The sequence below is a fragment of the Lynx rufus genome, unplaced genomic scaffold, assembly GCF_022079265.1.
Source record: "Lynx rufus isolate CCGP_SWC_20201006 ecotype Redwood Valley unplaced genomic scaffold, mLynRuf1.p SCAF_11, whole genome shotgun sequence".
Lineage (NCBI taxonomy): Eukaryota > Metazoa > Chordata > Mammalia > Carnivora > Felidae > Lynx > Lynx rufus.
In genome coordinates this window covers 5,897,484-5,969,572 of record NW_025814825.1, presented here as the reverse complement: position 1 = coordinate 5,969,572, position 72,089 = coordinate 5,897,484, and positions in this window count along the sequence as shown.

Below are 72,089 nucleotides of genomic sequence, written 5' to 3'. Positions count from 1 at the left end.
AGCAACACCTGGGAACTTGTTAGAAATGAAAATGTTCAGACCACACTGCAGACCTATTAAATAAGGAACTCTGAGTGTGGAGCCCAGCAACCTGTTTAAAAAACCCTCCAACGATTCTGATGAATACTCACGTCTGAGACTCACTGAATAGACTCTTGTCCAGATAAGTGGTAAAAACAGAGTAAGGAGATACCAAGAGAAAATTAAGCTTGTGACTAATTGATGCATTTGTGTATTTATTAAGCATCTATGAGGTGTAAAGCACTTTGCTTGATTCTGTAAGGAGATACCAAGATTTACTCTGAAATAAAATGGAACAATGTCATGATTGACAACATGGAGCCTAGTGAAAGAAAGATAATCAAAAGTTACATTCTGAAACAGATTGCCTCTCCTCTTCCTCCGGCCAGTGATGAAACCCTGGACACACCATCTCCAATCCCTGGATTATAGTTTCTTCTGCTGAATCAGAATCAGGGATTCTCATCCAGGAATTAGGAGGTGGTGGGCATATCAGAATTATCCTGAAGATTTTACTCAAAATAAGAAAGCTCTCCCTCACCTTGTCTTTAAGAAAGTATTGTACCTTTCCCATGGGCTGGGGTAGGGAAAACAAAGAAAAATAAAAATGAAAGATAACTAGACTAGATGCTCTGGAAATGACTCTGACCAGGATCAGGAAAACAAATTGGGTGGAGAATTACCGGTGAAGGATTTTAAAGGGTATGTGGAGTAATCTGGGGAGTGAGGCCATTTATAGATTGAGAATAAACCCTATAGTTCTCAAGAACCGAGAAATAGCCTCTCAGGGACCAGGTGCTTTGGCTTGGTGGTAACATGAATGAGAGCTGAGTACACAGAGTACTTTTCTTCCAAGGATTTGATCTCTATTGTTTCTTTCATTTTCTTGGCCTCTCCGTGAGATAGGCGTGGGTGGGTGCTATTTCCCCATCTCCTTGTAAACAGGAACACCAGGAAAACCTGTACCTTTGATTGGAGCAAGCTCCATCAGTCAACAAATATTTATGAAGTATCTGACATTAGTTCCTGGCATCCCTTTTTTCAAAGGAATGTTGTAGGGATGTCCCTTCATTTGGTGCAGTATAGAAGGAGACTCAATGAATTAAGGGAAAATTAAGGTTTTATTGCTTGTCTAATATCGCTGAGAGGGATAGTAGGGACACAGGCTTGGGTACTTGTTCTACTAAGCACAGTTTATCACCATGACTCATTCCTGCCCTTGAAGGCTGCTCTTTCTGCAGCCTGCTAGTGACCGACTGTGAGGTTGGAGCGTGGTAAGGTGAGACCTCCATTAACCAGGAAAGGTGGTTAAATCAAGTTTTCTTACCAACCAACGTTTAAATTGAAAAAAATTATATATCCAGGAATAATATATTAGTGCAAACAGTTTTAGAACAGGGATAGGAGACCTTTGTCTCAGCCTTGCCTCTGCCATCCAGTGGCACCATGATGTTTGACTCAACCTTTCTCATCCATAAAATGAAAGGGTCGTTCCAAATAATCTTTATGGCTCCTTTGTGCACTCTTTTGAGATTTTATACTTTCTTTCTGATGGGCAGAAGCATCAACGTCCCAACATTAATTTGTATCCAGGCCTGCAGCAATAAATTGAGAAAATTAGAGAAAATGACCCAGTGTGATCTGAAAATAAGTAAAAAACTTCGTGTTACTTTTTGGAGAAAAATGTGGTATCAGCTTGTTTTAATATATTTCAGTATATTTGGTGTAGGTTCATTTTGATTTACTTGCAAAGTAATGTATATTTAAAATATTTGCAAATCCAGTTATCTCCGAGTGATAAGACAGCAGGTGATTTTAGTTTTGCTCTTTATTGTTTGTTACAACTATGTAATGAACATATATTACTTATGTATTAAGAAAAATAGGTAATAAAAAATGAACATTGTGGAAATAGAACCAAAGAGGTTAAAAGCTGAAAAAGTCCATGGGTCTAGTCCAAGCCACTCATTTTCAAATTGAAAAACTGAGGACCAGAGAGATAAGGGACTTTCTCAAACTCTCTGAACCTGTTGGAAGCAGTCTTGGGACAACTGATCAAGTTTCTAGTTTCTTAGCTCTGTACTCTTTTACCATAGCATACTTCCTTGTATTTTTCCATTTTCTTCTTTAAAAAAAAAAAAAAGGAGACCACCAATAATAATTGGACATTCTCGTTATTTCGATTCTGCTTAATTAAGACTTGGTAAGCCCCATGGAGTTGATCTGTTGGAACCCAGCCTTTACCAACAGACTGTGGCCAAAATTCATGTGTTGTATGTCAAGAGTGGCCATTGTTTTGGTGTTGTGTGTCTCTGCTTTGCTGTGCACGTTGCGGGAGGTGTTTCACATAAAATTCCCTCCCGATCATCATAGAGATCATCAGGAACACATTCAGGAAACTAAAGAGGGCTGAGGAACACGGCAGAAATGAGCCAAGGAGCACAAAGGCCAAGGAGGCGAAGAGAGCAATGCCCTAAGCTTGTTACCCCAGTGATGTAAGCACACAAGACGCTCATTCGCAGGTAGCAGTGCCTGTGTGCAAAGACCCAACAGTCTCTTTACATAGGCCTCGTTCATTCTGATGATTTCAGGGAAAAAAAGAGGGACTTATTTTTGTCAGTTTGGAGTTAACTGATCTGTATAAATGATCTAACTGCATTATTACTCCAAATGAGAGGTTCTTCCGGGTAATGAATGACAAACAAATGTTCTACAGAATGAAGAATGTTAGCAAGTGGATATGATGGGGACTATCTGTATACGGAAACCAAGTTAGGTGAACACTTTTGGCTTAAACTGTAAATAAGTTTCCTCAAAAACAAGCCTATCTGCCCCCCCCATCTTCATATGTAATTTCTACTAATAAATATTTCTTATGCTTTACATCTTTGTGGAAAAATTGCCTCCCACACAAGCCCCACCTTCCAGCCAGGTCCAAGCCTCTCTCCACCAATGTTATCATTATACTCAGGACTCCAGCTGCCTTTGGTTATGAGTATTTCATGCAAATCTGAACCAAAGAGAGCAAAACATAAAAAGCTGCCATTTTTTCCTTCCCATTTCCCCAAGTTAAATAACAGTTTATTCTGCAAGCTTTCAAATCACTCCCACAAAATCAGCAATCCAATACAATTGACACATTCATGCTAATCCACCCAGAAGTAAATACACTGTGGTAAAATTGTGACATTTGCAAAGACCATGGCTCCCCAATTACTGAAGAATTAACTAGGGATATAATGCAGGAGGGCCAAGTGTGATTCAGTGTGGAGAGAAGCAGCTTTGCCATTCTGTGTCTAATCCTCAAGAGAAAACTTTCTATACATTCGAGAACTTAAAAGGGAAGTGTGGATAACTTTGACATTCCCTTTCAATAAAAAGGTTGCATTGCATTTTCTTGGTTTCAACCTAAGGACTGCCACAGGGCCCCTAAGGGATACTGGCTTGGGATTTTTTTTTCTTTTCTGGATGTAGCCACTACTAGAATAGACACAAACCTTTGCAGGAATGTTTGTCATGAAAGCACAGTCCATTGGGTCCAATAGTTGTTGGACGTCTGTAGAAAGAAAAGAGAATTTAGCTAGCTCTGCTTTTCTTGGGTCTTGGGATGAGAGTAGGCAACGCTGGATTTGAACCCAAGATTTGCCCTATTACTAATAATGGCACTGGGAAGAACCATTTGTTAATTGCTGTACAAATTACTGGAGTTTTTATATGCATTTTTGCCTTATGTTGACCCTGTGAGGCAACAGAGTTACTGGTTAGTCACTCCTGTTTTATAGATGAGGAAGCTGAGGATCAGAGATGTTGTTAAGGTGTTATCTAGTAGCAGCCACTTCTCTCATACAGCAAACAAGCCCAGGCAGAAGTCCAGAAAAGGTAGCTGTTTCACCTGGCATCACACAGCAAGTCTGATGCTGGACAGGGTATAATTGGTCTGGAGTTTCCAGCCCATTGCTTAGGTCACTAGACCATGTCATCTACATGTGTCCAGCCTGGCCTGGGAGGTGAGCCACCTCACATATTATCCCCTAGGCCAGGAAATTGTTACTGGGCTCTGACTGGGTCAAAGCAAGCACAGCAGTCATAGACAGGTAGTTGGGAGAGGAAATAAAACACTAATGATGTTCTTTGCATTTATAAGAGCATCTCCCGTCCCTATAAATGGACAGCTTGGTTAGACTACTCTGTAGTCATAATAAATAAAGACTTGCCACCACTTTAATCTCTGATCCCAGGCCACCCACAGCTTTTAGGAAAATGCCTGACTGAGCAGACAGCTTCACAGACTCTAGACTGTGTCCGATCAGGAGGGGAAGAACATTCCGCAGGCGTGGGCCCTCTGGGAGAAGGCTAGTCTGCTTCCAGACAACTCCTAGATTGCATGCAGGCAGTTTTGCCTAGAGAGCATTGGACATCCCAACACCATAGTGGGGAGTCAAGAGAAACATTTTTCTTTGACTGGGCACTTGAGTATAATAAAGTAAGTTTTATTGAGCACATACTACATGCAGGACTAAAATCAAATATTTAACAAATGCTAATAATCAATGGTGCAAAACATTACATGCTGAATCTTCTTCTCCCAAGATATGAGCTTCATCAAAAAAAAAAAATTAAATTGTAGTGGGGAAAGAAATCAAGTTTTTGAAGACAGGGAGAGAAGAGGATGAAAGAATTGTGGTCAATGGTTGTTATGCTTGTTAAAAGCACCATTTATAAACTTGAACTCACTTGGTTTAGAAACAGAAAGTGCATTTTGTGCAATTTGTTCATAAAATGATGGTTCTTTTGTATGTTCCGGGTTATGAAATCCAAAAGTGAAAATTTCAGGAAGATATGGAACAAAGAGCTTCTCCCAGAACAATCTTTAGAAATACGTGTCTTTTTCTGATTTTTTTGTTGCTACTTTACTCCAAGAACTTAAATTATAAATATATTTTCTTTTTTTTTCTTTTTTTAAAATGTTTATTTATTTTTGAGAGACAGAGTGTGAGCGGGAGAGGGGCAGAGAGAAAGGGAGACAGAATCTGAAGGAGGCTCCAGGCTCTGAGCCGTCAGCACAGAGACTGACACGGGGCTGGAACTCACAAACCGCGAAATCATGACCTGAACCGAAGTCAGATGCTTAACCAACTGAGCCACCCAGGTGCCCCCTAAATATATTTTCTTTTTTAGAGTTACTAAGTAACTTTAACGAAGATTGTTGTGAGTAAAAAATGTGGTTGTTAGCAAAACCAGACAAAAACCCAACAGAACTACACACATACACACAAAACACACTGAGAATCCCCCACATCCATCGAATTAAAGTTATTCTGTTATTTTCCTACATTTGATATTTAGTTTTCCTTTGCATAAGCATTGATTATCTAATGACTTACTAATTTTTATGGTGTTTCCCCCCCCCAATAAATTAGTTTCTATTTGACCTGAAGTACCTATTGCCTTCAGTTGCCTTCAGGGGGAACTCTGTGTCCTTGGTTGGCTTTAAACCTTGCATCTCCCCAGCAGGGAGGAACTCAGCAGGGGGAGCCTTACCTTCTTTAGTTTCCACCTGTGGACACATGCCAGCATCTGCCCTCACGTTCCCCTCTGGGCCTGGAGGAGGGTGCAGGAGGAAGGACAGGAGGAATTGGAACTCCACACTGGGACAGGAGTTTAAACATTTGGTTTCTGCTGTCCATTAATGAAAGATGCCTGATAATTGGTAGATATGGAAAATAGGGGATTCTTTTCAAAACGAAGGATAAAATAATTTAAATATAAAAGATAAAGAAAACCAAAGCTGTTACAATTTACTGAGTGAAAAACTTTACAACAGGTGCAAGTGTATTTTACCCCTCTCTGTGTCTGCTCCCTTGTCAATTAATATTGAGTAAACACTTCCTAGTATGTGCCAGGCCCAAGGCTTTATACTGGGGTTTTGGAAATGAATGACACGATCTTTGCAGTATCTGGGCCAGCCATTTCTCACATGTTGTTTAATTTTTATTTTCAATAATGCTCTAAGATACATATCTTTACCCCCATTTCACAGATCAAGGAACAGCCTTGGAAAGTGTAAGCAACTTACCCAAGGTCATGTAATGAGTGAATGGAGAGCTTGAAATGGCTTGATGATCCCAAAGTCCCTGCTCGGTCACCCGGGTTATAGTCCCTGGTCTGTGGCTGGTTATAAGCTCTTGAAGCATCTGATGCAAGATGGTAAGATTTCAGAAGGGCTCCAGAAAAGAGTGGTGGAGTGTAAGAAGTATGAGAACATCCAAGTAGGAGTGGAAAGGGAGAGCAGGCCTGTGAAAGAGGCAGGCAAAGGCTGAACTAAACAAAACAGGGTGACTGGGGTGTGTATTTGTGTGTGTGTGTGTGTGTGTGTGTGTGGCAGCAGGCGTGGGGATCTGAGGGAGGTTGGGGAGTGATGGGAGTGGGATGAGGGCATGGGGATCTGAGGGAAGTGGGGGGTGGGATGGGTGGGGGAGGGGGGATCTGAGAGACATGGGGTGGGGGGAGGCTGGCTAAGCAGGCAGTGCAGGCCAGTTTGAGTAGGGGCTTGAAAGCCAGACCAAGGGGTTTGAATCTGAAGCTAAGTTTTGAATCTGAGATTAAACCCTCTAGCTATTGGAGGATGGCAGAGATTGAATTTTGGTGGGAAAAATCCATTCCCAATGCAGCGATACCATAGAGAGAAATGAGATATTCACTGACTATTTCAAGATCCATCTATAATCATTCATTCTTAGATTCTTCTACAGTTTCAAGGTGATTGTTCTATTCAGGACTTAATGTGGCTTACACATGCCTAAGAACTCCCCTTGAGAAGGACTTCAAAGATCTCACATATGGACCTCCTCTTGGTTGAATCTAGAAAAAGGAACCAGAAAATAAAGTCACTTAAGCAGATCTTTGCTGAGGACATATGATGTGCAAAACATTGTTCTAGGCATGGTTGGGAACAAGACATAATGCAAAAAAAAAAAAAAAAATGTGCCTAGCAATACAGGGAAATCCTGAGACAGGATGTCATAGCCATGCCCTGAAATACTTTCTGTTGGTTTGACTTGATCTGGACAGTGGCCCATGAGACAAGGCAGAATTGACAAATATCAGACTGTCACAGAAGCGGAAGGGTACCGAGCAAGGGCATCTGTTTAAGTTGGGGCCAATGGAAAGAGATGCATGAAACTTTTTGGTAAATTTGAAGTTGTCTCTGTTTCACAGAAAAAGAAGTGGTAAAGGTGAAGATGACCATGATGAAGAAGATGATGGTATTGATGATGACTGGGAGACGATGGGTCTGACTCGTTCCTGTTTTTCTCATTTGAACACGAAAGGCCTGAAAATCGATGGTATCTGAAAGACATTAAGCCAGTTGCAAACTAATATTTCACTTACCACAAATCTTTTTTCATGTTAATAAACTTTGGCTAGTAGGATTCCTTGGGGCAGGGAGTGTATATCCTGAAAAGAAATATTGAAAAATTAGAGAAACATTCTTATTGCTAATGACTTGGTCAACTGAGAGTGGGTAATAGGCCTCATTTCTGTTTGTTATTAGGCATAACATGTTTTATTCCTTAGTGTAGAAAATATGAGCTTTTGATATCACTGCTTAGTATAATTGACTCTCTGAGCCCTGTTTGAACTTAGTGATTCATCATTTTTCAAATTAGCAGGGACACGGGTAGGGTAATCTGAGGCTGTAATCAGTAAAACCTTCCGAATGCTTTCCATAATAATGGATTAGGCTGTCATTTGTTGTATCTCTTATTTCTGTTACTGTGTGAGCTTAGGATGTCAATTTAAGCTCATTAGTTTAATTTTTGAGATGTTTCTCCTTGCTTCTGACAGCCATAAGAAGCATGTCCACTTGATGCATGCTGCCTTATTTGTTGAATTTGGCAGCAGTGACCGCCCCCCCCCCCCCTTGTAAAAGACAAGATACTCAAGTGTCAAGCGCTTACCGGGTCATCTATCTTCCTCCGCCTTCCACCCACTGGGCTGGACCACATGCACCCACTGTTTGGGCCCCTTCTCTGCTCTCTTTTTGCCATTATGCTGTTGTCAATTCCACCGTGTATTCAGTGATTAATCATCATTTGGAAGGTTCTGCTGGGAGCCAACAGAAAGGGGAGTATTCCTGCAGGTGGTTTCTCTCTGATTAGTCAAAAGTGCCAATGACCTGCTGCTGGGGCTTTGTCGTAAGGAGGGGAAGATGGTGTGTTCTTTTTCTTTTGTGGAAATGCGTTTGAGTTTTATAAACCTGGGAAATAAACTTAATTGTACAAACATTAGAACAGGTCTTTTAAAAGTGTTCCCTAGAGACACTGTTTTCAGTTGAATCACATTTAGACTCACAACTCGCTTACCTCTCACTCTGAGGTTTTCGTATTTTTTTTTTTAACCTTAGGGCATGAGGGTACACATTTATCAACTTAAGTGCCTAAAAATAACTCCAAGGGAGATGAGAGATCTCATGGTTTACCAGCAATTACTTCTCACTGAGGCAATGTATTTAATATTTTTACCTTTGACAGTCACAAAGATGGATAATGTTGGTATTTAACTTGGCTCATATTACTCTTTTATATTATTTATTTAGGAAAAGAATCTCTGACGATGAAGGTTTCCATTATATGGTTTAATGATGGCTACTTCTCTTAAAAGAATAAAAAGCATTTAGAAGGATGGATATGCTGGAAGATTTTCCCAAGAGGCTCAGGCTCTTGTCAAAGCGGGGGTGCCTGGTGTGTGGTGGTGAGGTGTGGCCAGGAAGTCAGTGTGGCTCTGGGAGGTGAAGGGAAGGGGATCAGGGAGGATGGGGAGGAGCGAGGGAATGCATTCTGCCTACTTCCAGCTGGACCAGTCCCTCCACCAATTCCCATGCATGTGATTTCTAAGTGAGTAGGCAAGGTTTCCAGAAAGAGGAAAGACTGTCTGTGGACAGAGAGAAAGAGTATGAGTGTACACAAACTTTTTTTCACTTCTCATGAGTGTAAGAAGGATGAGTAGGCTCAGAGAGGTGTACTAATTTCAGAAGTCTTATTCCCGTGGGCAAATTCAGAGATCCCAGATACTGTTCTGCGGATTTATTCATTATTTTCATCCTCTCCCAATGCGGAGTTTCTCTCAACTGACGTGTGGATAAAAGAGACTAAACATGTCAAGATTCCAGAACCAAATATTGGTGTCTGGTATTTACTTTGAGTAGCAAATTATCTCCTCCTCCCCAGGCTCCCTCCTCTTTGCTGGGGATTCAGGTTTTTGCTCGGATCTTTGCTCTTTTTTTTTTTTTTTAAATTTTTTTTTTCAACGTTTATTTATTTTTGGGACAGAGAGAGACAGAGCATGAACGGGGGAGGGGCAGAGAGAGAGGGAGACACAGAATCGGAAACAGGCTCCAGGCTCTGAGCCATCAGCCCAGAGCCTGACGCGGGGCTCGAACTCCCGGACCGCGAGATCGTGACCTGGCTGAAGTCGGACGCTTAACCGACTGCACCACCCAGGCGCCCCGGATCTTTGCTCTTTTTGGTCTGAGACTGAGCATGGCATTTGGAGCCCAGGAATGATCCCTATGTGGGTGGAGGAAACAGTGGTCACTGGAAGCATCCTGCTGGTGTGCATGGCTGGCGTGTGTGTGAGAAGTAGGGAAGGGATCCCTCCCCCAGGACAGCTGCCTCTTGGGCAAGGAGCTTGGACAAGTATTGGGGTGATTTGCAATTCACCAGTTAGTCTTTAACAGGCCAGTTCCCTGGGGACTGGGAGCAGCTGTTGCCTGACAGGGAGATGGGCAAGAGTGACAGCTGAGTGGCCAGCCTGGGAGGTGGCTGGGAGTCCTGTGGTGGAGGAAGGGCTCTTGCAGAAGATGGCTCAAGAATAAAGGACCCACATGGATGTGTGAGGAGCAGGGGTGGATGTAGAAAGCAGTCCAAAGCCCTTTCCTGGGCAGCATCAGCAAAGCACTGAAGGCAAGCCCCAGTGTCCCCTCCTGACCTTCTGGCTTTCTGCCCACCACCCCCACATCTAACCCTCCTCTAGGAGCCTTTTCCCACCCTCTGGTGTAAGAGGCTGATGAGGGCTGGAGTGTAATCTGTTCCAGGTGAAGATTGCTTTTGAATGGACATCATGACCGTGAGCAATGGCTCCCAAAGTGTGGTCCCTGGGCCAGCAGAGTTAGCATTACTTGGAAATTTGTTAGGCAAATTCCTAGGCCCTACCACATACCTACTGAGGCAGAAACTCTGGGAGTTAGGACCCAGCAATCCAGTTTAACAAGCCCTCCTGGTGATTCTGATGTGTGCTAAAGTCTGAGAATCACCGACCTACAGTGACTGCACTATGACCAGTGGTATTTGGTGCATTTGCTGGTGAATTGAGGCAAAAGAACGCTAGGGAGAACAGGGCTTCAGGAGCCGCATCTTCTCACCCCTCCCAAGAGGCAACCTACACTACGTGCTACTAAAGCCATCCTACCCATGGATCCTAAGTTGCTGAATTCAACAGAGTAAAAATAGTCTTTAGAATTAATTAGCCAGAGTATTTCAAACTTTGGAAACACTTGAGCAGATGTGGCTTCCCTTTCTTGTTCCTACTGCTCAAGTTAAGCTTTCCAGTTATTCTCCTGGAGTGGAACCATTGCTTCTCCAAGGTCTGGGTGAGAGAGAAAGGGGATCTGTATTTATTAAGATCTGGCAAGCAAGTTGTGCTAATAAAGAACATTGGGATAGGGGCACTTGGCTGGCTCAGTCGGTTGAGTGTCCAACTTCGGCTCAGGTCATGGTCTCACAGTCCATGAGTTCGAGCCCCGTGTCAGGCTCTGTTCTGACAGCTCAGAGCCTGAAGCCTGCTTCAGATTGTGTCTCCCTCTCTCTCTGCCCCTTCCCCACTCACACTCTGTCTCTCTCTCTCAAAATAAAATAAAAACATAAAAAAAAAAGAAAAGAAAAGAACAGAACATTGGGATAAAGGGAATTTCCCAGTGGTTGGCAAACTCTATCTCCAATGCAGGCCCCTGCCTCAGGAATGGCACCAAGGAACATTTCATGGAAGAGAATGGGACCTTAAGAAAGTTAGGATTGTGTCCAGAGCAGTGGTCAGTACAGCACAGTAGGTCCTTGGTAGTTTCTTATTGAATTGAAAACCTCCTCAACTTCATTTCAAGAGCCTGTTTGTGACTCTTCATTCATACATTTATCTCAACCCTCTTGAACCTAATTTTAATTTTGGTTTATATAGGATCTTGCAGTAACATGTCCCAGATGAGGTAATGAATTTACTACCCACAGTGTAATGGAATGTGTCCCTTTATTTATCCTAAAACGACCTCTTCCAAGTTTCAAGGGTTCTTATCTGAAATCTTAACTCTTAGATTTGGCTGTTGATTGCTTCCGACTTGGTCCGAGATACTCTCTTTGTGATTGTGCAAAGATGAGTCAGTAGTGCAGATCAGTCCTGCCACACCACACCAGGCTCAGAGAGAAACTCTTCAAGGAGAGCAATGCCATCTGACGCCATTCCAGGGCCTAGCTCACCTCTGCTAGAGTCAGTGGTCATCTCCATAATGTAGTTTAGGAACTCACAAAGACCCCACCACACCCCTCCGGAATCAGTTCTACCAGCTTCAAGTTCTACCCGAAAACACACTGCTTTGGGCAAAATGTTTCCTTTTCAAGTATTTTCTCCTACTGATTTAATTTCCATAAAGTTAGGGAGCATGCCTCAATCATTTTTTGTTAGCCCTTTCTGCCTGTCAGAGAGTCTGAAATAATAGGCTTGCCATAACTCTTTGTGTTTGTACATGCACATATTCTTAGAGAGGGAAAATGAGTTATTCATTTACTCCTTACTATGAATGGGATGTGAGGGTGGAGACAAATGATTGAGGCATGCTCCTTGCCTTCGTGAAAGTTAAATCTAGTAGGAGAGCATACTTGTAAAGGAGTTGCTCTACCCAGAGAAATGAGTTTCCAACGGTAAAAGTTTAGGCATTTTTGATCTCGCCAACTGGTCCAGCCACACAGGACTCATCTTCCTTCCTCACTCTCCTGCGTGGTGTCTAGAAGGGACCTCAATTTAGAGAAAAAGTTCTGTCCATTCTCTGAAAACCAGGGAGAGCAGGACAGCATGAGTATTCTGGTGACAGGAAAAAAAAAAAAGAAAAAGAAAAGGATACACTGAAATAACAGCTAACATTTACTGAGTGTTTACTGTGTGCCAGGAATTCTTAAATGCACTTAATAGGTGTCAGCTCACTTGATTCTCATAATAACTCCAGGAAGTAAACACTCTTCATATCCCGGTCTTAGAGAAGGGAAAATCAAGGTGCAGAAAAGTTAAGTGACTTGCTAAAAGAGACCCAGCTAGTAAGTGGAAGAGCTAGAATTCAAACCTAGACAGTTAGATTTCAAAGCCTGGCTCTGAAACAATATGCTGTACTGCCTCCCTGCAGAGGAAAAGGGACACAGAAAGGCAAAATCAGGGCCAGAGGCTAACTACCTCTACTCCAGCATTTCCTGAGCATGAGCCTACCTTGGCCTGTAGTAGAGTTCCAGGGAACCAAGATTGGATACTGCTAGGATGCTGGGAGAAAAGGCATAGACAGAACACTGCTTTATCAGGTAGGGGAGGGAAAGGCTTATTTAGAGGGAGATCAGGGGCGCCTGGGTGGCGCAGTCGGTTAAGCGTCCGACTTCAGCCAGGTCACGATCTTGCGGTGCGTGAGTTCGAGCCCCGCGTCAGGCTCTGGGCTGATGGCTCAGAGCCTGGAGCCTGTTTCCGATTCTGTGTCTCCCTCTCTCTCTGCCCCTCCCCCGTTCATGCTCTGTCTCTCTCTGTCCCAAAAATAAATAAACGTTAAAAAAAAAAATAGAGGGAGATCAGAAGCCCCCTAATTATTTGATCAGTTCTTTCTGGAAAGCACTTAGTTGCTATGGTAATGAGTACTCCATAAATATTAATAGAATAAGGCCAAACAGAATATTACCCCATTAATGCAGAGGCTCACAGAATTAGCCTTGAACATCATGGTCTAATGATGGACCACTCCGTCATTTTGTTTTAAATCCCACTGAACACATGTGCTAGCTCCGGACCTCATAGTGATTAGTAACAAAGGTCTGGAGTAAATAGCGTCATGTTGCTTTTGAAGCTCAGCCCATCTCTTCTCAAGTGCTGTGCACATCATATATTTTCACAGTTTCAGTGTTTTTAGTGGAATATAATAGAAACAACTGTTATTCTGATTACTTGACATTATATTTAGTAACAGCTCATGGGATTTTAGCATTGAAGGACTACGGATAGATTCATCCAATTTAGAGCAGGAAAGGATCTTAGCGATTGGTTAGACTGGGAGTCTCAAACTCAAATGCCTAGAGTCAAGGCAGGTAAGGTAAATGAGAGAAGTCGGCTGCACACAAGACAGTTGCAAATGGCAGGCATTGCGGCATGCCTGTCGCTTGAAATCTTATTAAAAAAATTTTTTTGGGGGGTGCCTGGGTGGCTCAGTCAGTTAAACATCCGACTTCAGCTCAGGTCATCATCTCACAGTCTGTGAGTTCGAGCCCTGCGTCGGGCTCTGTGCTGACAGCGCAGAGCCTGGAGCCTGCTTCGGATTCTGTGTCTCCTTCTCTCTCTCTACCCCTCCCCCGCTCATGCTCTGTCTCTCTCTCTGTCAAAAATAAATAAACATTAAAAAAAAATTTTTTTAACGTTTATCTACTTTTGAAGTGTAGTGGGAGAGGGGCAGAGAGAGAGGGAGACACAGAATCCGAAGCAGGCTCCAGGCTCTGAGCTCAGCACAGAGTCCGATGCGGGGCTCAAACTCACGAGTGAGGTCATGACCTGAGCTAAAGCTGTACACTTAACTGTCTGAGCTACCTAGGCGTCCTGAAATCTTATTTTAGATGCAGTGTATTTGTTTACTCATTTCCCCTCCATTTCTGGATTTCAGGTGATACAAAGAAATGCAATAAAAAAAATAGGATGAGGGGAAATAACCATAAGAAAAATAAAACTAAGGATAAAGTTAATGAACATAATGATTTTAAAGTTCCTATAGTTCCTAGATGTATATCACAAATCCTGAGCTTCCTAGCAGCCAGTGTAAAGAAAGGAACAGAACCAAATAGTTAGAAGCCCAGATTACATTTGATTCTGAAGCCTAAAGACACCCTGTGGGCTCCCTTCTTTAAACTCTTCTCTTCTTTCCTTCTCTCTTGGTCCTCCTCCCCTTTAATAATTCCTCCTGAGCTACTTTTGTAAACAACTTTCCCCATACGGATCCCTTGGTGTTCATCCTAGCCTGCTTACCCACAGCTGAGGCTTCAACAGTCAGCCGGCAAATGTTGAGCACTCACACTTTCCCCCACTAGCTCAACGCTCTCTTCTAACTTCTAGATCTACCCGTCCAAATCCAGTCTCCTAGTACAGATCTCATCACAGACATCCCTCATGTCATCACACCCCAAACTGAATCTATCACCTTCCTCTGCTCTCTACTCTTCATGCCTTTTACTCTTAGACCAGCCACTCACCCTTGTCTAGTAAATTACACCTCCAGCTCTAGCCAACAGGTTGCCCTGAGTAGACATCTGGGATTCATGTTTGAACCTTTCCTTCTCTCCCTCTGTACGTGGTTGAAGAGACCCGCTAGTCTTGCATCTTCTGTATCACTCAAATCTCTAGAGCCTTCATATAAAGCCACGTCCCTTAGCAGGGAGCATGTGAAGTGTCTTGCCTACCTCCTTTTGCCTCAGTCACTTGGAAATGACCGGTCATATGGAGAAAGACTCCGGATGAGCTACACATGGTCTCCTTCACAAGGACCAGTCCTCTGCTAGGAGCATTTCTTCCACCATGTCTTCTGTTACATGACTATTTTTAGTTACCCAGAATCCTTCGCCTCTTTCAGAAAGCCCTTTCTGAAACTTCTTCCCCAGGTTTAGTATAGGAACCTTCCTCTATGCTCCAACAGCAGACATTCTTGACCTGGCATCCAGGGACCCTTGCATAATTCCAAGAAACTTTGATTAAGGAATCTTATGGCTTATGAAACTCCAGGTGTAAATGAATTCAAGGACCAGAGGCTTAAATAACCATTCTAGAGTTGACTTCTCTATTTGTCTTCTTTGATTTTCTCTCTGTTGAATTCTTTCCAGGCATGTTTTCCCATGTGGTAGATCTTCACAGCTTCATACCTATCTTAGAAAAAAAATCCACAAATCTGCCTTTTTCCTTTTAAAAATTTCCCATTTCTCTTCCAATAAAGATGAAAATCCTTAACATGGTGTACCATGCCCTACATAATAGCCTCTTCCTACTTCTCCAACCTCATTTGTCAATCTTTTGTTGTTCCATTTTTTTTTCTTGAGAGTGAGGATGCAAGTGAGCCAGGGGCAGAGAGAGGGAGGGGAAACAGACAGAGAATATCCCATGTAGGGCAGAGAGACAGAAAAAGAGAGAAGCAGGGCTCACCCAAAGCAAGGCTTGTGTTTACCCGAAGTGGTGCTCGATTATGTCCTGAGCCAAAGTCAGATGCTTAACCGACTGAGCCACCTAGGTGCCCTGTTGTTCCTTTGAAGTAAAGTACCTTCTTTCTGGCTGCTTTTGAGATTTTTCTCTGTGCCATTGTTTTTCACAGATTTCGTACAATATACTTAAGGTTTTGCTGGTTTGTTTTGGTATTTTACATTCCTGGTGCTTCTTGAGTCGATCCTCTTAAGTCTTGTGTCAATTCTGAATACTCCTTGGCTGATTTCTTCACACATTTCTTCTGCTCTGTTCTCTCTCCTCATCTTCTAGGACTCAATGACACGTAAGTTAGAACGTTTCATTCTGTCCCATGTGACTCAGGCTTTTATGTAGATTCAATGCTTTTCTTTTCTGTCCTTCATTCCTGATATTTCCTCCTGACCTGTCTTATTCACTTCTCTTCATTTTTGTCAAGTTTTCTGTTTAAAACATCTGAGGAGTTTTTAATTTCAGTTACTGTATTCTCAGTCCTGGAATGTCTATTTTGTTATTTTTTTGGTAGACTCCAGTTCTCTGCTAAAATTCTCCATCCTGACCTCTCTTTTACTAAATATATCAATCAGGGTTGTTTAAAAATCCCTGTCTGATAATGCTGAGTAGGCATCATCAACAGAGTCTATTTCGTTGTCTATATATATGTTTTCTTTTGGTCCTGTCTGTTGATGCATCTGATAACTTTTGATTGAATGCTGAACATTTTTAATGAAAATCCCTCCAGAGAAGATTTAGTTCTGGCAGACATTTAGAGTAGAAGTAGCTTGCATCAACCCAATTAGGAATTGAACTGGTTCTAGGCTGGGTTTCTGTCTTCATGAGGTCCAGTCAATTCCCCAATTGCTCTTATTCCTAAAAAAAAAAAAAAAAAATAGTCCTATAGGAGTCTAATCTGAGAGCCTGAGGTAATTACCAGACACCTTCTCCTCAGTGTCCCTGAACTTTTTATCTGCCCTCCATCCTGAGCCTATTAATTGCTGTGTTTAGCTCCCTAGACTCTTCTCTGCTGCTTTCTGCCTAGCCTCTGTGTCTCTGAGTCCAGTCAGCTTCTGAGTCAGCAAATGAATGCCTCAAGGGTAAGAGTGGTTCAAACAATCAGTCTCAGCCTATCTTCTCTAGGCTTCTTTTTTTATCTTGGTCCCTAACATCCTTGATGACTTAGTGGCCATGAACCTCAATTTCTGTCCCCTGGTCCCATGAGACTATCACAATCTCCTTCTGTCCCACTGTTTTCTGCTTGCCTCTCAGAGCCTCTGCCTGAGCTGCGCCAATGGGCAAACCAGCAGATGTTTAGAGGACAGAGAAAGGTAGAAGTGGGGCTTATCTCAAAAGCATCCCTTTTCTCTGGGATCTTGGTCCCTCAAGTCTGCTGCTGTTCTGCTCTCCAACTGCCTTCAAACAGTTGTGTGTTCATACAGCTCTTCTAGTTGTTCCTATGGGCTGTGTATGTCTGCTCAGTTGATTGTTGTTTATGGGGAAACACCCTAAAAGCCAAGGAACCTGATCAGATTCATTCAACAGCAACAACATTAACAACGTTTCAGGGCTGTTTGCTTCCAAGATCGTTAATCTCCCTGGGCTCTTTGTGAGAAGAAATGTGTTTTATAATTATGGCACCACTGCATACATTTTTAGGAGGAGTTTTTTTTTTTTTTTGCGGGGGGGATTCTCATCCCTAACTAAGTGATTAACTAACTAACTAGCCTCACCAGTTAACATTTGTGGGGGACTAACTACAGGCCAGGGAACTTTTTAGGAGTTCTACATATGCTATTTCATTTATTCCCCATAATAACTTTGAGAGAGGAGTTCTTTTATTATTCCTGTTTTTTTAGATGAGAAAACTAGTGTGCAGAGATGTTGGGTGATTTTGTAAGATAACTCTCCTCATAACTGGCAAAGCCAGAGTTTTAACCCAAAAAGTGAATCCAGAGTCCCTGTTCCCGATCACCAAATTATTTGCCTTTTTCCAATGACCAAATTATTACCTTTGCAGTGACGGCAAAGGCAAATGAGAAATCCTGAAAGTATTTTGAGTAATAACAATGTCTTAAGAATAAGTTTATGAACTCAGCATAAGAGATAAATCTTACTTAGATGCATAAACTTGGTTATGTCTGTTCTTATAAGCTAAATTTTTAATGGAAACACCCATATACCACACATATATATGTATACACACATATGTATCAATGTATAAACCCTGTAGTGTCTCTACATAATGATTAATTTGTGGTGAATTTGCTAGATAGAATCAAATTTCTATTCTATTATTTGTCAAAAGGTAACAAGAAAATATAGTCATTTAGATGTAACATTCAGGTCCTCTTAGTTTATTAAAATCATGACTCTGAGAAGAAACACCATACTTTGATTTCTTAGCATATGTGACTCACATACTTTTCTCATTACTTAGCGGAGTTTTTTTCCCTAGTGTGTGTTACTTCAAAATCACAATTTGCCATCTCAGGATGGTACGAGTTCTCTTGAAAGCTGTTGTCCTTCTCATAGATGAATCAAAGCACTGCAATCTTCTAATAGTAACTGTCTATTTCCATAGTTTAAGTTCAATCTTTAGCATGAGTTAAGTTTTAGCAGTGAATCATATCTAGAATTTTCTGGGACTATATTGGTTTCAAACAGTCTAGTCCATTGTCTTCAGAAAAGTCAACCATATTTTCTAATTTGGGGTCTAGAAAATTTGGTGACCATACTTTTAAATCTGTTTTTCCAACTTCTTGTAGAAGACTTTTCTCCATGAGAAATCCACCCTGTTCATATCTTAGTAGCTAAGTACCTAAAAAGGTACTATATTTGTTGTTAAGTATTTTCCAGGTTAAGAGTTAGAACTGGTTTTGTTTTTGTCTTTAGCCTCTAAGTGGAACTGAGTCATCATATATTAAAGTAGCTTTGTTTATAGGAACTGTTTCTTCAAGGAAACAAATTTCTTCTTTCATTTTTATAGTTCAGATAAATGTGGGGTTTGTATTTCGCCCAAGATGGAGTCAATTATTGTATACCAATTATCTATTCCTGTGTATCAAATTGCCTGAAAACTTAGTGGCTTAAAACAACAAGCATTTATTGTCTTAAGGTTTCTGTGGGTCAGGTATTTGGAAGTGGTTTGGCTGGATGGTACTGGTTCAGGGTTTCTTATGAGGGGAGAGTCAAAGTATTGTAGCACCAGTCATCTGAAGTCTGGATTGGGGCCAGAGGGTTCATTTCTAAGATGTCTGATAGTGGCAAGTAAGTGTGGGCTATAAGCAAGTGATTTAATTCTTTACTGAGTGGACCTCTCCATAAGGCCACTAAAGTGTCCCCATGACACAGTGTCTGGCTTCTCCCAGATAGAGTGAGTAAAGCAGGGACTCAAACATCTTTCATAGATTTAGCCTTATAAGTAAAAAAAACTTCATTTCCACAATATCTTATTAGATATGGAAGTCAGCTCTATGCACTGTGGGGGAGGACTACACAAGGGCATGAACACCAAGAGATGGGACTCATTGGGGGCATCTTGGAGACTGGCTTCCACAGTTATTCATTTAACATTTCCTATGGAGTATTCACTCATTACTGTGAAAGATTGGAAGAAATACCAAGTGCAATCCTGCCTTCCTGTACCCTTAAAGTCTACAGAAAACACTAGAAATAAAAGACAATGCATACTAAATAAATAATGTTCATTTCAGGCAATGGTATCTATTGAGAGGTGCCCCTACTTAGAAAGTCAGGGAAGGCTTTCAAGGGTACATGTGGTACATGCTGTAAAGAGGGATAGGGCTGAAAAGTTTGGATGAGCAATTAAAAATCCATTCTTAAAACAAAATACCAAACTATACCAGGTAGGGTTCTTTGGTTCAAGCAAAGATGACAACTCTGGCCAACTCAAGAAAGAAAAAGTGAGTCATCAGGAGAATGCTAGGGTTTCTTCTAGGAGCCAAGGTTAGATGAATAGCAAGGTCTATAGAAAGCAAGACTCACAGCAGCTGAGGATCTTGGTGGCAGGATGCATAGACAAGTTCTCCAGGATGAGAGACTGAATGAGTCTGCTTCATTGACCTTCCTTCTGAGTGTCCATAAGAGAGTCTGATTGGTCTAGCTTGTATCATGTGGTCACTCTAGTGGAGGAGATGAGAGAGCCTATGATTAGTTGTCTCCCAGAATCACAAGGAGTGAGGAAGGGCTGATTCCTCCAAGGAAGGGAGAATGGGTGGACAGACCTCTTTCTAAAACCAAATAGTTCTCTGTTTTTGAAAATTTGTCTTTGCATTTTATTTTTATTTTTTATTAAAAACTTTTAATGTCTATTTATTTTTGAAGGAAAGATATAGACTTAGTGTGAGAAGGGAAGAGACAGAGAAAGAGGGAGACACAAGATCTGAAGCAAGCTCCAGGCTCTGAGCTGTCAGCACAGAGCCTAACGTGGGGCTCGAACTCATGAACTGTGAGATCATGACCTGAGCCGAAGTTGGACACTTAACCCATTGAGCCACCCAAGGGCCCCTGTTTTTGCATTTTAAGGAAAATGGAAGTCTCATTAAGCCTCAAACATTATTCTACTTATTTTTAATTTCTTTATGTTGACGGTGTTGTTGGGGGTGATGCTACATTTCAGAGGGAAAATAGCAGAACAATTGCCTTAGGCATTAAATTTTTTCCCCCAGAAAAAGCACCCAATTTATTTTGGGTTTCTGGTGTGTTTGGGTTTCTAATTAGTTTGCCTGAGATTTTCCAGAATGCTGTCCTCTGGAAATGACCAGTTATCCTTTCCTGCCAGAAGCAAAAAGGTATTAAGAATTTCCCAACAGTTTTTTTCATGGTATTTCTCAATCTTTTTTTCTAGTACTTACCAGTTTATAATTCTTATTTATTATTATCTATAATGATTAATCTGTTTACATATTTGAAACCTCTGTCCTCCTTCACTGCCAAAATCGTTACTAGCACTTATTATAAAACAAGATTTCTCAACCTTGGCACTATTGAAATTTTGAACAGAATAATGCTTTGCTTTAGGGGTTTGTGCTGTGCATTCCTGTGCATTGCAGGATGTTTACCAGTGTCCTGGGCCTCTTCTCACTAAATGCCAGCAGTACTTTCCTAGTTGTGACACTCAAAAAATGTCTCCTGGTATCTTCTGGGGGGCAAAATCATCCTCAGCTGAGAACCCTTCATGTATATATAATTTATGCATAAAGAAATGCATTAATTAATTAACAGACTCACTCAGAAGTGTGATGGTATTTCCAAATCCTTGAGTCCTTGGGATTTTCTAATCCTTGAGTGAATGTTGCCCATTCATTTATTCTGATTCATTCATTCACTCATCTCTCCATTTACCAAACATTTATCATGGGCTGGCTATTGAAAGAGATCAGGGATAACTTCCCTCAGCACATACACACCAAAAACCCAAAAAGGGGCACTTGGGTAGCTCAGTCTGTCAAACATCCAACTCTTGATCTCAGTTCAGGTCTTGACCTCAGGGTTGTGAGTTCAAACCCCACATTGGGCTCCTCCCTGGGCATGAAGCCTACTTAAAACAAACAAACAAACAAACAAACAAAGAAAAAGAAACGAAAAAAACAACAACCCTGAAATACAATGCTCAGCGGACCTGTGCTAGGCATTACGAGGTCAAGGTTGACAAAAATATGAATTACCCTCAGTTTATTGCGCTCCTGAGAGGATGGTAATTCAAGCAACACATTTTGGGTCAAGCTTGCTCTGCCCTGCAATGCCCTCCTGCTTCTTCCTTGCTTTTCTGCATGTCATCTATCCTTCACAACCAGTTCAGATCTGCCCTCTGGAAGCCTGTGCAGAGAGAGTCCAGGCTCAAAGTTCTCTGCCCGTAGCTTCCTTAATTCATCTGATATTGATCATTTGTCCTTTGTATCTACCATACTGCCTTGGTGTTTTATAACCAAGTCTTATAAATATGTCTCGGCTTCCTAAATAAATGTTTGGAAGAAGTTTATTACAATGGAAAAATCCTTAGATATTAATGTAGTTCCAATCCTACTTCTGCCATCAGTCTAGCTTTGTGACCCTGGGCAGGTTGCTTAATTGCTGAGATTCACTTAATGTATAAAATGAAGATGGTTTTACCTGTTCTTCAAATACTTTATAAAAATGTTGAAGGTGTCGGGGCGCCTGGGTGGCTCAGTCGGTTAAGCGTCTGACTTCGGCTCAGGTCATGATCTCATGGTCTGTGAGTTCGAGCCCCTCGTCGGGCTCTGTGCTGGCAGCTCAGAGCCTGGAGCCTGCTTCGGATTCTGTGTCTCCCTCTCTCTCTGCTCTTCCTCTACTTGCTCTCTCTCTCTCTCAAAAATAAACATTAAAAAAAATAAAAAAAAGAATGTTGAAGGTGTTGAGTCAAATAATGGATATCGGTTTATTTTGTAAAGCACTATACAATTGTAATATGCTGGCCTTATCCATATTAAGAATAATAATACAAACGTCTTTAAAAAAATTTTTTTAATGTTTTTATTTATTTTTGAGACAGAGAGAGACAGAGCATGAGCAGGGGAGGGGCAGAGAGAGAGGGAGACACAGAATCCGAAGCAGGCTCCAGGCTCTGAGCTGTCAGCACAGAGCCTGACGCAGGGCTCGAACCCACAGACTGTGAGATCATGATCTCCTGAGCTGAAGTCGGACGTTTAACCGACTGAGCCACCCAGGTGCCCCAATAATACAAACGTCTTGAGGCAGGGACTGTATTTGACATATCTTCGTGTCTCTATAGCCTACCATATGGCTGCCTATCTAGTAGGGAGCTCCACGATGATGGTTGGTGATGCCTCATGATGCCGTTACGGTGTCTGTGAAGTGTGGATCTTATTCATTACATAAACTTGTTACCTCTGATTTTATACTAGTCAATAAATAGTTGTAGAGTCAAATTGAATTTCAGATAATCACCCAAGAAGTCTGTATTATTGCTCATGCATATGCATTCTGGCAGCTTCTGAAGCTATGCATTGTAAATATTCTATAGGAAACATATTTTAAGGACCTAATGGTGTCTTATGGATTTTTATTGAGAACTTTAAAGAATATTTTATTTTATACAAGAACACATCAAATAAGGTGGAAATGTTGATAAAATTTCACTGTGAAGTGTAGTAAGACTGAAAGCAATGAATTTTCAGCACTTGGATAGATTCTTATGTTTTGTTTTGTTTTATCATAAAGGAAGTGACAAATCCTCTAGAACATAGTAAGAGATTAATCTATCTGAAAGACTCATCTTCTCCAACTATTGCCCGAGTTTTAAAAATTGTTTTAACCAGCGTATAAACTCAATTGACTAAAATTTGTTATTGCAAAAGTCACAGTTGGTCTTGCCTTCCTGATATTGGCTATTTTGTGGTAATGTTAAAATTGAACACCATAGTAACAAATTTGTTTTACTAAAAATATTGAGATAACACAAATAAGACATTAAGCAAACTCATGCATTAGCTGAGTTGACCTTTCTTGAAAAATAAATACTGAGGAAATATTTTAAGGGGGTTCCTTTTTTCCCCTCAACTTAGGGTTCACTTCCAGTCAAATACTGCTTTTGTTTAAAAAGAATTAGGTTAATATCTGTTAAATGTGGCAGTAAAATTTTACTACATATAATTAAGTTGTAAAACCAAATGGACTTTATTGGTATAATTTCCAATACAAGCTTTTATTTTTTTAATGAAAAAAATAGCTATCTTATTGTACTAAATATTATACTGGTTACTGCACTGGTTACAGAGCCTTGAAAATATTTATAGTTTGTTTTTCTAAAATGGAAAATTCAGAATGAAGTGTTTTTTAAGTCCATAAAAAAGTGATGTATTTTTAAAAAGTGTATGTAATTAGTGTGGTACTGAACGTTTTCTCCATATAAATTCAGATTCAGAGGACCGTTGCTGACTATCTTCTGTGGGCCAAAGATAGTGCTAGGTTCTTCCTCATATGCAGTCACTTAATCTTCACTCTTTAGAGATGATGTCATCCTCATTGGGGAGAAGGAGAACCTGGGATGAAGAATGGGAGAACAATGGGAGAAGGAGAACAATGGGATGAAGAAACTTGACTAAGTTATGAGTGTTAAAAAGTGTCAAAACTGGGATCCACACACGGATTTCCTTATTGTGATGTCAGTATTCTCACAGTGAATGTATGTATGCAGGATGATGTGAACCCAGGTGCCATTGTGGTAGTATTGTAACCTTCCCACGTCTAATGTGCCACCATGTGTTGGCCTCAGGCAGGACCAGTAGTCTATCTATAATCTCTAAACTTCTTTAAAGTTTTCCTGAACTTGGCAAAATTACAGTTACTCATGGTATTCTTTCAGTTATTCTTTCATTCATTCATGTGCTTCTGTTTACAAATGCAAACCCATCAGGTTCTGTCAAAAGGTCCAATTAAAAAGAGGCAGTTTCACAAGACTAAACCTAATTCATGATCAGAAATGAGTGGAAAACATTTTTTTAAAGTAACCAACAATTCTTTGTTTCTTTGTTAAAACTGGCTAAGTCTGCAATATAAAACATGCTGGGAGTTCTTAGACAAGGTTAGGGAAAGGGAAGGGGTCTTAGGACAGAATGATGAACCAGCTCTAGGGTGACACCATCATTTCAAAACCAAGGGGAGCAGGTAAAATCTAGTCCAAGGAATTAGACCTAATGGTTCTCATCCAAGAGTCATGGCTTTGACAGAGCTTCTTGACCAGGGCAAGGCCCAGAATCTAGTGGGTGTCCCAGTGGGATGAGGGAAGTTATGGTAGGTATTCTTAATTGCTTATCCACTATGTATTCTGTCTTTCTTCCAAATGGTGACAGAAATTGATACTTGTCTCTAATGAGCATTTCCCCATCTTCCAGAATTAGAATTCCCAAATATTAGCTGGGCACATGGCCACCCAGAATTTATTTCCTAGCCTCCCTCTCAGTTAGATATGGATATGTGACTAATGAGATGAAAGTAGAGTGATACATCAAATGTTCAGGAAGTATCTTTAAAGTCTCCAGGCTTTCTTCCTTCTAGCTAGTTGGACAAGAGATGTGATGGCTGGAGTAGGAAAGGCCATTATAGACCATGAAGTGTGTTATGGCCTGAAAATTTGTGTACCCCCTTCCCGAATTCATATGTTGAAGGCCTAACTCCCAATGTGAAGGTATTAGGAGGTGGGGCCTCCTAATTTGGGAGGTAATTAGGTTTAGATGATCTTATGAGGGTGGATCCCCCATACTAGGATTAGTGTTCTTATAAGAAGAGGAAGAAAAAGCTGAGCTCACTTGCTCTTTCTGTCTGTCTGCCTGTCTCTGTCTCTCTTTGCACACACAAAGAGGAAATCATGTGAACACTGAGAGGTGATGGGTATCTGCAAGCCAGTAGTAGCATCCTCACCAAGAAATGAATCTGCTAGCACATTGATTTTGGGCTTCCCAGCTTCCAGAACTGTGAGAAACAAATGGCTGTTGTTTAAGCCACCCAGTCAATGGTAATCTGTTATAGTTTGGTGAACTGATTGAGACAATGTGCAAGTCCCATGATGAGGATGGTAGAACCACAAGGTAAAAGGAACCTGAGACCTGGTAGTTGTGAGGCCACCAAACCAGTCCTGGATTGCCTACATTAATATGAATTTAATCTTAACTAATACACTCACAGAAGCTCTATATTATTGGGGGTGGCAATATATCCAACAATAAAACTATGTTTCCTAGCCTTCCATGAAGTTATATATGACAATATGTATAAGCTCTGGCTTGAAACAAAGTGGAAATTATGAAGGAATTCTGAAAAGCTTCCTTAAAAGAAGTACAGAGGGCTAGAGAAAGTTCCTTGTGACTTCTCTCCTTCCTTCTGACTGCTTGAAATGTGGATGTGGTGGATGGTGGTCTAGGGACTATTTTGGACTATGAGAGCCCTTAAGAAGCAGAATGACAGGTATGTTTCTTCTTCTTTTTCCAAAGTTTCTGGATGACTTTGTGAAACCAACTTTTCAGTAGGGTCACTTGCTTTTGGACTTCTTTTACACAAAGAAACAAATCTTTTGGTTTTAAGCCTCTGTGTTTTCTATTAGGTGCAGCCAAATCTAATCCCATCTGGCAGAGAGGTTCATTAGAGTTAACAAGAAGGTACAGGAAACATGGGTCAACCTCAGAAACCTGGATCTGGGGGCCTGTGTCTCAGCTCTAACTGGAAAACTGCAGTGGAAGTAGCAAATTCCTGGCAACAAGCTGGGTGACTGGTCAAGTTCAATGTTAGTGCTCTGGACCAACTGAATGGTGTAGACCATTTGAACCCTGATCATTGGTGGATAAAAGTGCTAGTGTGATTCTAGACCAGGTATTCCCTGTGCTGGGCACACTAGGTAGGTCTGCAAAGGTCAGGTGTTCAGTGCCTGACATGGGCTGGGCAGAAGCAGAAGCAGAAGCAAGCAAGGGCTGACATCGCCCATACCTCCTTTAGACATGGTTAAGGCAGAACCAATATGCTGATTTCTCTTATTGGGGCTATAAGCAGCTGGATGACTGTCTCTAACATCCAGGCTTGTGAGACTTAGCTTTGCTCCTCTTCCTCTGTCGTGTGTGGGCCAGCTGTATTCTTACTGGTCCTCATTTCCCCTGCATTGAGCTCATTTACTCTCTGGGGATTAATTTGACTGTGAATACTCTGGACTCCAAAGTGTGGGAAAACTGGAGACATAAACAACAGAAGCATTAATGCTACAGGGGCAGAGAGTAGCATCTTTCCTTCATTTAACATCATGTAAGACCCAACAGACAGTTTTGTTGCTGGTAACGTTTCATAGTCAGAGACACTTTTAGGCAGTGACTCAGGGAGGCAGCCAGAATCCTGAGCTCATAAGGGAACTACTGGCCCAGAGCTTTTACGATCAAAGATGTCAGGTGGGTAGAAGAACGCTGTGAGATATAAAGTGCCCTACAGATTACTATAATTGTATTAATGGAGATAATAACAACAAGATCACCCCTTTCCCCACTGTTACTGGCATCATGAGGTACAGACCCCCTTCAACATGCCCGGAGATAACAGGTTGCTCTTTTGTTAATTTCTCCCCATCAAGGCTATCCTTGGGATTCATTTTAACCAAAGCTATTGTAGATTTTAAAAAGTTGGAGGAATAAGAACATTTAGAATAACTTGCTTCAGAACCTATTTATTTTGGGGGGTGATCTGCTCAGAATACCACTGTGAACAAAAATAACAGTTCAGTACACCTTCAAAATTAACCATGCAAATGATCGGTTATACTAAGTGTGTGTTCAACATGTTAATCATGTACGCAATTTATATACTAATCACATATCCCAGTTACTATTATTTACACCATTTCCAAAAGGGTGTTCTACTGTTAATAGGTGTTATGTGAAGAAATGGTTGTAGAATAATTTTGAGAACATTGAGTTAAACAAAGTTGAGCTGCAAAATAGTTAATGGGGTGTGAGTTCAGGGAGATGGAACTGTCCAAGGTACACACCCTGAAATGAGGGTCTTCATTGCCCCTTGTAAGGAGTTTTCTGGAATAGGTAATAATGTTCTCTGCCCCCATCAGTCAGAGAACAGGCCTCCATCCTGGGCTTCTCTGTTCAAATGATTCATCCTGAGACGTTCATTGGGGGAATTACACAGTCAAAGGAGGAGATGAGGTGACTCATGGTGGCCGGGTTTCCAGGTTGTTCTGTGCCTAACATCCTTGGTTTTGCAGGCTTCCATGCTCCCTGGGAGGTCCTTCACGTCCCTCTATGACCCTCAGTTCTCCTTCGGACAGGCAGGGTTTGGCTGGCAACCAAGAACATTGACTAATGCAGAACTGAAACGAGTTTCTTTATCACCAGGCTCTCAGAACGTTTAATGTGCTAGTTTGCATTGTGATTCTCTAAAAGGTGCTTTGCTCCAGAAGCTCTGCCTTCACACTCCTTTCCATCTTCCCCACAACATCTTTTAGGGTTGGTGTTCCATGGAGCACCCGGATGGAAATGCTAATTTACTAAGTCAGTACTTAGCTAAATCAGAAGACACCTTGGTGGTACGGAAGAGCTCATTTAACTGAAGAAGATTTTCTTCCTGCTCTATAGGATATCCAGGATCCCATAGTAGATTATGCTCTTATCATGGATTCATACTGAATCTTTCTCTAGAGGACCATCATTGGCCTCATGTACACTGCCTCCTATATATATCCTCTGTGCTGGCAGTGGGACCCTGGGACTGCAGTGGATGTTGTGAAACACTTTGGAGGAGCCAAACTACATCTTATTTTCATCCAACCCATTACATTTGCTTAATGACTTAGGTCAACTGGTAAGCAATGAGGTCATTCATAATTAATTTTGCTGTTCATTATAGCCAATTATTTTAACCACTGGATCATTTGTATTTTTATACAATCTGCAGTCTTTCAGGAACATACAAAAGCTTAATGGGTTGTATAATGTGCTATCCCTGATCCATGATTAACATACTGTTTAATGAGTACAATTCTAAGAACTCACTTGAAACTTTAGGATCTGATTCTTCTGCAAAAGAAGGTGCTGGAAAGAAAAGTTGGTAACAGTAATGGGTTTTGAATGTTTTAAGTGGAAAGTTATTCTCACATCAATGAGACTCTCCTTTTAAGCGAAAGCAACCCCTTTGCACACAGCCATGCTGCAATGTTAGTGAGTAGGGGTGGCACTAGGAGCTTAATAACAATGCCAATTTCTGGCTTCTGGTTCGAGATATCCTGATTCAGTAGGTCCAGGGTGCATGAGGCATAGGCTTTTCCAACAATATTCCAGGAAGTTTTGACACTGGGGTGGTGGCTCACACTTTAGGAAATATTCAACATGTTCTTTTGAGGTTTGAGTGTGCAGGGAACTGGCTTTCCCAGCTGAGGAATATGGAGGCCAAGACATGGTTCAGGGTCACCTGAGCATAGTGTCTGTCTCTGGTTTCTCTCTCTGGAGGAGCAGGTGACCTCACTAAGGCTGAGCCAGGAGATCCAAATATTTGTGAACATTTCCTGAATCCAGGCTTCAGGTTGTTAGCAGGAAGTTTTGTCTGGAATTCTCCGTGTGGAAGACTATGGCAAAGCAAAAACTGGGTCTTCCAAGTTCTGGCAAATCTTACTTTCTGTGATGCTGTCTCCAACACTTGGCAGTGGACCCTCTTTACCAGAAGCTGTACTGAGGAATGCTGGACCTGCTCCTGTCTCTGTGGCTACTATATTTCTAATACTTTCCTGTATCCTTGGCTAAGTATACCAAGCACTTAATCCAGTCTGATAGGCAGGTGAATGTGTGTGTGCCTGAAATGCTAGGGAGTCAAATAACGGATGGCTTTTATCTTACTCCAGTTCTCAACCACGTTGAAGTGCCAGGGGAAAGGTGACAAGATCATTTATTCAGTCCCTTAACAATTTCCAAGTATTTGGCTATGCTTCTTACCAGTGACTGAGCAGTTACTTAACCTTTGCAATTTTCTCAGCTGGAAGATAGCACAATAATAGTATTTCCCTTTTAGGGCTCTTGGTAAGATTAAATGAGATAAAGCATGTAAAGTATTTAACGTGATTCCAGACATATGGGACTCAAAAAATGTTAACCATCTGTTTTCCTCCTCTTCTCTCTCTCACCTCACCCTTCTCCCTCTCTACCCTCTACTCCTTTCTCCTAAGTGACAGGCAGCTTTAGAATTTCTATTTAGAAAGAAGTCTTAGGTTTTGCAACCAGGTTGGAGGGTGAAGAGGAGAGGGCTGAAAAATTGTTTTAAGATTGAGTTTGCCAAGTGCAGTTTCCCTTGGATTATGTGTTTATTTGGGGTGGCTGAGGACGGAACAGTATGAAATCCAGAAACTGTCTCTTGGCCCCACCAGGTGCTATGCCAAGGGCCTGGGGAGAGACAAAGCAATGGAGACATTCTCTTTTCTAGAGGAATATGATCTAGGGAGGCAGCTGTGGTTTGATTAGTTACTCTCTATATAAGGCAACTTGAGAGACATTTGTGGTTTGGTTAGCTACACTCTATATAAGGCAAATTATATTGCTTATGTTAGAACAGAGGTACTTTGGCCATAGGAGCACAAAGGAAGGAGCAATTAATTCTTGGACAACGTGTTATGGCTATATTCAGAATCAGAAAAAAGAATGCTAGTCTGCTAAAAATAACAACACATCATGTGTATAGTGCATCAAGTAGATTATTAGGGAGAATGTAAGCAAAGACAATACTGTATATATCAAAGTACATCTACAGGATCTGGAAAAAAGTGGTAGTTGGAAGGATCTGAAGAGCTTCTCCCCTAGGGCACAGTTCTGATTTCATGCACAAACCTTGTTAGGAGAGTTCTGCTCTTGTGCAGAAGTAGTGAAGGTGAGAGATACCAGGGGAAACCAGCGTTTGCCTTTAGTCATAGGCAATAAATTGTGTGGAAAATGCCAATTTCAAAATTCCTCCTTTCTACATGATTCAATGTGAGTAAGACAGAATCATTGTTGTTGGCTATAAAATCCATCTCAAAGACTCAAAAATCATTAATGTCCAATAATACTGACTTGTTTTCTGTTGAATCTGAGTCTCGCAGGTCCTATAAGTCTTCCCTTTGGCAGAAAATTCAATAATTTGTTATCACTGAAGGTAAAGTAGTCTCAAAAATGTTTAGTTAGGTTTTGGCGTTGTACACCTTTAGTCCATAAAATGTTGGTTCTATCCCCATAGTTCTTTATGGAGAATTAATTAAGTTTCTTGTTCCTAAAATTTACAACTTCACTTTGTTTCTTTTAGAAGTCTGGTGGGAATTCTCATTTATTTTTGGTCTTCACTTTATGGAAACATTTTCTATGTTAAGAATTGCAGAATGGAGGGGCGCCTGGGTGGCTCAGTCGGTTGAGCGTCCGACTTCGCTCAGGTCACGATCTCACGGTCCGTGAGTTCGAGCCCCGCATCAGGCTCTGTGCCGACAGCTCAGAGCCTGGAGCCTGCTTCGGATTCTGTGTCTCCCTCTCTCTCTGGCCCTCCCCCCCTTCATGCTCTGTCTCTCTCTGTCTCAAAAATAAATAAATGTTAAAAAAAAAAAAAAAGAATTGCAGAATGGAGAACCATAGGCCAAGAAGGCTATGATACCACAAGTTTTTCTAGCAACTAGTATTATTATTTTTTCCATCCCCTCACTCTGAATCTAAAGGTGTCCTCAGGTCTAAAATGAGTCTCTTGTAGACAGCAAATAGATGGGTCTTGTTTTTTTATCCATTCTGATACCCTATGTCTTTTGGTTGGCGCATTTAATCCATTTACATTCAGTGTTATTATAGAAAGATACGGGTTTAGAGTCATTGTGATGTCTGTCTGTTTTATGCTTGTAGTGATGTCTCTGGTACTTTGTCTCACAGGGTCCCCCTTAGGATCTCTTGTAGGGCTGGTTTAGTGGTGACAAATTCCTTCAGTTTTTGTTTGTTTGGGAAGACCTTTATCTCTCCTTCTATTCTAAATGACAGACTTGCTGGATAAAGGATTCTTGGCTGCATATTTTTGCTGTCTAGCACCCTGAAAATCTCGTGCCAATTCTTTCTGGCCTGCCAAGTTTCAAAAGAGAGATCAGTCACGAGTCTTATAGGTCTCCCTTTATATGTGAGGGCACGTTTACCCCTTGCTGCTTTCAGAATTTTCTCTTTATCCTTGTATTTTGCCAGTATTATTATTTTTTAATGAAAATAAGATTGGCAACATCAAAACATGACAGAATTTTTAAGTTTTCATTTGGGGAAAAAAAAGTACTGATTTTCGGACACTATGCTCATATCTCAAACTATTCTTTTTAAAAAAATGTTTATTTATTTTGAGAGAGAGAGAGAGCAAGGGAGGACAGAGAGAGAAGGAGAAAGAGAATCCCAAGCAGGTTCCGTGCTGTCAGCACAGAGCCCGGCTCAGGGCTTGATCCCACAACCACCGAGATCATGACCTGAGCCGATATCAAGAGTCAGATGCTCAACTGACAGAGCCACCCAGGTGCCCTTCAAACTATTCTTTACTGAACAACAAACGCTGTGTTGTCCAGCAGTCAAAAATCTCATGATAATGATATTCAGTGGGAAAAGCTCACAGAACTTGTAAGCATGAAGCTCTTTTGAGAGAACCAGAGGAAATTGCATTTTTAATGGCCTCAAAATGCAAACAATAGAATGTAGCCTCATTAGTTTGAGAGAATATCTCGATTTAGATACAGAGTTGAGTACGTTTAAACTTGAGGGATTTTTAAGAGGCTTGATTCAAGGTGCTTCTCTGAGACGGACCTTGTTGGACGGTGTCAGCTTTGACTGACAAGGCACAATCGATGTGACACTCAGTGTGGTCCAGGCTGCTGATCTCCTTCTGTCCATGCACTTAGAAATTAGAATTACTTTGGTGAAAATAGCGTATTTGGAAAACAGAAGAGGTAAAATCAAAGGGAGACAGTGGCATATTTTGAATGCGTTGCAAGTAATAATAAATGCTACGAGAGAGACCAGTCCTACCTCCTTAATATTCTTTACTCCAAACATTTTGTTAATGTTTATTTATTTTTGAGAGACAAAGAGAGAGAGACAGAGTGTGAGCAGGGAAAGGGCAGAGAGAGAAGGAGACAGAGAACCTGAAGCAGGCTCTAAGCTCTGAGCTGTCAGCACAGAGCCTGACATGGGGCTCGAACCCGTGAACCATGAGATCATGACCTGAGCCAAAGTCAGACACTCAACCAACTGGGCCACCCAGGAACCCCAATATTCTTTCCTTCAGATTCTACAGTCTGTCTTGTTTATACTGCCTGCCTCCTTCTTCCCTACTGGACACTGGACAGAAGGGGAACCCAGTTAATCAGATTCTTTCTCTTTAGATTTGAATGGGGGAAGCTGGGTCAGAGAATGGCCGGTGCTGAACTGAAATGTTCCACAGTATCTGGGGCTACAGGAAAAAGTGTGTGTATATGGGACGTTATGAAATTATAGGGGAGCTGAGAAGCCATGAGGAAGCTTAGAAAGGTGGACACATACACCCCAGGGAATGGAATAGCCCTGTCTCAAGAAGCAGACTCAGTTCTCCTGATGTCTGGGACATGCTGGGGGTTGGGCAGTGGAGGGTAGCCAGTTTCTATGTATGGTTTTTGAGGAGGCCTTGACATAACTTTGCTTATGGCTTGGCTCAGGGATTTTTTTGTACACCCCTGAATCTTTACAAACACCCCTGCTACAGTGTTTGCCTGGTGTGATTATGCCTCTGGTATTTACAACTACAAAAGCCCAACCAGAACGGAAATGGGGTCAATAGTTCTGTAGCTTCTCCTTATAAAACATACTGTTTTATACATATTCATGAGTTTTATGGAAGTTATTTGTAGCACTGAAAGTGAAGGCAGGGGTGGCCTTTCAAAACAGAAAGGGAAAATTCTCTTCTGTTGGAATTAAGGAGTCAACTCATTCAATGACCTTTCAGGGTAGTCCACCCAAAGCAAATCAGGCCATCTGCCTTCGTATGTAAGACCCAGTCCAATGTGTTGGTGAGCCTGACGTTCTGTCAGGGGGACCAAAGTCATATCTACAGCAAACAGAGAATAGTTCAAGGCAAGGGGTGATTACATGCTACATTGTGTGGTACTGAGTACGTGTGTATTAGATCTGAGGAGGGGAGGTCAGGACAGACTTGAGTCTTGGAGATAATTGAGAGAGGCAGGAGGTGAACTGCAAGAAAGAGGGTTCAGTCTCCCTGCAAAGAGCAGGCAGCCAGCAGAGGTGCATCAGGGTGTCAGCCAGTGTGAGGAGGTAGGAAAGAATCTTGTGTGAGGGTTCCACATGCAAGTGAATGCTGAATGTCTCTGCAGCTGGGACCCTGGCTCACCTCATAGCTCTGGTCCATCTTGGAAAACAAAACAGAGAAGAAAATACATCAGAAATGACAAAAGGCATGACATGGCTAAGCATGAAACAAATGTCCTAACAAAGAGTTCTTTATGATCCAGAGGGTGCCGGAGTGATATGAACACCCTGAGAAACGGTGGGCAGGAGAGTGTCTTTGAGGCAGGGCTGGTGAAGCCAGTGGGCCAGATGAGACATGTGAAACCAGGCTTGTAGTGACACACAATGGTGGTTCTCGACCTTGTTTTGGTGATGAGAGCTTTTACTTACCAAGAGATATTAAGGGAAGGCTCAGTAAACAAAATAGCTGCAAACGATTAGTTCTGGGTGGAAAAGAGTTGTGGGTCTGGGACCATGCCCCTTGCCCTATCCCCAGGCCTGTCCACAGCACTTGGGTGCTCCTCTGGGAGCTGCTTGAGAACCCAGAGTGATAGGGAGTAGGGATGTAGGACCAGCTGGAGCACAGCTGCACTGGAAGATTTCTGCGGGGTGAGCTGGTATAGGGAGAGGGCAAGGAAAGGAGAACCAAACAGGTGACTAGGAGGCGTCCCGGGGTGAGGTGCCGAGGGTCTGGGAGTGCAGGATACAGTAGCCTGTCCTGCTTCTCATGGCTTTCTCCAAACTACCATTGTATTTTCTACTGCCCCTTGACTTTCATTTCTAGCACTGGGGCTCAGAGCCCACTTTGGAATACTGAGTGAGGAGTTTTCAGCCTGTTCCTAAATTGCAATCCTTATGCCGGGAATAAAGAAACATTAATAGGCGAGCAGTGCTTAATTCTCAGGGTTCACCTCATAGGTGTTCCTTCTAGAAGCATACCTGTCTTTCTTCTTCCAGATGTAAGCTGCCTTTTATGTATTTCTGACATTCTACAGTTTCCTGCTTAGGAAGAAAGTGTGCTTCCCAGGGGGTTATATTAAATTGAACTGATTGTCAGGCAGCATTGAAGAGTTCCAAGAAAAAAGAAGGCAGGCCATATTCATCTCTCTAGCTCTTTATGTTCATGTACATTTTTTTTTTTCGCTTCCGAATTAAGTTTCTATTGGTTTTGTCTGGTTAGCCCTGCTTCCCATCCTAAAACACAGAGCCACTTGACCTGATTTCCATGAGTGGTGATGTGACAATGACACATCCCCTAAGCAGGGGGCACTGATGGATTCACCCATTTATCAACGTCCATATTCTTCATTAACCAAGCTGAGCTGATTGAAATATCTTAGCAACCAATCCGCACTTGCCTGTATGAAGTAATTTGGTGAATGGGAAAATAATGTTGGTCTATAATGAAAGACTAATATCTGAGGCTCAGACAGTGAGTTCTTAAGTGGTCAGGTTTACATTGTCGTCAAGAACCTAGTTAAGGAAATCCATTTACTAAAAAGTAGGAAAGGACAAAAAAAAAAAAAAAGAAGAAGAAACAAACAAAACAAAAAATAAAAAAATAAACCCAAACAGCCCTGACCTTTTAAGATGGTCATTCTTTTCTCTTCAAATACCAAATTCCCTTATGAAATTAAAAGGGGGAAAAACACTAAACTGGACCAAATACTTCTAAGTAAACTGTCTGAAGCACAATTCTGACTGTGCTGTTCCCCTGCTCAAAAACTATCCAGAATATAAATTCAGGCCTCTCTCTGGCTTGGCTCAGGCCTGCCTTGCCAGCCTCAAGTCCATCTGTTGACCTCCCAAAGACAATCCCCATTTCTTAGGCATAGCACCAAGTCTCACCTCTGTGCCTTTGCTCTTGAAAGTCTTGAGCCACTAGAACACCTCTGCTGCCATCCTGCTGGAACCCTATAGAAACTCCATGGGTCTGCAAAGCTATCTACACATTCAATGCAATCCCAATAAAAACTGCACCAGCATTCTTCTCGAAGCTAGAACAAGCAATCCTAAAATTCATATGGAACCACAAAAGGCCCCGAATAGCCAAAGGAATTTTGAAGAAGAAGACCAAAGCAGGAGGCATCACAACCCCAGACTTTAGCCTCTACTACAAAGCTGTAATCATCAAGACAGCATGGTATTGGCACAAAAACAGACACATAGACCAATGGAATAGAATAGAAACCCCAGAACTAGACCCACAAAAGTATGGCCAACTAATCTTTGACAAAGCAGGAAAGAACATCCAATGGAAAAAAGACAGTCTCTTTAACAAATGGTGCTGGGAGAACTGGACAGCAACATGCAGAAGGTTGAAACTAGACCACTTTCTCACACCATTCACAAAAATAAACTCAAAATGGATAAAGGACCTGAATGTGAGACAGAAAACCATCAAAACCCTAGAGGAGAAAGCAGGAAAAGACCTCTCTGACCTCACTCGTAGCAATTTCTTACTTGACACATCCCCAAAGGCAAGGGAATTAAAAGCAAAAATGAACTACTGAGACCTCATGAAGATAAAAAGCTTCTGGACAGCAAAGGAAACAACCAACAAAACTAAAAGGCAACCAACGGAATGGGAAAAGATATTTGCAAATGACATATCAGACAAAGGGCTAGTATCCAAAATCTATAAAGAGCTCACCAAACTCCACACCCGAAAAACAATCCAGTGAAGAAATGGGCAGAAAACATGAATAGACAGTTCTCTAAAGAAGACATCCAGATGGCCAACAGGCACATGAAAAGATGCTCAACGTCACTCTTCATCAGGGAAATACAAATCAAAACCACACTCAGATATCACCTCACACCAGTTACAGTGGCCAAAATGAACAAATCAGGAGACTAGATGCTGGACAGGATATGGAGAAACAGAACCCTCTTGCACTGTTGGTGGGAATGCAAACTGGTACAGCCACTCTGGAAAACAGTGTGGAGGTTCCTCAAAAAATTAAGAATAGACCTACCCTATGACCCAGCAATAGCACTGCTAGGAATTTACCCAAGGGATACAGGAGTACTGATGCATAGGGGCACTTGCACCCCAATGTTTATAGCAGCACTCTCAACAATAGCCAAATGATGGAAAGAGCCTAAATGTCCATCAACTGATGAATGGAGAAAGAGATTGTGGTTTATATACACAATGGAGTACTACGTGGCAATGAGAAAGAATGAAATATGGCCCTTTGTAGCAACGTGGATGGAACTGGAGAGTGTGATGCTAAGTGAAATAAGCCATACAGAGAAAGACAGATACCATATGTTTTCACTCTTATGTGGATCCTGAGAAACTTAACAGAAACCCATGGAGGAGGGGGGAAGGAAAAAAAAAAGAGGTTAGAGAGGGAGAGAGCCAAAGCATAAGAGACTCTTAAAAACTGAGAACTGAGGATTGATGGGGGGTGGGAGGGAGGGGAGGGAGGGTGATAGGTATTGAGGAGGGCACCTTTTGGGATGAGCACTGGGTGTTATATGGAAACCAATCTGACAATAAATTTCAAAAAAAAAAAAAAAAGAAACTCCATGGTCTAGTTTATGGCCACTATCCCCTTTTGTGAACACTCTCCCTCAGCATCCCTGGAAGAGGTGCCCTCCTACCTTCCTTTAGAGGTTTAAACTCAACTTATAGGACATTCCCCCCCCCACCCCCTGTCCCCTCTTTCTTTAAAGATCTTTGGATGCAGGACTAATAAACGCTATGCATAACTCGTTTTTCTCTATGGTGGAGATACATTGATGACTGGTGAGGAAAGCATGGGCTTTGGGATCAGGTGATTTGAATTTAAATTTTAGCTTCACCACTTAATATATGGGCTTAGGCAAAGTCTATTTCTGCCCTGTGCCTCTATGTCATCTGCTAAACGGGGATTGCATTAACTACGTCACAGGGTGGTTGAGAAGCTGTGAGAGATCAGGAAGTGAAGTTCAAGCTTGGCGCCTGACTTCTAGTAGATGCTTACTGAATGCTAGTTTGCTTTTGTATACTCTGCGTCATTTAGTATAGTCCCTGGCAGTGTTAAGGTGCTCAGTAACGTATTCCAAATTGAATTAAATTGAGTAGGGATTAGATTTGTGACCTTGCCAGCAACATTAACTCTTTTCAGACCTCTTAGTACTTCCTAGTGCAGCTATTTTTTTAAAGTTTTAATTTAAATTCCAGTTAGATAACACAGTGTAATATTAGTTTCAGGTGTACCATATAGTGATTCAACACTTACCTGCAACATCTGGTGCTCATTACAGCAAGTGCCCTCCTTAATCCCCATCATTTGTTTAACCCGTTTCCCACCCACCTCCCCTCAGTAACTCATCCCTTTGCTCATTTGTTTTGTTTCTTAAATTCCCCATATGAGAAAAATCATATGGTATTTTTCTTTCTTTGACTTATTTTTCTTAGCATTATGCCCTCTAGCTCCATCCATGTCATTGCAAATGGCAAGATTTCATTTTTTATGGCTGAGTAATATTCCATTGTACATATGTATACACACACACACACACACACACACACCACATCTTTTTTATCCATTCATCAGTTGATGGACACTTGGGCCATTTACATAATTTGGCTATTGTTGATAATGCTGCTATAAATACAGGGGTGTATGTATCCCTTTGAATTAGTATTTTTCGGGGTAGCTGGGTGGCTTAGTTGGTTAAGCATCTGACTCTTGGTTTCGGCTTAGGTCATGATCTCATGGTTTGTGGGTTTGAGCCCAGAATCTTGTTGTGTGCCTACAGTGTGGAGTCTGCTTGGGATTCTCTCTCTCTCTCTCTCTCTCTCTCTCTCTCTCTGCCCCTCCCCTGCTCATGCTTTCTCTCTCTCTCTCAAAATAAAATAAATAAAGTAAATATTTAATAAAATAAATTAGTATTTTTATATTCTTTGGGTAAATACTGAATAGTGTGATTGCTGGATCATAGGGTAGTTCTATTTTTAACTTTTTGAGGAAACTTCTTACTGTTTTCCAGAGTAGCGGCACCAATTTGCATTCCCACCAATAGTGCAAGAAGATTACCCTTTCTCCACATCCTTGCCAATACCTGTTATATTGTGTGAAGTGATACTTCATTGTAGTTTTTTGATATATTTCCCTGATGATCAGTGATGTTGAACATGTTTTCATGTGTCTGTCAGCCATCTGTATGTCTTCTTCAGAAAAATGCCTATAAATGTCTTCTGCCCATTTTTAAACTGGATTTTTTGTTTTTTGGTGTTGAGTTTTCTAAGTTCTTTATATATTTTGGATACTAATCCTTTATCAAGTATGTCATTTGCAAATGTATTCTCCCATTTCATAGGTTGCCTTTTGGTTTTGTTGATTATTTCCTTTACTGTGCAGAAGCTTTTAATTTTGATGACATCCCAATAGTTTATTTTTTGTTTTATTTCCCTTGTCTTAGGAGACATATCTAGAAAAAAGTTGCTATGGCTGATGTCAAAAAGGTTACTACTTGTGTTCTTCTCTAGGATTTTTATGGTTTCATGTCTCACATTCAGGTCTTTAATCCGTTTTAAGTTTATTTTTGTGTATGACATAAGAAAACCGCCCAGTTTCACTCTTTAGCATGTTGCTTAGTGCATCTAAGTAATAATTTGCAAAAAAGACTAGAAAGCAAAAAACTACGTTTTACATTTTTTGTAAGGTAGAGTCCCATTCACTGGGGTAAAGCATCCAAACAGAAAACATAATGAGGTCATTTTCTCCTGCATCCTCCTTCAGTCCCTAGAGGCCAGGGTCTTTTCTGGAGAGAAATGTTGATGGCTTCTGAGCCTATCTGATGGTATAACCCATGAATGGTGTGTTGGATGGTTGTGGTTAGAGCCGGAAGACATGGAGAGCAGGTACTGATGTGTATGTGGGCTCTAGGGTGGTATAAAGCCTCTTGCCTCAGTGGCCCTGGCTTCCTGACCTTGTCTGAATAAGGATCATAAAACACTGATAAGATGTCTCTAAAGTGCCTAAAGTATAAAACACCTGCCCTCACCTAGAGACGTTCTTACATTTTATTGTTAGCTGTTTCTATACTGAGATTTTAAAATCGTAAGTGCATACTTGCCTTGGATAGATTTTCTGATTTTAAAAAAGTACTACTTGTTCATTGTAGACAGTTTGACAAGTACAGAAGAGCACAATGGCATACCTAAGTTTTAACACAATTTTTATTTTTAAAATAATTTTTTAAAGTTTATTTATTCATTTTGAGAGAAACAGAGAGAGTGTGAGCAGGTGAGGGGCAGAGAGAGCGCGCACGAGAGAGAATCCCAAGCAGTCAGTCTCTACAGGGTCAACTCAGAGCCTGACTTGGGACTTGAACTTGCATAACTGTGAGATCATAACCTGAGTCAAAATCAAGAGTCAAATGCTTAACTGACTGAGCCACCCAGGCACCCCTAAATAATTTTGAGTTTAAGAAATAATTACATACTGTAAATGGTGTTTTGTAGACTATGTTTGCATCTAAAAAATGTATTATGTTCATTTTCCTGTGTCAATTAATTTTCTACAACACCAAGTTAATAGCTGCCTTGGGGCACCTGTCTGGCACAGTTAATAGCTACCTAGTATTCTATCACATAAAGGTTCTGAGTTTTACTTTATTTCTTAGTGTTGGAAAATTTTAATAATGATGAAATAATATATGTATCTATATCTCTAGCTCTATATCATCTATATCTACATCTATATTCTTTTTGGGTAAATTCCTAGAAAAAGGATTGCTAAATTTAGGGTATGTTTAAATGTGGCCAAATTATGGGCTCCTGGGTGGCTCAGTTGGTTGAGAGTCTGACTTAGTCTCAGGTCATGATCTCATGGTTCGTGAGTTTGAGCTCCACTTCAGGCTCTCTGCTGACAGCTCAGAGCCTGGAACCTGCTTCGGATGCTGTGTCTCCCTCTCTCTGACTCTCCCCTGATCATGCTCTCTTTCTCTCTCAAAGAATGAATAAACATTAAAAAAATTTTAAAAAATAAATGTGGTCAAATTACAACATCTGTACCAATTTTCATCGTTCTTCTGCTTAACATGTTATTCCAATTTTGTTAGTATTGTCAGTTGTACTGTAAAACTTTCTTGTGTGTGATATTTTGCACATCTAATGTTTTCTTAGATTAAAATCCTTAAAAATACAATTGTATCAAAAATACAAACATTTTTAAAGCTTTCCCCTATATTGCCAAATTTTTTTCTAGAAAGGTTGTTTATTCTTACCTCCATTAATAAGAATTCCACTTGGTTCTCAAGATGCTTGCCAGCATGTAACTTATTATTGGAAGAAAATCTTTTCTAACTAGACAGTTCAAGAACTATAGTTCTATATTTGATTTGTATTTCTTTGATTGCTAGTGAGGTTGAACATAACTTTGTGTGTTGTTATCAGCCTTAAGGTCAGTATAGTAGCTCAGCTTTACCAGTAGTTAAAAAAATATTAGAATTAGACCATAGCACTTCTTAGCTTAATTAGCTTTAATACCATAAATCAATAACTATATCAATTACTGACTACCTGTGAGACCCCTGCCACAGAAAGAATGCAGCAAATGGGAAGAGGTGAATTACTGTCTCTAAGAGGTTGACCTGCTGGAGAGATAATGCAGATATATATAAATAGATCATTTAAAATGAGAAATCTTAGGGGTACCTGAGTAGCTCAGTAGGTTAAGCCCCCAACTTGAGTTCAAGCCCCACATCAGGCTCTGTGCTGACAGCTCAGAGCCTGGAGACTGCTTCAGATTCTGTGTCCTCTTCTGTCTCTACTCCTTCCCTGGTCATGCTCTGTCTCTCTGTCTCTCTCAAAAATGAGTAGACATTAAAAAATAAAATAAAATGGGAAATCTTATATATTTTTTTATTTAATATTGATAGTATCTAAAAGAACATGTGATAAATATTTGATAAAAAGGATTTGGTGCTACCAACAACAAATAGCATAGATCCAATAAAACCATTAAGACAAAGATTAAAGAATGGACTTTACCTTAAGCTTGAAAAAAAATTGCTAATTACAATGTTGGCAGCTTGAGGGAAATGTGAAGGTTCATGTAGCTGTCATTCGTTAGAGAAAGGATGTGTGCAAGTTTGTTGTAAAGGATGAAATCTTTCTAGTACTGTACTAGCACAAGAATTCTCCCATAGGTCTTTCTATAAGAAACACTGAACCACATAATGAACAGTGTCTTTGAGAGAATTTTATTGAAAGTTCAGTCTCCACATGACCATTTCTGACAGTAGCAACAACAAAAAACAGTCCTTAGTACTTCTGAGGGAAGAAAGATTTATACCTTTCAAATAATCTGATTTAGTACAGGAGTACAAACTTGAGAGTGTAGAATCAGAATAACCAGCATAAATCTTTGGCCAAGCCATTTCAAAGTCAGTTGTTTCAAATGGTATTTTGACAGGCACTGAACCAATGATTGAAGGTGATTAAAGAAGACAAAACAAGATCATTAATGTCCATCAACACAAAGTATAGGTATTCAGTTATTGATCAAAATTAGTTTTCTGCATTTCATTTATTCATTTATGCATTCAATAATGTTTTACAAGTCTAAGATACTGAGCTAAGGACGGCTCTACAGGAGATCATAATTTGGGAGGAGACAAACAGTTCAAACATAATATGGTAAAACTATTGTAATAGCAATAAATGCAAACTGCAAACTGAAAGTAAGCCTGCATATCTATATACATGATGTCAGTAAAGGTTTCTGAGTGGGAGTGACATTTGACTGAAGTTTGCAAAGCTGAATAAGAATTTATCAGGTGGAAAAAATGAAAAGGCCTTCTAGGCAAAAGCACAGATGTATAAAAATACAAGGAGTGTTGGAAGAAGAGAAGTAGACTATTGGGGTCAGGGTATAGAGTATAAGGGGGCGGGGAATGTATTCAAAAGCCAGGATGGGTGGGCTTTATCTTCTAGACCTGTACATCCAGTAAGGTCATCACTAGTCACATGAAGCTACGTTTAAACTAATTAGAATTAAACATAATTACACATTCGTTTCCTCAGTTGCACTAGCCACATTTCAAGTGCTCAGCAGCCGCAAGTAGCTAATGGCAGCCATTTCAGAGAGCACAAATATAGAAATTTTCATCATTGCAGCAAGTTCTTTTGGAGAGTACTGCTATGGACCATGGCATTGAAAGACTTGAGCAGCAACACGATGTGACCAGACCAGTGTCTTAGAGGTAGATTAAATTGAGGAAGGAAGTTCTGAGGGTAAAGTTGAGAGAAGATGAGTGACAACCGGAATGGAGAAATGGGCTTGATCTAAGACATTTGGAAGGTAAAAGCAATATGACCAATTAGATGGATGAGGATGAATAATTAAAAGTAACAAAGAGGGGCACCTGGGTGACTCAGTCAGTTAAGAATCTGACTCTTGATTTCAGGTCAGGTCATGATCTCAAGGTTCATGGGATCCAGCCCTGCACTGGGCTTTGTGCTGACAGTGCAGAGCCTGCTTGGGATTCTCTCTCTTCCCTCTCTCTCTGCCCCTCCCCAGCTCATGCACTCTGTCTTTGTCTCAAAATAAATAAACTTAAAAAAAATAACAATGATATTTTATGGCTTGATGGGGTATGAAAGTGATACCACTCATGCAAATCGGGAAAAGATGACGAAGTTTGCTGGAAAAAACAATAGGTTGAGTGTTGGACATGTTGTAGCTGAGATACCTATGTGATCTCCACATGAACAGTTTAATGCTCACAAAAGAGGGCACACCTTGCAGAGAAATATGGAATTTTTCTTCAGTATGTAAGTATGTTCACCATATAATAGCTAACAAGGATATAGGGCTTATAGTGCCAGGCACTGTTCCAAGTGCTTTGCATATAGTTTAGCTCCTGTAATCTCCCCTATTAACTACATGAGGTTGGACTTACTCTTATATTGCTATTTTTTTTTAATTTTTTTTAAAGTTTATTAATTTTTGAGACAGAGAGAGACAGAGCATGAATGGGGGAGGGTCAGAGAGAGGGAGACACAGAATCTGAAACAGGCTTCAGGCTCTGAGCTGTCAGCACAGAGCCCGACGCGGGGCTCGAACTCATGGACCGCGAGATCATGACCTGAGCCGAAGTCGGCCGCTTAACCGACTGAGCCACCCAGGCGCCCCTTATATTGCCATTTTATAGGACAAGGAAGTTGAGGCACAAAGAGGTTATATAATTTATTGCCCAAGCTCCCACTAGTAAGTGATGGAGTTGAGATTTGAACTCAGACAAATTAGTTCATAAAAAATCCATACACAAAGAATAATGTGACAGGCTACAAAGGCAGGTGAATTTGAATAATTATGGGGGAAATACCATGAAATTCTAAAAATTAAATGACATTTAGTTGCATTATAAAGGCACCTTTTTGAGAAAGCATGAAGTAGAATAATTTGGAGCTAATTAAAACATTTAAAACCCACGACTGCTGATTATGTAGTATTGGCTGAAACCATGGGAGTAATTTATTTGCCAAGGAAGAAAGTGAAGGTGGGGAGGAAGGAGGACCTAGAACAGAACCTTGGAGAATACTGATATTCAGGAAGTGGTTGAAGGGTCAGCAAATGAGACCAAGAACCAGGAGGGAGTGACATGTTAGAAACCAACATCTATAGAAGAAATCATCTATCAAAGAGGAAAGGCCAATGAGAAGAGTTCAATTATAATAAAGCCTGAAAAGGTTTTCAGGGACTTCCTAAGCTCCCTGAATAGTTTCCATGGTACAGATATATGGTGCGGGAGCCAGAAGTCAGAGTGAGAAATGCACAGAATATGAACAGTATAGGCAAGACTTTCAGAAATTTGATGGTGAGGAGGAAAAAGGTGGGGTTCTAGGCATAAATAGCCTTAAATATTAACATGTATATAGAAAAGTCCCTGTCTCCATCTCTCTGAGGAAATGGGCCTCAGAATTCTAATCTACTGGAATTTCTGGAATTCCTAATGCTTATAGGAAAGATATAGACTAATTTATGTGATCTCCTATGAACACATAGCTAAGCTTTTAGTCTATAGCTTTTCTCAGAAAACAGCTTCATAGTAGCTCAAATGCTTGAACAAGGACTTCATTGAAACCGTGGAGTCTTGAAACTTAAGGAAGGTCCAAGCAATATATAATTATCTTACGTTCAGCATTTGTACTTTAACTTGTGAGAACTGACAAGGAGCATCATGACGTACCAATTTGGCACTTTGCTGATGTGGGAATTTTAACTGTGCATGCTGAGGCTGCTAAGAAGGTGTTCATCACTTAGCTGGTTGGTGAACCTATCATATAGCCCAGCATCTACCCCCATCCCACCTAGTCTTTCTCCTCCCCTGTCATATGAAGTCTTTAAAGATGCTGTTTTTTTTTTTTATGAACAAATGGTCATCAAATAAGAGATAAAACTTGAAAAGACAGTTTTCTTGCAGTGGTATCCAGACTATATGTGTCTAAATGCAAATGGAGTTTAGGAGATAGTCAGGAACCTGAACCTACTTTCATGATTTTGACCTTCTGGAAGTTATGGGAATATATCCTTAATAGATGACATAAGTCCCTGGACCAAATAAGTAGGGTGACTGTGTATCCCAGCCTGCCTGGAATATTCTTTTTTTTTTTTTTTTATATGAAGTTTATTGACAAATTGGTTTCCATACAACACCCAGTGCTCATCCCAAAAGGTGCCCTCCTCAATACCCATCACCCACCCGCCCCTCCCTCCCACCCCCCATCAACCCTCAGTTCGTTCTCAGTTTTTAACAGTCTCTTATGCTTTGGCTCTCTCCCACTCTAACGTCCTTTTTTTTTTTTTTCCTTCCCCTCCCCCACGGGTTCCTGTTAAGTTTCTCAGGATCCACATAAGAGTGAAACCAGGGTCAGGGGGAAGATGGCGGCGTAGGAGGACGCTGGGCTCACCGCGCGTCCTGCTGATCACTTAGATTCCACCTACACCTGCCTAAATAACCCAGAAAACCGCCAGAGGATTAGCAGAACAGAGTCACCGGACCCAAGTGCAGACGAGAGGCCCACGGAAGAGGGTAGGAAGGGCGGCGAGGCGGTGCGCGCTCCACGGACTGGCGGGAGGGAGCCGGGGCGGAGGGGCGGCTCGCCGGCCAAGCAGAGCCCCCGAGTCCGGCTTGCAAAAGCGGAGGGGCCTGACGGACTGTGTTCCGACAGCAAGCGCGACTTAGCGTCTGGGAGGTCATAAGTTAACAGCTCTGCTTGGAAAGCGGGAAGGCTGGAGGACAAAGGGAGGGTGAGCTGCGGAGCCCCCGGACGACAGAGCTCAGTTTGGCGGGGAACAAAGGCGCTAGCCAGCGCCATCTCCCCCGCCCATCCCCCAGCCAAAATCCCAAAGGGAACCGGCTCCGGCCAGGGAAATTGCTCGCTCCGCGCGAACACCCAACTCTGTGCTTCTGCGGAGCCAAACCTCCGGCAGCGATCTGACTCCCTCCGGCTGCCACAGGGCCCCTCCTGAAGTGGATCACCTAAGGAGAAGCGAGCTAAGCCTGCCCCCCCTGCCGCCGTGCACCTTGCCTTCCCACCCCAGCTAATACGCCAGATCCCCAGCATCACAAGCCTGGCAGTGTGCAAGTAGCCCAGACGGGCCACGCCACCCCACAGTGAATCCCGCCCCTAGGAGAGGGGAAGAGAAGGCACACACCAGTCTGACTGTGGCCCCAGCGGTGGGCTGGGGGCAGACATCAGGTCTGACTGCGGCCCCGCCCACCAACTCCAGTTATACACCACAGCACAGGGGAAGTGCCCTGCAGGCCCTCACCACACCAGGGACTATCCAAAATGACCAAGCGGAAGAATTCCCCTCAGAAGAATCTCCAGGAAATAACAACAGCTAATGAGCTGATCAAAAAGGATTTAAATAATATAACAGAAAGTGAATTTAGAATAATAGTCATAAAATTAATCGCTGGGCTGGAAAACAGCATACAGGACAGCAGAGAATCTCTTGCTACAGACATCAGGGGACTAAGGAACAGTCACGAGGAGCTGAAAAACGCTTTAAAGGAAATGGAAAACAAAATGCAAACCACCACGGCTCGGATGGAAGAGGCAGAGGAGAGAATAGGTGAACTAGAAGATAAAGTTATGGAAAAAGAGGAAGCTGAGAAAAAGAGAGATAAAAAAATCCAGGAGTATGAGGGGAAAATTAGAGAACTAAGTGATACACTAAAAAGAAATAATCTACGCATAATTGGTATCCCAGAGGAGGAAGAGAGAGGGAAAGGTGCTGAAGGGGTACTTGAAGAAATAATAGCTGAGAACTTCCCTGAACTGGGGAAGGAAAAAGGCATTGAAATCCAAGAGGCACAGAGAACTCCCTTCAGACGTAACTTGAATCGATCTTCTGCATGACATATCATAGTGAAACTGGCAAAATACAAGGATAAAGAGAAAATTCTGAAAGCAGCAAGGGGTAAACGTGCCCTCACATATAAAGGGAGACCTATAAGACTCGTGACTGATCTCTCTTTTGAAACTTGGCAGGCCAGAAAGAATTGGCACGAGATTTTCAGGGTGCTAGACAGCAAAAATATGCAGCCAAGAATCCTTTATCCAGCAAGTCTGTCATTTAGAATAGAAGGAGAGATAAAGGTCTTCCCAAACAAACAAAAACTGAAGGAATTTGTCACCACTAAACCAGCCCTACAAGAGATCCTAAGGGGGACCCTGTGAGACAAAGTACCAGAGACATCACTACAAGCATAAAACATACAGACATCACAATGACTCTAAACCCGTATCTTTCTATAATAACACTGAATGTAAATGGATTAAATGCGCCAACCAAAAGACATAGGGTATCAGAATGGATAAAAAAACAAGACCCATCTATTTGCTGTCTACAAGAGACTCATTTTAGACCTGAGGACACCTTTAGATTGATAGTGAGGGGATGGAGAACTATTTATCATGCTACTGGAAGCCAGAAGAAAGCTGGAGTAGCCATACTTATATCAGACAAACTAGACTTTAAATTAAAGGCTGTAACAAGAGATGAAGAAGGACATTATGTAATAGTTACAGGGTCTATCCATCAGGAAGAGCTAACAATTATAAATGTCTATGCGCCAAATACCGGAGCCCCCAAATATATAAAACAATTACTCATAAACAGAAGCAACCTTATTGATAAGAATGTGGTAATTGCTGGGGACTTTAACACCCCACTTACAGAAATGGATAGATCATCTAGACACACGGTCAATAAAGAAACAAGGGCCCTGAATGAGACACTGGATCAGATGGACTTGACAGATATATTTAGAACTCTGCATCCCAAAGCAACAGAATATACTTTCTTCTCGAGTGCACATGGAACATTCTCCAAGATAGATCATATACTGGGTCACAAAACAGCCCTTCATAAGTTTACAAGAATTGAAATTATACCATGCATACTTTCAGACCACAATGCTATGAAGCTTGAAATCAACCACAGGAAAAAGTCTGGAAAACCTCCAAAAGCATGGAGGTTAAAGAACACCCTACTAACGAATGAGTGGGTCAACCAGGCAATTAGAGAAGAAATCAAAAAATATATGGAAACAAACGAAAATGAAAATACAACAATCCAAACGCTTTGGGACGCAGCGAAGGCAGTCCTGAGAGGAAAATACATTGCAATCCAGGCCTATCTCAAGAAACAAGAAAAATCCCAAATACAAAATCTAACAGCACACCTAAAGGAAATAGAAGCAGAACAGCAAAGGCAGCCTAAACCCAGCAGAAGAAGAGAAATAATAAAGATCAGAGCAGAAATAAACAATATAGAATCTAAAAAAACTGTAGAGCAGATCAACAAAACCAAGAGTTGGTTTTTTGAAAAAATAAACAAAATTGACAAACCTCTAGCCAGGCTTCTCAAAAAGAAAAGGGAGATGACCCAAATAGATAAAATCATGAATGAAAATGGAATTATTACAACCAATCCCTCAGAGATACAAACAATTATCAGGGAATACTATGAAAAATTATATGCCAACAAATTGGACAACCTGGAAGAAATGGACAAATTCCTGAACACCCACACTCTTCCAAAACTCAATCAGGAGGAAAGAGAAAGCTTGAACAGACCCATCACCAGCGAAGAAATTGAATCGGTTATCAAAAATCTCCCAACAAATAAGAGTCCAGGACCAGATGGCTTCCCAGGGGAGTTCTACCAGACGTTTAAAGCAGAGATAATACCTATCCTTCTCAAGCTATTCCAAGAAATAGAAAGGGAAGGAAAACTTCCAGACTCATTCTATGAAGCCAGTATTACTTTGATTCCTAAACCAGACAGAGACCCAGTAAAAAAAGAGAACTACAGGCCAATATCCCTGATGAATATGGATGCCAAAATTCTCAATAAGATACTAGCAAATCGAATTCAACAGCATATAAAAAGAATTATTCACCATGATCAAGTGGGATTCATTCCTGGGATGCAGGGCTGGTTCACCATTCGCAAATCAATCAACGTGATACATCACATTAACAAAAAAAAAGAGAAGAACCATATGATCCTGTCAATCGATGCAGAAAAGGCCTTTGACAAAATCCAGCACCCTTTCTTAATAAAAACCCTTGAGAAAGTCGGGATAGAAGGAACATACTTAAAGATCATAAAAGCCATTTATGAAAAGCCCACAGCTAACATCATCCTCAACGGGGAAAAACTGAGAGCTTTTTCCCTGAGATCAGGAACACGACAGGGATGCCCACTCTCACCGTTGTTGTTTAACATAGTGCTGGAAGTGCTAGCATCAGCAATCAGACAACAAAAGGAAATCAAAGGCATCAAAATTGGCAAAGATGAAGTCAAGCTTTCGCTTTTTGCAGATGACATGATATTATACATGGAAAATCCGATAGACTCCACCAAAAGTCTGCTAGAACTGATCCATGAATTCAGCAAAGTTGCAGGATACAAAATCAATGTACAGAAATCAGTTGCATTCTTATACACTAACAATGAAGCAACAGAAAGACAAATAAAGAAACTGATCCCATTCACAATTGCACCAAGAAGCATAAAATACCTAGGAATAAATCTAACCAAAGATGTAAAGGATCTGTATGCTGAAAACTATAGAAAGCTTATGAAGGTAATTGAAGAAGATTTAAAGAAATGGAAAGACATTCCCTGCTCATGGATTGGAAAAATAAATATTGTCAAAATGTCAATACTACCCAAAGCTATCTACACATTCAATGCAATCCCAATCAAAATTGCACCAGCATTCTTCTCGAAACTAGAACAAGCCATCCTAAAATTCATATGGAACCACAAAAGGCCCCGAATAGCCAAAGGAATTTTGAAGAAGAAGACCAAAGCAGGAGGCATCACAATCCCAGACTTCAGCCTCTACTACAAAGCTGTCATCATCAAGACAGCATGGTATTGGCACAAAAACAGACACACAGACCAATGGAATAGAATAGAAACCCCAGAACTAGACCCACAAACATATGGCCAACTCATCTTTGACAAAGCAGGAAAGAACATCCAATGGAAAAAAGACAGCCTCTTTAACAAATGGTGCTGGGAGAACTGGACAGCAACATGCAGAAGGTTGAAACTAGACCACTTTCTCACACCATTTACAAAAATAAACTCAAAATGGATAAAGGACCTAAATGTGAGACAGGAAACCATCAGAACCTTAGAGGAGAAAGCAGGAAAAGACCTCTCTGACCTCAGCCGTAGCAATCTCTTACTCGACACATCCCCAAAGGCAAGGGAATTAAAAGCAAAAGTGAATTACTGGGACCTTATGAAGATAAAAAGCTTCTGCACAGCAAAGGAAACAACCAACAAAACTAAAAGGCAACCAACGGAATGGGAAAAGATATTTGCAAATGACATATCGGACAAAGGTCTAGTATCTAAAATCTATAAAGAGCTCACCAAACTCCACACCCGAAAAACAAAGAACCCAGTGAAGAAATGGGCAGAAAACATGAATAGACACTTCTCTAAAGAAGACATCCGGATGGCCAACAGGCACATGAAAAGATGTTCAGCGTCGCTCCTTATCAGGGAAATACAAATCAAAACCACACTCAGGTATCACCTCACGCCAGTCAGAGTGGCCAAAATGAACAAATCAGGAGACTATAGATGCTGGAGAGGATGTGGAGAAACGGGAACCCTCTTGCACTGTTGGTGGGAATGCAAATTGGTGCAGCCGCTCTGGAAAGCAGTGTGGAGGTTCCTCAGAAAATTAAAAATAGACCTACCCTATGACCCAGCAATAGCACTGCTAGGAATCTACCCAAGGGATACAGGAGTACTGATGCATAGGGGCACTTGTACCCCAATGTTCATAGCAGCACTCTCAACAATAGCCAAATTATGGAAAGAGCCTAAATGTCCATCAACTGATGAATGGATAAAGAAATTGTGGTTTATATACACAATGGAATACTACGTGGCAATGAGAAAAAATGAAATATGGCCTTTTGTAGCAACGTGGATGGAACTGGAGAGTGTGATGCTAAGTGAAATAAGCCATACAGAGAAAGACAGATACCATATGGTTTCACTCTTAAGTGGATCCTGAGAAACTTAACAGGAACCCATGGGGGAGGGGAAGGAAAAAAAAAAAAAAAGGACGTTAGAGTGGGAGAGAGCCAAAGCATAAGAGACTGTTAAAAACTGAGAACAAACTGAGGGTTGATGGGGGGTGGGAGGGAGGGGCGGGTGGGTGATGGGTATTGAGGAGGGCACCTTTTGGGATGAGCACTGGGTGTTGTATGGAAACCAATTTGTCAATAAACTTCATAAAAAAAAAAAAAAAAGAGTGAAACCATATGGTATCTGTCTTTCTCTGTATGGCTTATTTCACTTAGCATCACACTCTCCAGTTCCATCCACGTTGCTACAAAACTGCCTGGAATATTCTTGATTGACTTTTGTTGAGTTGGCAGAATATTTAATAGTGTTTTCTTTCTCTCTCAAAATATTCCTGGTATGATAAATTATAAGGTCATGATACACACTAGTAATACTACAATGAATTTAATTAGATTATGAGGAAGGAGAGAGGGTGGACAGTGGTATCAGGGAAGGCTTTGTAGGTGCAGCCTTGAAAAGTGGACAGATTTTCAAAGAGGAACAGAAGGGAGGGATGGCATTCCTGCTGGGGCATGATAAAAGTATAGAAGTGCTTGCCTCACAGAAGACAAATTATCTTGAATTTTTCTTCAAAACACATTCCTATAAACCCAACCAAAGCTAGGGGCACCTGGGTGGCTCAGTCAGTTAAGTGTCTGACTCTGTTTTGGCTCAAGTAATGAATCATGATCAGGTCATGGTTGTGAGATTGAGCCCCTCTTGGGCTCTGCACTGGGTGTGGAGCCTGCTTGAGATTCTCTCTCTCCCTTTCCTTCTTCCCCTCCCAGTGTGCATGTGTGCACACATTCTCTCTCTCTCAAAAAAATAATAAAAATTAAAAACCCAACGCAACCTAAAGAAGTTAAAATGAAAAGCAGAAAGCACCCAATATCCTCCATGAGACCACTGCCTTATTTTTAGCCATCTAGTTCTGAATATTTTAAAGGTGTTTGTTAATATTTGCACATTTTAAAAATTGTTTTCTGTAAGGAATACTATTGGGCAGTAATATTGCATCACAATGGCACCCACCTCAACTTCTTCAGCCCATTCTTAGATTCCAGTCTTTCAGAAGTTGTAGGAATTACAGCTTCCCTAGCTAGCTAAAAGAGGGGTTTGGAAAGAGGAAATAAACATAATTTAAACCATAGAGTGTTTGAAGGTTTCCTCCCCATTGTAATTATAAGAATTATATTTAATATTTATGTAACAGATATTCACATCTTGTTGGGAAAACAACTCCCTTCACAGAAGGTGAAAAAAATACTGCAAATATTTCATTATGTCAGTTGTTTATTCTTTCTAAAACCCCAACAGTATCATTTTCCTCAAAATTAATCCTGATTATCACTAAATGTTCTTTAGTTAGTTGATTCCCAACTGCTTGACACTGCTTGTGTGTGTGTGTGTGTGTGTATGTGTGTGTGTGTGTGTGTATGTTTTTTTTCCTGGTCTTTGTGTATTTGTGTATGCGAGGGTTTAGATACACTAATGAATTTTGAACCTTTTGGATGAGGATATTTGCAAGATCACTGTTGGAAATGTTATTAGTGCAGAATATCTGGTGATATCTTGGTGCACAAAAAGTCATTATAACAAATATGATTATATGTGGAAAATTGGATCTAGACCCATATAGTAAAAAAAAAAAAAAAAGCCTAAAAATCTTCCACTAAAGTGACACTGGAATAAAAATAGTCTCAATTTTGTCATTTCTATAAATCTGATAATCTTTTAATTTTCATGACATATTGGTCATTTACTTGCATATGAGAACTTTAGAGAGACACTGTTGATAGCCTACATATAAGACCTCAATTCTATTTGGGATGGCAATCTGCCTTACCTAAAAAACAAACAAAAACTACGTTTCCAAGATTCCCTTGTAGGTGAAAGGAGAAGACATCTGACCTCATACTGGCCAATGAAATACAAGTGAAAGCCACCTGGTGAGGCATCTAGGAAAAGATAGTATTTTCTTGTTAGAGGAGACATCCTCAGCTGGTAAGCATTTTTGCCCTTTGTCTTTCCCTTCCATCTGGACTGCAGATGTATGGACAGAGGTGGTACTGCCATCTTGGACCATGACGCAGTAAGCATGAAGACATACAGAAGATGATTCAGGAAAAGACAGGAGCCTGATGGCACTGTGGAATTCTATATTAGTCTTGAAATGTCTTCCAGTGGAATTTCTGTTGTATGAAAAAGATAAACCTTTGTTCCTTCAAGCACCATTTATTAAGTAGTGTGTTGTGGATAGTCAAACCTATTTGTTTTTTTATTTTATTTTTTTAATGCTTATTTTTGAGAGAGAGAGACAGAGACAGAGTGTGAGTAGGGTAGGGTAGAGAGAGAAAGCCTTCCTTTCCTGAAGAGGGCTCCAGGCTCCGAGCTGTCTGCATAGAGCCCGATGCAGGGCTCAAACTCACAAACTGTGAGATCATGACCTGAGCAGAAGTTGGACACTTAACTGACTGAGCCACCCCTTCGTCAAATCTATTTGTAACTGATAAATTCTGACCTATAAATCAGGGAATACCCTAATTTTAGTAATATTTTGTCCTTGTGATTCCTTCTTCCTCTGAAAAGCATTCACAGCACCTGGGGACACTTGTGAAGATTCAGTAAGTTAGTACAAATGAGGTGCTTGGAATAGTGACTGATGTTCAGTAAATATTGGCTATCATTAGATTAAGTAGGCACAAATTCTAAGGAAAACTTCACTCCCTTGTCATGTTTTAGTTTAGAAGAAATTAGGTGAAGTGAATATTAGATTTGTTAGGAATGTTTTTATTGGGGGGCACCTGGATGGCTCAGTTGGTTAAGCATCTGGCTCTTAGTTTTGGCTCAGGTCTGATCTCATGATTTATGGATCGAGCTCCGGGATGGGCTCCATGCTGCCAGTGAGGGGCCTGCTTGGAATTCTCTCCCCATCTTTCTCTGCCCCTCCCCACTCATGCACTCTGTCTCCCTCTCTCTCTCTCAAAATAAATAAATAAACTTAAAAAAAAAGCATGTTCTATTGATAGCAGCAGATAACCTATTTTAAGTTATAATTTCATTATTTTATACCCATTTTATTCAACAATTGATTTAGGATGGACCATAGCAGAATAACATGCAATAAATAAAACAATCAAATAAAAATAAAAATATGTGTCAGTGGAAATAAATATTAAAATAAGAAGTAATCCTATTAAAATAGAATGGTGAAAAAAGAGTACAGATCTGAACACCATTCAACCCAGTAATACAGTACTAAATAATTGTAAATTTAACCTGGAGGTTCCTGGTGACCACAGTGAAAAAGGAGTCTCATTAGCATTCAATAGCATTAATTCAATATAGATGCTTATTAAATGTCCATTAGGTGCCAGGCACTTTGTGAGTCTCTAAGGATATTAAGGTAAAAAAAGCAGATATGTTCTCTATGCCATAGAGTTCATAGTCAACAGGAGAAAAAGACATGAATTAAATAATCACACACATGGTTTTCAATGTGGACAAGAAGAAAAATGAATGTTCTTTAGGGAAGCAGTAATTTCCTCGGCACCTCCTACTAGATAAAATTTCATAGGCGGAGCACTTCCAACCCAACCCATTGTAGTTGAGCACGAGCATGAGGTTGTAACTCTCCAATTCTGACTTGGTTCCAAATAGAGCCACTTCCTCCTTCTATACTAGATCTATGATTTTTCAGTTGGGAGGAAGGATATAAAATATAACTATCAGTTTTTCCCTAACTGCAAGTCTGTTCTGATTGCTTCACAAAATGCTAAAATTTTAGGCATTCTTTTTTTTTTTAAAGTTTATTCATTTACTATTTCTGAGAGAGAGGGAGGGAGAAAGAGAGAGCACAAGCAGGGAACGGGCCGAGAAAGAGGGAGACACTGAATCCAAAGCAGGCTCCAGGCTCTGAGCTGTCAGCACTGATCCTGACATGGTGCTTGAACTCACAAACCATGAGATCGTGACCTGAGCCAAAGTTGAACTGAGCTCAGTCGAATTGACTGAGCCACCCAGGTGCCCCTAAAATTTTAGACATTCTTATTCATTATATGACACCCTGGGAGAAAACAAAACTGTTAGAAAAAATTTTTACATTAGATGTATTGAAGGTTTTGTTGGAATGGAGTAAAACAAACCCTTTCAATTTTACTAAAAAAAATTTTTTTATAAGCCTTTTAGCTAAAGCTTCTGAGAAACATGTTGTGTAAGAAATGAGGGCTTTCCCAGGCCAGAGAGGTTTGCCATTGCCTGAGTTAGACCAAAGGGAACTTAATCTACCTTGTTTATCTGGGGTCATCAAGATTTAAGTATTACATATGTTTCCTAGATAACACAAGTTGACTTCATCAAGTACCAGGACTTCATATTTGAGAAACATGTCTAAAATAGCTTTCTAGGGGCGCCTGGGTGGCGCAGTCGGTTAAGCGTCCGACTTCAGCCAGGTCATGATCTCGCGGTCTGTGAGTTCGAGCCCCGCGTCAGGCTCTGGGCTGATGGCTCGGAGCCTGGAGCCTGTTTCCGATTCTGTGTCTCCCTCTCTCTGCCCCTCCCCCGTTCATGCTCTGTCTCTCTCTGTCCCAAAAATAAAAAATAAACGTTGAAAAAAAAAATTAAAAAAAAATAAATAAAATAGCTTTCTAAGAGATGCATAAATCATAATAATAAACATCTGTTTTTCTACCAATTAATGAACTTCTGTCTTTAGGTTGTTGTTTGTTTCTTAAGGTCAGAATTGTCCTTCTCCCATTGCTATTATGTCTATTTCTTTTAAGACCACAATGGGGCACCTGGCTGGCTCAGTCAGTACAGCATATGACTTTTGATCTTGGGGGTGTAGGTTCAAGCCCCATGCTGGGGGTGGAGCCTACTTAAAGAATTTAAAAAAGAGACCACTAGAGGCTAAAATTAGCAACTCAGGAAACAACAGATGCTGGTGAGGATGTGGAGAAATGGGAACCCTCTTGCACTGTTGGTGGGAATGCAAACTGGTGCAGCTGGGCTGGAAAACAGTGTGGAGGTTCATCAGAAAATTAAAAATAGAATTACCCTATGACCCAGCAATACCACTACTAGAAATCTATCCAAAGGATACAGGAGTGCTGATTCAAAGGGGCACATGTTTATAGCATGTGCCCCAATGTTTATAGCAGCACTATCAACAATAGCCAAAGTATGGAAAGAGTCCAAATGTCCATCAACTGATAAATGGATAAAGAAGATGTGGTTTATATATATGATGGAATACAACTTGGCAATGAAAAAGAATGAAATCTTGCCCTTTGCAACAACATGTATGGAACTGGAGGGTTTTATGCTAAGTGAAATAAGTCAGTCAGAGAAAGACAGATATCATATGTTTTCACTCATATGTGGAATTTGAGAAACTTAACAGAAGACCATGGGGGAAGGGAAGGAAAAACAGAGCCGGAGGCAACCGTATGAAACTCTTAAACACAGAGAACAAACTGAGAGTTGATGGGGATGGGGAGTCAGGGTGCGGGGAAAATGGGTGATGGGCACTGAGGAGGGCACTTGTTGGGATGAGCACTGGGTGTTGTATATAAGTGATGAATCATGGGAATCTATTTATATATATATCTATATAAATAAATCTATATATATCTATATATCTATAATAAATATACATATATAATAAACCTATATCTATATCTATATATACACACAGTCTCAAACCATACAGTGGTCTTTAAAAAAAAAATATATATATATATATATATAATTTATTATCAAGTTAGTTAAAAAAAGGCCACTGTATAGTTTGCTGCTACTTTTGCTTAAGACTGTGAAACAATCACATTTCATAGAATTGTGCGTCACATAAGATCCCAACAAGTTCTGAGTGAAGGCCCAGGTTTTGTGCAACCTGTTTTTCTTCGAAGGTTCTAAGATATCACTTGTTTATTTCTAAATTTAAGGTTATTTTCCAGAAGGATGGGGTTTCTACAGGTCTTATCTGCAGGTACCAGTGTTACAGTGCATCTTGAAGAACATGTTTAAGAGTCAGTGCAAAGGCCTGGGTTCAATTTCACATGAAAGGTGTGTGAGTCTTGGCTCATTGTGGCCAACCTTGGTAAGTAAACTTTGGTTTACTAAAAAATGTGCAAAAGTGTTGGCAGGAGCTCAATGTAGCACAAGATCATGTGGACAACAAATCAAACTGGGAATATTTATGGAGCTCTTGTTACATGTAGTGCTTGGTGTTGATTTTGTGATCTGGGGTAAATTTTATCATCATGTAGGACTTTGGTAGCATGCATATCACAACTGCAAGGGGAAAAGTAGCTCAGCATTGCCCTTGCCAAGAGGGACATGCAAATTTGTGAAGTTCATAGTCTCAAGCAAATGAAAAAAATGAAGTAATTATGAACTCCGGGAAAGAAAAAATTACTCAAGAATGTAATCATAGTATACGATGTGGCTTAACAGCAAATGGTATTTACTTAATCATAATAACTGAAATACTCAAAATGGGTTAATCCAAAAACACACTGTAGCTAACTGGGAGGATGAGAGAGGTGAGGGTATTGAATTATTCTATTGTAAGAAGTTAATAGATAATGCCTACGATTGATGAATTAAGAGGTAACAGTATATTTATGTTATGTCACAATTTGGGGTAAATTAAAGGGCAAAAAATCATCAAAATACATGTAGTTCCATCTGGGTGAGGTGGGAATGGTAAGGAACTGCTCTTTTTAGTGAGCAACAGTTTAGACTGCTTTTGAACTTTGGTATGTTTTTCAGCTAAAAAATTAATTGAAACTTACATTCTGGACAGAACAAAAAATGAATTGAAAGCGAAAGATCAAGAGGGAATGATTCCTTGGGAGCGGCAGTTGACAAAGCAAATTACAGAATATACTCAATGAGAATCAGATGAAACACGGGAGATAAAAGGCTCAGGACCAAGAGGTCCCTGGGAGGCATTCAGAACGGAGAGGCTGCGGCCAGGAAGTCCACACACTCACAGCTGCTTGTAGGGCCCCGGTGCTCACCCAGGAACAAAGCCACTTCTGTCTGTGGAAACCACAGTGAGGCAAGACAGGGAGCAAACAGCCTTTAATTGGGGTGGCGAATGAGCGGCCCCATGAACTCCAAATGCCTCCAGCAGGCCGGGGCACGCTTTTCCTCTCCTCCCTTCTTTGCCCACCAACCCATGGCCTCGCTCTTTCTGGCTTCTCAACAGGCACTGTTGGGCTCTTGGCTCTTCCCTCTGCTCTGGGCCCTGAGCATCTTTCTGCCTCTTTGCTGTTCCATCCTGAGCACCCTGCAGACCCATGTCCCATGTTGTCAACCTCACTCTCCTCTCTATCAGATGCTTCCGTCTGGGTTCTGTTTCCTCAGAACCCAGCCTGGGGGCCTGCAAACCAATCTGATAATCCATTTATAAAATTGGTGGTAAAACAAAAGGCTGAATCAGCCTAACATGTTAATCCTCTCTTAACATTTCCAATTTAATAGCAGCCTTTGGAGTTTCAGCTCAGAGGAATTCTTTATCTGGGAAAGTTGACTGCATCCAGAAGGGAAGGATTTGAGGTTGACATCTCTCAGTTCTCTGAAATTGTTCTTTTTAAAGCTTATATTTATTTATTTATTTTGAGAGAGAGAGAGCACGCACAAGTCAGGGAGGAGCAGAGAGAAAGAAGGAGAAAGAGAGAGAGAGAGAGAGAGAATCCGAAGCAGACTCTGCTCTGTCAGCCCAGTGCCTGATGTGGGGGCTTGATGCGGGGCTCGAACTCAGGAATTGGGAGATCATGACCTGAGCCCAAGTTGGATGCTTAACCAACTGAGCCACCCAAGTGCCCCTGGAATTGTTCTATGTAAGAACCATCTGTGCATAAGGCCTGCTTTGATGCCCCCGGTTAAAGTTTTTTTAGTAACAATCCTTCCCTCACCTTGTTTCCCTCAGCATTTTGAAAATTCAGTCAGTTCCATGCTATTCTGTGCTTGTCCATAGGTAAGTTTTCCAAGACAGGTCACATGCATGCCCTTTGTTTTTGTTAACTGGTCCATGACCCTCTTGAGGGCAGGCATCCTATTGTCAATTGATGTGTGATGTCTTTATTAGCCTTTATTATCCACTATGTCTTCATTAACTCATTTCAGAGGCCTTAATTAAAATGGTTGCAGAGCCCTTTGGTAAGACACTTGCTCTGGTTAACAGACACAGTGCAGATAGGAAAGAAGGTCAGCTTGTTCAGTACCAAAGACAGCTGAGAGAAACAAAGACACTCCCGGAGCCAAAGGGAAGGAGGCAGGTCAAGGAGGCCAAAAATTGTGATGCTCCCCAGCAGAGAGGATCTTCTCCAACGTGGGGGGCCACACTGTGTTTCTAGGAGGTCAGGAGCCCACATTTGGGGACTCTGCTGTTTTAGAATATTCTTTGCTTTGACTGTCCGTGCTGGACTCTTAAGAGGGGTAAAGTATTGGGAAGTGACCCATTACACCTGTAATTCTCAAAATCCCATTACATACACAGGGCAGACTTGTTATAAATCTGTGGACAAATACACCCAAATATTTTTTGGCCCGTGTTTTTGTTTGGTGATTTCAAGATGCCAGAAATGGTGAAGGCTAGGCTCCTTAGATACACTCTGGTTTAAAAATGGTTGGAAGATTTACCTGCAAAGGAAGGGCTCTGAGTGAATTGGAGATAGCTAGGAATGGATTACTGAAACTGTTCTTTAAAAAAAAATAAATGGAAATAAACATTATTATAGTTTAAAATATAAAAACATGAAATATGCTCTCTTTTTATATAAAATGTAGAAAAGTAAAAAGAAGAAAATAAAAACACCCATACAAAAAGGTGAAATTTAAAGGGTTAAAGGAAACATTTTGTTAAAGATTATCTGGAATTTATATTTAAAGCTACAGATATAATATGCATATATTCATATGCATTTTCATGTATATGTATGCGCATTTTAAACCATACAAGGGGTTTTGCAGTATGTATTGTTATAGAATTAGCTCTTTTACTCTGTATATTTATAGCTATTGAAATTTCCATGTAAATAAATACTTATTTACTTTATCATTTCTCAAGTCTGAAGAACATTCTATTGCGTAAGTGTGCCAAAATTTAACGAACTCTCTACTATTGGGTATTTGAGTTGTTTCTAAGTTTTCATTATTTTAAGGGATGCATCATTTCACATTGTTGAAATTTTGAGTTTTAACCAAATATTATGCTTGTTATTTTTTCACTGCTATTTAAAATTACCAAGAAACATTTAGCTCTTGTTGGCATGAGAGGCATAGGTCTAAAGAACTCAACATCAGGGAGCACCTGTAGTTTAAGCTGGAAGAAAGTGACCTGAAGCTGCGAAGTCTAGGGTGTCCTATTAATAGAAGAATGATAAGCATTTAGATAGTTAAGAAAAATAAAAATATTTTTACTAATTTAATGAATGAAAAGATGCTTACATTTTAAAAAGCCATCTTTTTGTTGTTGCTGTTTTGTTGTTGTTTTTATTTCCCACAGTTTAAAAAATTTTTTTTAATGTTTTATTTATTTTTGAGACAGAGAGAGACAGAGTGTGAGTGGGGGAGGGGCAGAGAGATAGGGAGACACAGAATCTGAAGCGGGCTCCAGGCTCTGAGCTGTCAGCACAGAGCCCGACTCGGGGCTCGAACTCACAAACCGCGGTATCATGACCTGAGCTGTAGTCGGATGCTTAACCACTTAACCTACTGAGCCACCCAGGCACCCCTATTTCCCACAGTTTTTAAACAAGATATCATTAATTCAGAATGTTCTAAAAATAGAAAGTGTAGGTGAGTGGTCAATGTTTTCTCATTCCTACACGTTTCTGCTATGAAAGCCGGGATGCTATTTCAGTTGTCTCCTGATCCTTAACAAAATGGCAGCTTCCACAGAAACAAGAAAGATCCATAGAAAAAGTTTAAAGGCTTTAAAGTTTTTTTGGCCTCATTTTGTTTTTTATTTTTAATTTGAGAAAGATGCAGAGAGCAAGCAAAGGAGGGACAGAGAGAGAAGGAGACAGAATCCCAAGTAGGCTTCACCCTGTCAGTGCAGAGCCTGCAGAGCTCGAACACACAAACCAAACCGTGAGATCATGACCTGAGCTGAAACCAAGAGTCAGATGCTTAACTGACTGAGACGCCCAGGTGCACTGAAAAGATTTTAATCCATTAAACTTAACCTGAAGTGTGAATTTATTTTTTTTTAATTTTCTAAATGTTTATTTATTTTTTTGAGAGAGAGAGAGAGAGAGAGGTAGAGTGAGCGAGCATGGACAGGTGAGGGACAGAGAGAGAGGGAGACACAGAATCTGAAGCAGGCTCCAGGTTCTGAGCTGTCAGCACAGAATCCAATGAGGGGCTCGAACTCATGGACCATGAGATCATGACCTGAGCTGAAGTCGGCCACTTAACTGACTGAACCACCCAGGTGCCCCTGAAGTGTGAATTTATTAAGAAAGGGACACACATAGAAGCCACAAATGTCAATCAGTTCTCAAGCTGGTATAAAGTCCATGAAACTGTACAGTTCATGGCCCAATATGGTAGTCATCAGCTACATGTGGCTATTGAACACTTGAAGTGTAGCTTGGATGACTGGGAACTTAATTTTTGATTTAATTTTAATTAATTTAAATTAAAAAACCAAAACAGATTTTATCCCCTATACTATAACTATTGTTTCAGTAGGGCTACAGTTCACGTTACCTATTGCATTGAATTAGACACTTTTCATGCAGGTGTTGGGCACATGTGTCATTCCTAGTGTTACACATAATGTATAATCAAGAGGTGGTGTCAACAGATTGATTCAACCTGGATTTTTTTTCCCATGCATTGATGTAAAACAATAATGTGTTTATTTGGATATTGTATACAGATAGCATGAGTTACAGTAATACACATACAGTGAAATGCTTATTTTAATTGTAATATAACAACTATTTTTCTAGTTAAAAATAAATGTGAATGAATTTTAAATTTAAAATGAAGGCATGCTACTGATGGAGAATCAAGTGGAAATGCGCAAGAAGTACAATGGTAAAGGAAAAAAGATACTGAGAGAAGGTATGTTGTGTATTTCACAGGGAATGGCAATTGCAATTTGCTGTGGCAGAGAAATGTGACAAATCTGTCTTTTGCGTGAGAAATTATTTTTTAACATAATGAAGTGCACAATTTTAAGAGATACTTTCAGCAAATGCAGAGTGAATTTGATAAAAAGTTTATTCTTAACAGTAAAAACAAAATTGATGAGAGGAGCCACCTAAGATCAGACTTTAATGTCCAATAAATTATTTAAGAATGAGTTTTAAGATAATCTGAGCTATAACTATGGCCAGCTATAAAACTGCTTGCATTCTCATACATGTATAAATACATACCACACACACATGATTTAGACAGTAAATCAGTTAGGAAGTTTTGATAAAGACTAAAAATAGTTATAAAAAAGTGAAAATCTTCAATTAAGTCACCAAAATAATTGCCCAAATATGACCATTCTAACAATATAAAATATCAATTGATTCCAAATTTGAAAAATTACAAAAATCTTTCTTTAGCTTTAGATACCATGCAACATAAGAGACATTGCCCAGTTAATACTTCAGTTACATTATCTCTCAAAGAAATGTGTGTGAATTTGTTACCTAAAATTAAACTCATGATATACATACATTTTGAAGTTTCTACAACTCTCAAAGAACAGTTTAAGCTAGATTTGAAAAAAATTACTTTTTATCATAGTGGATGGTGCTTCAACTATATCAGATCAAAAATTCAAATTTATTGGAATTTTAAAACAAGTGACTGATATTTCCCTTTTATGGCATATATGATATTTAGAAAATATTTATGCTCAGTTTGCTAAAACAAACTCTGTGATAGTATTATGGATATAGTTGTTAAAATACTTTAATATATGTGCAAATGCTATGAATCATCAGGAGTTTATGGAACTGTTGAAAGAAATAGTAGACAATGAATTTAATGATCTTGTGTTCTTTGCCAGGCCTCACTGATTGAGTTTTACAGTCTTACTTTATTGTCAACTCTGATTTTCTTGGAACTAAAGAAATGTTTGCCAAATATTCTACTATCAAAGATGCAAATGACAGTACAATTTACATTTTCTAACTGATATCACACTGCATATGAATGAGCTAAATTTGAAACTATGTGTAAGGAAAGGGAAGACTTATTTGTGACCTAGCTAGACAGAACAATTATGTTGAAATGGAAACTTTTCAGAATACAAATTAGTAATAATGATTTTCCACATTTTTATAACATGAATCAATATGAAGAGTATTTTCACAAAAATCAGCTGCCAACAGTACATGGAAAATTTGGACACTTTGTTGATATTGGTATTTAGAATTGTATTTCAATTCATCAAATATGTTTTTGAGTTTGATGTTAATAATCATGAGTGAACACAGGAGAGGTTGAATTTATGTAACTTGGACAGATGTAGTTTTGAAATTGATATGCTTTTGCTTCAAAGTCAAATCAAATTTTCTTTAAAAAAGAACCAGTATTGGGGCACCTACCTGGCTCAGTCAGTAGAGTAAGTGACTCTTGATCTTGGGACTGCATTTGAGTCCCATACTGGGGGTAGATATGCCTTAAAAATAAAAATATCTTGGAGCACCTGGGTGGCTCAGTTGGTTAAGCATCTGACTCCAGCTCAGGTCATGATCTCACAGCCCATGGGTTTGAGCCCTGCATTGGGCTCTGTGCTGACAGCTCAGAGCCTGGAGTCTGCTCCAGATTCTGTGTTTCCTTCTCTCTCTGCCCTTCCCCCACTTGTGCTCTCTCTCTCTCTCTCAATAATAAATAAACATTAAAAAAAATAAAAATATCTTTAAAAAAAGAACCAGTTTTGTCAATTTGGATGCAAATATTAAAGGGAATTGATTTTTGGATAATTGATTAATGGTTGGAAAACTTTTAAGTATATTTGGAACAATGTGGGTATAGGGATGTATATTTTTAAATTTATTTTTATTTTATTATTTTTTATTAAACAATTTTTTAATGTTTACTTATTTTTGAGAGAGAGAGAGAGAGAGAGAGAGAGAGAGAGAAGGGGGGGAGGGGCAGAAAGAGGGAGGCAGAGGGTCTGAAGCAGGCTACATGCAGTGAGCTCAAAGCCTGATGTGAGGCTCAAACTTGTGAGCCCTGAGATCATGACCTAAGATGAAATCAAGAGTTGGCTGCTTAACCAACTGAGCCACCCAGGTGCTCCTAGGGATTTATGTTTTTAACTGTAAAGTTTATGAAGGCATTTCTGAGATATTCTGTAAATATAAAATCTATACTGGATTTCAAAGACTTAGTATAAATACAAGAATGTACACTATCTCATTAATAGTTTTTAAATTAAAATTGATTTCAGGGGCACCTGAGTGGCTCAGTCAGTTAAGTGTCTGGACTTTGACTCAGATCATGATCTCACAGGTAAGGGTTGGAATCCCCCAACTGAGCTGACAGCTCAGAGCCTGGAGCCTGCTTCAGATTCTGTCTCCCTCTCTTTCTGCCCCTCGCTCACTTGCACGCTGTCTCTCTCTCTCTCAAAAATAAATAAACATTAAAAAAGTTATAAAATTAATTTCACCTGTTTCCTTTTTTAGCTTTTTTTTTTTTTTTTACTGTGGTAACTAACAAATTTAAAATTACATATGTTGCTGGTATTACATTTCTGTTGCTCGGCATTTGCCCCAAAGTTCCAGCTTTATGGATTTTGTCAAATAGTTCCAAAATCCTAAAGGTATCAGTATCTAGTTATGTATAGCATTACCCAGGTCAATGCCAGTTGTCATGAAATGGCAAGTTGTTTGTAAACCACTGGCCCACTCACATTCTCTCCCCATGGTAAGCTAGGATATCTGTTTGTTAGTCTGTGGCCTGTCTGTGGTCATGGAACCAAATTTCCTCGAGAACTTTGCCTGTCCTTGGAGGAACTCCCTGGGTGATCCTGGAGTGGTTATCATTTACTTCAATCAACTGAGGTAAACTCTGGGAGGATGACCAGAAATCAAATCCCATAGATTATGTCAGTATTTGATATGCTCACCTGTGCCTGAAAACAAATGGGCTCAAAGTGCCAAGCCCTTTATGAGATAAGCCAGCAGCTGAAGTCATTGTCTGAGTTCCTGAGAACTAGTTTAGAAGAGATTGCCACAAAGGGAAAGATAATCTGGAAGTCTCCTCCTATGTTCCCTACCCACCTTTCCTATACTGTTTCCATGTCTGGATTGATGCCAGGTTCAGGGTATCTGTGGTAGTAATGCCCTATGGTTTAACAAAGCAATTATCAGACTTAAGTCAGAAGATTTGGGTGAGAGATCCTACATTGTGGTTTACTAAATAAATGACTTTGGGTAAATCACATAGTCTCAGTTTTCTGTTCTAGATTATATCAAATGATCTGTAAGACAACTACTAGAACCTGAGTTTTGTGTTTCTAAGTTGTTCTGACAGTAGCTGAGACATGAAGCCCAAAAAGAGGTAAAATGCACTTAAAATTCCAATACCATTCTGAGATTGGGAATTGAAGAGCCACCATTTTCTTTCTCTTTTATCAGAGGAAGACGGGTGCGGAGTAGTATCTTTGTGCAATGTTTTGTTTACACAAAGTCACTATTACATTGTTGTAGAAGAGCTGCTTAATATTTTTCCCTTAGCAGAAAGCAAGTAGCAAGAAGCAAGATTTAATAATGCTGTTACATTTCTAATTTTGCTCTTATAATAAATGGGGACATTGAAAATGAAAAGCTGTGTATATATAATAGCATAACAAAAGAAATGGCCAACGAATCATTTCTTCTTCTCATTTGACAAAGCCTTCAAATGTTAGTCTGAACTAACTTTTAGTGGTATTAGAAGTGGAAACCAGCTCTCCAGGGTAGATAATTTTTATGCTAATTTCCTGCACCTCAATGTACACAATTATTATAGGGCATGCGAATGATCCATTCACTGAATGAAGAAAAATTATTCCAAATGATTATTGATGAGTTAATCAAGATAACCATGTCAACTTTCTTTATCCATTAGTGGTAACATCTACACTATTTCACAATCATAATAACAGCCAAATGCTAATGGGCGAGGTAATCAGACCTTAATGAAGAACAGTGAAAAATTTGCTTTTTAAAATAGTTTACAGTTTTCCTAATCACTGAAGTGGTCAGTTAGTCCCAAGGTTATTCATATTTCATAATGTGTGTTTGCAAATTTTTTTCTCCATTTAAAAAATAGTTGGATTTTTGGAATGTAAGAAGGAATGGAAATAAATGGAGAAGGATTCCTCTTTTTAAATAAATGCATATTTAAAGAGTTATTCTTATTGCAATGGTGACCTAAAATGGGGGGAAATCTCTATCCATTTAAAAACTCAGAATTATACTTTTATGTTTTTCCTTCTGTCTTTATCCTTTCACTCAGATTTGGTAATTTTATTATTATAAGCTCAGATAAGTTTGGACTTGCAGCTTTATTATAATTTATTATATGTTGTGGCTTATATTTATATTTATTGATTGATTCTGATACCCTTAATGTACTGTCATGATGATTTGAGAGTCTGCCATCCACAGCCCACTTTTGAAAAAAGCAATTTAGAGGTACCTGAGTGGCTTAGTTAGTTGAGTGTCCAACCCTTGATTTTGGCTGAGGTGATGATCTCATGGTTCATGAGATCAAGCCCCACATCAGTGTGGGATTGAACTCTACTCTAAGTGTAGAGCCTGCTTAGTATTCTCTTTCTCTCTCTTTCCCTGACTTTCTCCCCTGCTCATACACATCTCTCTCTCAAATGGAAAAAAGAAAAAAAAGAGCAATTTAAAGTGGTTCCCTATGCATGTGTCCCTATACTTTATATCATATGACCTCATTACACTGGCACCATTAACAAAATATTCTAGGGAGTGGCAGCTGACACAAGAGCTCTGTCCCAAAAGATACACTATACCAAATATTGACTGGGCACCACAATCAGGTTCTTTGGGCATCTGACTGTGAGAAATAATAAGAGACGTGAGACAGTAGAGTGGTATGGAGAAAAAGCAGTGCATAGAATGCATGAGTAGAAGTTTTCAATAAGCAGAAGCCATGAGATGGATTTGGAGTAGGGAGTTAGTAGCCAGCAGGAGAAACAAATCTTTACACCATGAGTATGGCAGTGTGGCTTTTCCGATGGCACCACTGTGAGAGCAGCTGTTGGGTCAAGGGAGTTACTACTGGATAATGAGATCTAGTGTTGCATCCTGAGGGACCTACCAGTTCTCTGTAGAATTTGGTTATGCCTGTGCTTTTCAAAATGTTGCCTGTGATTCCCTAGAGGTTCAAGAAGCAATTTAGGGACCTCCATAAGGGAAGAGGGGGTACCAAATGGACAGGACACTCCCCCACTTCCAGCATCAGCCATAGTAGTGCTCTTTATTCTGAGTTTGTTTGTCTTTTTCCATGTGAGATTTCATGGGAAGAAAGAAGGGTTCTACTACAGTTAAAAGTTATTTAAAACTCAGGTCCTTTCAAGGATTCACAATTTGCAAATTAAAGAAAATCCACTGTAACTTTTGTTGAACATTATCCTAAAATGAGATTAGGAGGCTTATTTTTTAACTTCCAGATTCTTCTTCCCCATGCATTTGTTTTAAACTATGAACATTTTGTGATGAAATATCATATACATACATCTATAACTTTTTTGTCATTTTATTCTACCAGGTAATTTATTTTTTATTTTCATTTTTTGAGAGAGAGAGAGAGAGAGAGAGAGAGAGAGAGAGAATATTAAGCAGGCTCCACGCTCAGCTCAGAGCCAGATGTTGGGCTTGATCCCATGACCCTGGGATCATGACCTGAGCCCAAATCAATAGTCAGACACTCAATTGACTGAGCCACTCAGGACCTCACTACCAGGTAATTTTTAAAGTTACTCTCTCATTTATTCTTCAGAGCGCCTGGCTTATGATGGGAATCATCCAGAAAGCTTTATAAATAGTAGATCCCTGGGTCTTACCTTCCATATATGGAAACATACCTTTGGGGATTTCCTTCTGGGGAAACCTGTATTTCTAAAGCTCCCCAGATAATTGTGATTCTCAATCAAATTTTAGTACTACTAAATAAGACCAAATAGTACTGATTGCATAATGGGGATTGGGGTTGGGGAGAGAAGCAGACAGATCAGATGAAGTGTGATTCTAATAGGAGAAAAAAAAAACTATTCTAACTTACAATGTGATGTAGAATTGGCACATGGAGCACTAATTTACAAGAAGTGTTCTTATTCCATGCTCTTAAAACTAGTAGTTTGTTGGTTAAATTAAAAAGCAAGCTGGAGTGAGGAATAATAATAATATTTGCATACACTTTTACTATGTTATTTAAACTTAAAATGTATAAATGTACACTCTTTAGACAATTTTTTATTCAGGGTGGTGGCCTCATCTTTGACTATTTGTCTTTAGTTATGGAGTTTCCTGTCATTTTTCTTGCATAAACTTCATCTGTTTTTCAAGTTTAATTATCTTTAAAGTGGGTTTTTAAAGGAATTCATAGACATTTGCAAAGCTGTGTGAATAAAGAATTCAGAATCCATAATTTTATGAAAAACTTCTAAAATTTTATACTTATCAATTCAAAGGGAATTTGAACAACTACATTTTTATAGAAACAATTCCTTTTTTTTTGTTTAATCTGAGAGAAAGAGAGAGCACGAGTGAGGGAGGAGGGTAGAGAGAGAGGGAGAGAATCTTTAAACAGGCTCCATGTTCAGTACAGAGCCCAATGTAGGACTCAATCCCATGACCCTGGGATCATGACCTGAGCTGAAACCAAGAGTCAGACACTCAACTGACAGAGCCACATAGGAGCCCCTGTAGAGACAATTCTCTTTTTGTGCTCATAGTGTACTTGTATAGGTTTATATAATACTTGATTAAATGATAAAAGTCAAGGAATACTAGCATAGAAGCAGCATAAATAGATTTGGGAACAAATACATTGACTCTTGGTAAGCAGACAACTTAATTGGAAGTGCATGCTGTGGAATTGTCGATAATTTCAAGTATCCAGAATGTTCTGGTCAGCAGTCAGTGTGTTTTATGGAGGAAATGGAGGTCATTAGTTAATCTGCTGAACTGGTTAAGTGTAGGTTGGTTAAAACAACTTTTATAGTAGTCTTTCCTTATTTGCAGGGGATATGTTCTAAGACCCTCAGTGGATGCCTGAAACCACAGATATATATACTCTCTTTTTACCTATATATATGTACTTATGATAAAGTTCAATTTATAGGTATGGTAAGATTAGGTACAGTAAGATATCAACAACAATAACTAATAATAAAATAGGAAACTATAACAATATGCTGTAATAAAAGTTATGTGGATGTGGTCTCTTTTTCTCTCAAAATATCTTATTGTGCTATACTCACCCTTCTGTGATGATGTGAGATGATAAAATGACCATGTCATGAGGTGAAGTGAGGTGAATGATGTAGTCATTGTGACAAAGTGTTAGGCTACTGGTGACTTTCTGATAATACCTTAGAAGGAGGATTATCTGCTTCTAGACCTTGGTTGGTGGTGGGTCACTGAAACTACAGAAAGTAAAACCACAGATAAGAGGGAACTCCTGTATTGTACATTACTCTGTAGATATATGGAATAAGGGTTTAGGAAGTTAAAGTTAAATGGATACTGGATTTTAACTACTTTATGAAATGTGCTTCCCTTGAAAGCCTCAAGCTCTGTTTCTGACATACTAAATTTCAATATATGTATTTTTTTCTACTAAGCATAAAGCTGTGATAACAGCCAACAAGTTGGACAGATTTCTTGTAGCTTAGCTAGAATTATGTATTATTATATTAAAAATGCATCTTATGCAGTCTGGTAAAGTAAATGAGAGAATGGAAGAAAGCCAATCTGAGATTGTAAAATAAATGGATTTTTAGAACAAAGCAATGCCATTTATTATTTTGTTTTATTTATTTTTTTAAGTTTATTTATTATGAGAGAGAAAGAGAGAGAGAATAACAAGTTGGGGAGGGACAGAGAGACAGGGATGGAGAGAATCCCAAGCAGGCTCTGAGTTGTCAGCACAGAACCCAACATGGGGCTTGATCTCACAAACCATGAGATCATGACCTGAGCCAAAACCAAGAGTCAAACAGTCCATTGAATGAACTACTCAGGGGCCCAGCAAAGAAACATGTCCTGGGGCACCTGGGTGGTTCAGTCAGTTGAGAGTTCAACTTTGGCTCAGGTCATGATCTGGCGGTCTGTGAGTTTGAGCCCCATGTTGGGCTCTGTGCTGACAGCTTGGAGGCTGGAGCCTGCTTTGGATTCTGTGTCTCCCTTTCTCTCTGACCCTCCCTAATTTGTGCTCTGTCTCTCTCTGTCTCAAAAATAAATTAAAAAAAAAATTAAAAAAGAGAAGCATGTCTTATACTTAATATTTAATGAATGAATGATTAAAGTATGTGGGTGCTTCCAGAATGTTGGAAAGTTATTTAAATCTTCATCTCTATAATTTTTAAAATGTTAATTTTCTTACTAAATTAGATTTATTAAAATGATTTCCTGGCCTTCTTTCAGAGTTGTGGCACCTGGTGTTTGTTTTCCTGGAAAGCACATTATGACATATGGTGGAGTAATTAATAACAGCATGAATTCTGGAGTCAAATAAAGTTCATATCACAGTTCTACCACTTACTCATTTGAAATAGTGGGCATGTTAGCTTGACCTAACTTCCCTCAACTGAAAATGGAAGTAATAATAGTTCCTACTTTATAGACGTGTTATGAGGATTAAATGTGACAGATAATATTGGTTAATAATGGATAATTTTTTTAAAAGGCTGCTGGTGTTTTGATCGTGTTTGTGTTTAATTTACACATCAATTGTGGCAAAATTACCTGAATGATGCTGAGACTTCTGATCTATGAACAAGATATATCCCTCTATTTATTTGTCTTCTTTAATTTCTCTCAGCAATGTTTTGTAGTTTTTAATGTGCATGATTGATTTTTGAATGTTAAACCATCCTTGCTTTCCTAGGATAAATTCCACTTGTTTTTGTGTGGTTTTGGCATCAGTGTAATATTAGTCTTACAGAATGAGTTAAGAAGTATTCTCTCATCTTCAATTTTCTGTAAGAGTTTATGTAAACTTTATAATTTCTTTTTTAAATGTTTGATAGAATTCACTAGTGAGGCTACCTGGGCCTGAAGTTTGTTTGTTTGTTTGTTTGTTTGTTTGTTGGAAAAGATTAATCTACAAATTTAATTTTTAAATAGTTTTAAGGATGTTCTGATTATTTTTCTTGAGTAAGTTATGATAGTTTGCATCTCTCAAGGAATTTGTGCATTTTATATAAGTTGTTGAATTTGTAGGCATTAAGTTGTTCAAGCTATTCCCTTACTATCTTTTTAATATCTGTAAAGTCTGTAGTGATGTCACTTCTCTCATTTCTGACATTGATACTTTGTAACTTTTTTTTTTTCCTTATCGGTCAGGAAGGAGATTTATAAATTTTATTGATTTTTCTCAAAGAATGAGCTTTCATTTTGTTGTTGTTGTTTTCTACTTCACTTATTCTGTTATTATTTTATTTTTCCATTTAATTTAAGTTTGATTTATTGTTTTTTCTAGCTTTTTAATGTGAAAGCTTGTCATTGATTTAAGACCTTTTAAATTTTCTAACTTAGGCATCTTTTGCAATATATTTCCTCCTAAGTACTTTTTTAGCAGTAGTCTACAAATTTTGTTGTGTTTTTCATTTGAGTATAATTGAAATTATGTTATATTTTTCCTTTTGATTTTTTCTTTGACTCATGAGATATTTGAAGTGAGTATATTTTAGTTTTCAAATATTTGAAGATTTCCCAGAGAGCTTTCTGTTATTAATTTTGGATGTAATTCCATTATGGTCAGAGAATATACTTTGTATACTTGAATCCTTTAAAATGTATTAAGACCTGTTTTATGGTCCAAATATCATGTATCTTGGTAAATGTTCCATATGCACTTGAAAAACATGTGTGTTCCTCAGTGTTATGGAGATTTCTATAAATGTCAATTATGTCATGTTGGTTCAGAGTGTTGTCAAGTCTTGTATATC